The 72089-nt window shown below is 42.3% G+C and overlaps 1 protein-coding gene across 2 annotated transcripts; it reads left to right on the top strand.

Annotated features, from left to right (window-relative positions):
* Positions 1-23921: 23921 nt before the first annotated feature.
* CHST15 (carbohydrate sulfotransferase 15) lies at positions 23922-71479 on the top strand. 2 transcript variants are annotated; one of them, XM_032695358.1, is made up of 8 exons: positions 23922-24019; positions 51559-52623; positions 53364-53703; positions 57894-58040; positions 62512-62668; positions 66237-66393; positions 69586-69733; positions 70858-71477. In XM_032695358.1, exons 2-8 carry the CDS (start codon positions 52081-52083, stop codon positions 71046-71048), a joined length of 1683 nt encoding a protein of 560 aa, XP_032551249.1. In that variant the 5' UTR covers positions 23922-24019; positions 51559-52080; the 3' UTR covers positions 71049-71477. The 2 variants fall into 2 exon arrangements, with proteins under 2 accessions (XP_032551249.1, XP_032551247.1); XM_032695356.1 differs by lacking the exon at positions 23922-24019 and adding an exon at positions 26952-26975 and having other exon boundaries at positions 70858-71479.
* Positions 71480-72089: the final 610 nt, after the last annotated feature.

Below are 72089 nucleotides of genomic sequence, written 5' to 3'. Positions count from 1 at the left end.
AATACCCTGGGGCCATTTCTGCCATCCTTTTCTTCCCATTGGCTCTGAAAGAAGCCTAAACTTGAAATCTTGGGTGAATGTTCCTTGTTTCCTGCTACTGGAAAGATCACCTCCTGTGCCAGGGGCTGAGGTGTGTTAGTGCCATGGCAGTTCCTATCTCCTGAGTACCAAGAGAGGTTGGACAGCTGGCACCAGGACCACCCAGCCCAGCTTTCACTCCCCCAACTTTTGGTGCTATGGAATAGTCCCTGTGCTGCAGCAGATGGCCTGGATGTGACCACAAGGATTCACTAAGGACAAACTCCAGTTGATGGCTGTAGCATAACCCTTACTCCAAACATAGCCAGTGGCTTGGTCTGCTCATCAGAGATGGAGAAAGAGGTCTGTGAGTCAGTGGGCCAGTGGAATTTCCATAATCTCTGAGCTCCACAGGTCACATTTTTTACAGGAACAAGCCAGCTGGACAGGGGCTCCTTTTCCTTGGGCTGAAAAATAAGGTCTGGATTGTGCAACTGGTCCATGTGATGATGAGAATTCGGCCGTGACACAGGAAAGGACATGCAAGAGAGGACTCAGGAAGTGTATGCAGTCACCCAGGGATCATTTGGAATGGAATGCTGCTATCATGAGAGACAAAAACCCCCCACAAATCTAAACCAAAGCTCCTGCACTGCTGGGGACTGGGATGTGCTCATCTGTTTGGAAAGCAGCAGTAGCAGCGTTTCCTTCCTCCAGCCCTCACCACCTCACAGGCAAACGGGGGTGGAGGAGCCCCACAAACTGTGAGCAGCCTTCCTGCCCTGTGTCCTCTTTTTCTAACCTCTCTGAATAACCATATTTGGCCTTTTTCAACCACCAATACCTTGATTTCTCCTTCTCCACTCTCAATCACATTGATATCTTAAATCCCCTGTGCAGGGCCAGGAGTTGGACTCGATAATCCTTGTAGCTCCCTTACAACTCAGGATATTCTCTGATTCTATGAGCTCTGACTTTTAAGTCTCTCTGTATCTTCTTTCCCAACCCATATTTGACCTCTTCCTGCAAGACAACAGTTTGTTCATAAAATGTTTTCTTCATAAGCCAGTTCCTTATTTAGGCAGCTGCTTTTCTCTTTCTGTCTGCAGGCCACGCTAAAAAAAGCAACAGCCAAGTTGCAGATTTTGTGCATGTGAACCTTCACAGTTCTGCTTTTTACTTTCAAGTCTTAGCTGTGCTTTTCCCATCAAAGGCACTCCCACCCTTGTGGGATCAGCCAGTTTATCCAATCCCTCCAATGTTTTATTTGAGGTGAAAACTGGACTTGTGTCTTAAGACAGGATCTATCTTTGGTTCCTTCTTTCTCCAAATGATCTCCAGGTGGGTCCCAAACTTTGGGTCTTACAGTACACCTCAGACCAGGGCTATGAAGCAGTGATTTCCTCATGAGGATGCAAACACTCCAACTGGGATGGAGGGGACACTTCAGGCAAGCAGGAAAGAGAAAATGAAACCAGTTGAAAATAAATTTCCTGGAAAACAGCTCAGATTTGCAGACATTCTTAATTTGTTTTTTTAATTTCTTTTTCCAGGTTGAAAAATCCCACAAGTGAGAACTGTGTCTCAGACATCAAACAATTCTCCACAACTTTGCCTTACTGAGAGTCTTGGAGAAATCTGGACACTGTGGAAATGGGAGCTGTAGCACTGCCAGGAACTACACTCAGTCTCTTTCGGAACACCCTTTGCCACACTGCAGCCATCACAGCCCGTGTTTTGGCCAAAATGGAGTAATTCCTGCAAAACAAATACTAACTATACCTCCTAGCTAACAAAAGAGTGTTATCAGCATGTGTCAAAACACCGAAGAAGGAAGAAATGAGGCTGAACTCTACAGCATCCTCCAAGGGCAATTGGAGAGCCAGAGCCAAGTCTTGGAGCTGGATCCTTAATTTTGAAAGCAGTGCATGGAGAATTAAGCATTAATGGGAATGCGAGTTATCATGAAGCAAACTAAAAAGCTTGAAAATGTAAGTTTAAGTACAGTAGGTGCCAGCAGAGAGATAATTGGGTGCACTTCTGGCCTTATCTGCAAACTCTGCTGTACACAGAGCCATTAAAAGCAATCTCCCAGTGAAAGAGAATGCCTGCCTCATATTAAGCTGTTTAAGTGGTTGCTGTAATTATGCTTACAGATGTTTTCAGAATACATATGTAGGAAGCTGCAGGTCTTTAATTATAGGTAGGCTGTCAGAGGGTGCACTTTGCTCCACTGTAGACGAGCCTGTGGTGACCCAGGAGTGACCCCCCGAAATCTGTTTGGGGAAGACAGAGGCTGCTTTCCTTCTACATCTGAAATCAGCCGCGATGGCAGTGACCCTCTGTGAAAGCATTTCCTTGCTCCAGCACACAGCAAACCACCGGCTCCCTATTCGAGGGCTGAGCCCCTCCTGGGAATGTCACTCTGGCAGGATGGATGGAGGCACTCTCGGCTCCTGGTGCTTCTCACTGCACGGCCAAGCATTTGCCCCGGGGGTGTGAGAGCCGCTGAGCCGCTCGCACTGGACTGATACCACCGGGAGAGGTAACAAAATAGGGCTGAATTTTCCCATCTCCTTCCAAGCCCAGCCCCACAGCTCTCTGAACCTGTTGCCCGCTAATTTTCCCTTCCCTTCCCTTCCCTTCCCTTCCCTTCCCTTCCCTTCCCTTCCCTTCCCTTCCCTTCCCTTCCCTTCCCTTCCCTTCCCTTCCCTTCCCTTCCCTTCCCTTCCCTTCCCTTCCCTTCCCTTCCCTTCCCTTCCCTTCCCTTCCCTTCCCTTCCCTTCCCTTCCCTTCCCTTCCCTTCCCTTCCCTTCCCTTCCCTTCCCTTCCCTTCCCTTCCCTTCCCTTCCCCCTTCCCTTCCCCCTTCCCTTCCCCTTCCCTTCCCCTTCCCTTCCCCTTCCCTTCCCCCTTCCCTTCCCCCTTCTCTTCCCCCTTCCCTTCCCCCTTCCCTTCCCCCTTCCCTTCCCTTCCCGAAGGAATCCAGCCCACAGAGGTGATGAGTACAAAGAGGGAGCAGTGATAATTACATGCTGTGTGACATTATTATAGTTTACTTGATCCTACAAGAAAACCATACCACCCCTCCTGTCACTGGTTTGGCTTTGCACACCCTTTCCCAGTGGATAATTCTTCAGGACAATATCCCTGGCTATGCATTAGTGTGAAAAAAGCATTAAGAGCAGAATTGGAAAGGTATTAAGAAAAGCAACGACATCAACATGCTTAAAAAGGTGGTTATCTGAGAGCAGGGGCTGTGTGGGAGATGACATCTCTCTCAAAAGTGACATGACTCTTGTGCATCCAGGTATAGCTCAGCACTCAAATGTGCCACTTTTTAATGAATTTTTACTTTTGTTAGTCTGGCAGAACACACTCCACAGAGAAAATCAGAATTACCCTCTGCATTCACATGAAAGGACAAGACCAACTTTTACACTTTATTTTCTTCTGGTTTTCTAATTGCAAACCAAAGGGCTCAGCATGTAATGAGTTCATTAAGAGGATTAAGCACTTTTTTTATTAAAATTAAATATTTGGAGACAGTAAATCCCATGCAAGTGTCAAGAACGTATTGCTCATATTCAAAATTTCCTTTTTATTTTTTCATTTGGAAATCACTCTGAAAGGATAATTTTCCCCTCTCCCAGGTTAGCTGTGACCCACAGATGTGGCAGATACCTCTTTATTTTGCAGAGGAATGTTCCCATACCCAGGTACTTTATCTTTTTTTGATGCTACTATTGATTTCCCTTTTAGTTGAGCAGTCCTGCAGGGAGAGGGTCTTTTATGTTGTAAAATTGTACAACCCCCGATTGCTGTGATGCTGCAAAGCAAGAGAGAGGAAAACCTCTCCTGGAAGTGGAAATGGGCAAGTTAAGCAAGGTGTTGTCTAGATGCTGGAAACACAAAGGTGCTCAGCCAAAGTGACAGCAGGGGAGCCACAGTTTTGAGGGGGTTGTGGTTTTTAATTTTCCTGAGGCAATAAAAGCCCTGTTTGAGGGCTGGTTATCCAGGCTGCACCGGGGGAGAGGAGACACAGCTGGGATCCTGTGCACACACAGCAGGTACAGGCAATAAGCATGATGAGAAGATTTCATAGGTGTTGAGGAACCACCTCCCAGGTCTCCGTGTCGACAAGAGGAGCAGTAGTGGCAGAACAGTTTTGTGCTCCTGCCTGTAGCAAACCCATCCTTAATAGAGTGAGGATGGGGGAAATCATCACAGTGATCTCCCCTTCTTTTATTAAAAGCAAATAAGCCAATAAACAGGAAGGAGGCACATGTGGAGAGACCAGAGTAGATGGAAAGAAAAGGGGGAAAAGGTTAAAGGATGGTTAACAAATTTAATTGTGAGCATTTCCAGACTCTCTTGGAACTGGATGAAAGGCATTTATCTCCTCCAGGCTATTCTCAGTGTTTTTGGTTCAGGGCTGAGAGCTGAATTATATAAAATACTCTTTCCTGCAACAATTTCACTGTTTCACTGTTTCCTGACCCTAAAACCCAGAATAATTTAACTACTTCAATTGATTAGCCATAGTGATGTCTGCTGATAACTTGGAGCTGAGGCCTTGCCCACACTTAAAGCTTGTCAGCTCAGCTTTCTTACTAAAATAATATCTTTTTTTTTTACTAAATGTCTTCATTGGCAAAGAGCTTTGTGGAACACACTGTGGTACATGGAACCATTTGGGTGAAGAGAACTGTCATCCCAGTGTTGGGGGTTTTGCAGAGTAACATACAACCATAAAGGAAGTTTTTAAAGGGCTCTAAAATAATGTATAATCATAGAATAGAATCACAGAATGGTTTGGGTTGGAAGGGACCTTGTTCCTCCCCCTGCCATGGGCAGGGACACCTTCCACTAGCCCAGGTTGCTCCAAGCCCCATCCAACCTGGCCTTGGACACTTCCAGGGATGGGGCAGCCACAGCTTCTCTGGGCAACCTGTGCCAGGGCCTCCCCACCCTCACAGGGAAACACTTCTTCCCAATATCTTAACCTTCCCTCTGTCAGAGGGGCACATCTTTCACAGGCTGGGTTGTCTCCAAGCGCCAGAATCCACTGCTCAGTGTGAAACTTTTGTGTTTCTTGTCACCTCAGTCCATCACGAGTGGTGATCTTTACTGGTCAGTGATGGACAAGGAGTCAACAGCACATGGAGAGAGGAAAATCCAAATGAAGAAGCCACTGATGGGACAGGGAATGCTTAGATTAGACAGATGCCTCAGATATCACACTGGTTTTCGTATTTATATATATACTTCATCAATTGTACATGGATATGAACTTTTTAGTTCACAGGAAGACATTCCCTACAGTTTACTTTAACCTGAGAAAAGTTAACTTACTCAACCTGACAATTTCAGTTCTTTTATTTCCCTGAACTACACTTGACATGAGCAAATTATACTTGTGAATCATGGAAGTGATCGTGGGATGGAGACCTGTGTTTGCTCTCCTGCTTCTGCAGAAAATAGCAGCTACTATGGAAAACCATTTAAAGGACAAAAGGAACACAATCTTTAGTATTCTTGGCCTTTGGGAAGTTATTCTTTGGGATATCACAGGGCTCACCGGTGAGACCAGGTTGCATATGAAGCCAAAGAAATAGTTGTATATTTTAACTACCATATGTTGTCTCTTAAAATAAGATTTTTTCTTTTAATTTTAGCTTCTTTTGTGGATTTCCATTATAAATAGATCTCTCCCTTTCTCTTTCTCTGCCTGTTGTACTTCTGACTACTGGAATTTGTACATAACTCAAGAGTTTAACATTTAGTGTTACACTGAACCATAACTAGATTTTTTCCTGTACGTGGACAACAACAGGGACTTGGAAAAAAAAAATCACATCTGAGTGTTTTCTATGCAGGAAGATGGTGCAATGCCAGCTCTGCTCATTCAAATGTCTATTGATGGCTGTAACAGAGATACTAAAAGTGCTGGCTGCAGCAGAGCAACTAAAAATTCCTTGGCAGATAGTGCTTCCCAGCATTTACCTTCCCTGGCACTAGAAGGAATGTTCAGGAACTTGCCCTGTTCCAGATTTTCTGATCACAAAATCATCTGCTGATATCTGTAAGGGTAATGAACCACTTACATGCATTTGCAGTACTAAAAAGCACTGATGAGCTGGACAATGGTCTCAGTCACATTTGCAGTACAGACCCAGGAGTGGGATTTAGAAGGTTTTTAAGCTTTTTTTTTTTTGGAGGTTTCTCCTTACCCTATTTATCATAGAATCATGGAATGGCTTAGGGAACCTTGAAGACCATTTAGTCTACCCCCTGCCATGGGCAGGGACACCTTCCACTAGCCCAGGTTGCTCCAAGCCCTGTCCAACCTGGCCTTGGACACTTCCAGGGATGGGGCAGCCACAGCTTCTCTGAGCAACCTGTGCCAGGGTCTTCCCACCCCCACAGAGAAGAATTTCTTCCCAATATCCCATCTAACCCTGCCCTCAGGCAGTTTGCAGCCATTCCCCCTTGTCCTGGAATAAGAGGATGTGATTCTCCTACTCAGGAAAACAGTAGGTAGGTCTTCAGCAGTTCATCCTACATATGGATTTATGAATGTAAGCACTACCTTGGAGTGAAAAGTCTAGTCTGGATACCTCATGAAAAACAAGGAGATTGTCCTATGGGATTTTTAAATTCAAGTTCATCTGCAATTTTTTTCTCCACATCTGCAAGCTCATGGGTTATGAAGTGTCAGAATCGTATAACACCTGCAGGCTTTCAAGCTTCAGCCCGTGCTTTTGAAAAGCGTGTAATTCCTGTTTATTCCCACATCACTTTTCGTGAAAGTTAATTGAACCCTCCCATTTCCAGAGGCATTGGGAAAAGCCTTGTGCCTAACAGCTAGTGTTTCCTATCAAATGAGATATGGGAGCTAGAGATTCAATGGAAACTTTAGAGCTGAGGCACGTCCTACAAATACCATCTCCAACTGGATTTTTCCCTTCCCCACTTGAATGCAGGCTCCAAACACTGGAGAAGCTGAAATGAGGCATACAGCCAGATTATGCAAGAGAGCTATTTATTTTCTATTCATTCTGTATAAATTTATCCCTTTTTAGTTAAACAGATTCCCTTCTCCTTATCTCCCTCATCATCTTTGTAGTTAGCCGCAGTATTTTAGCCATGATGGTCTAGGGTTTAAGAGGAGTGATGGCTTTCATGGGGAGAAAGTTTATCTTTATTGGATTACTCTAAAAGAACAGATAAGCATCCAGGCACGCAAGTCTGGATGTTTGGAAAGGAACTGCTTATTTGAAAGCTTGGCCTTTCTCTCCAGCTTTTCCACTTTGTCTAACAAAAGCATTTTTCCTTACAAAACTTGCCGTGACTACTCTTGAAATGCCACACAAAGTCAGGGGACAGCAGTCTGGATTCCCAGTCAGGAGAGGCTCAGAGGCAAATTTTGAAGAGCTGGAATACCAGCCACAAACACGAGCTATATGTAGGTCTCATGGGCTCAGATAGGAGCAGGTCTGGGTTTTTTTGGCTGCAGACGCTCCAGGCCATTCCTTGGCAGTGTTTCAGGAGCAATATTTACACAAGGATGAAGCGCAACTTTGTCAAGGCATTTGCACAAATTTAAAACTTTGTTTTTCCTTGCTATTATTTATAATAGCAGACTGGAAAAAAAATAAAAATAAACCAACCCGAAGTTGGTTTCCCTATAAAGGAATTTTAATTGGTTTTCACGGCAGGATTGAGTGACACTGTGGGTCCTTTCTCATGGACATGGGTCCTGGGTTTCTTCCTCAGACATGATGAAAGCATCTTGGTAAAAGTTTTATCAGAGGAAAAGCAACACTGGAGAGTGGTCAATCCTGAGATGAACTGTGAGGATGAGGAGGAAAAGGAAAATATTTTTTCTTCTTATTGGGAATTCTGTATTGATAATGAGGAGCAGGGGCTTTAGCACGAGGGATTTATGCTGAGTGATCTGTCTTTGCTGAGCTGGAGAACAAGCCATTTTTTCACCCCTAACGTGAAACAAATTTCTTTTGGCTTCAGGCTGGTCTCTGAATATATGATAATGCAGATGAAGATTTCTTGAATTTAACTTCAGCTTTAAAAGGAAAAGGAAATATCTGTATTTAAAATCTGTGGTCACATATGGACCTTGGTAAGGTCTGTTGATACTGAACCCTTTGCTGGCAGTTTCTCAGTACACAGGAGATACACTCTGTGCACCAAAGAACAGAAAAGTAACAATGAACTGCTAAGTTAACTCTCCTGATTGCTCTAGAAATGAGCACAAGAGAGAAACATTCCATAGTTTTCTGAAATGAATGATCCCACGGACCTGTGATTCTGAGAAATGAATTTGTGTACCTGCGTGGGCTCGTCAGGGATGAAAATAGTACATTGTTCTTGGTAGATGATTAGAGCTATTTAGAAAATTGCAGATTCATTTTGTAGGTGAATGCTGGAATTTCTTAATTTCTTCTCATTCCAGACTGGAATAAAATGTTAACATTTGCTGATGTAATAATCATCAAGTAACAGTAATGTAGTGCTATAGTTAAAAAAAACCCAAACAAACCCAAAGAAAAAAAGGAAGATTGCATCTTATTGAAATGCAACATTGACAGATTCATTAGGAAACTAGAAAATGTAGACAAAATTGATATATCACCTCAAACACTGCTGTTGCAAAACTGGAATGGTCCAAGTGCTGCTCCAGGTCTGTCTTAGCAAGGACTGTTGGATACAGCAGGCAGGTGTTCCCTCTTCCTGCCCCAGCAGCACCCACAGGATATGATACACGGTAAACTTCATCCTGACATGTTCTGGGGGTGGAAAAACATATTTTTGGCAAACTACGATGTCTATCTTTCTATTCCCAGCTCCACTCCCTTTGTTCAAAAGGCAACTTGGTCCAGATTTGATCTCGGCACTTAAATTCTACCTTGCAATAAAGCAGTGGTGGAAATGGGAAACATCATGACACAAATCTGGTAGACACAAAGGGTGAAGTCAGTCCCAGAAACTCCATTTTGCTCCAGAGGTCTTTAAAGTGAAAAGCTTCAAACCTTTATTCTTGCTGACAGAGTTAGAAATGTATGAGGCTGTCAAAACCAAACTCAGATGCAGTGTTGTGTCTGTCACCGTGCTGGTGGAGTTTAGATAGGATTGAGAAAAAGAATTTGCTTCCTCGGTAGCAGAAAATTGCTTATTTTACAAGGTGCCATGGAGAGTGTTATCTACTTGGGATTTATGGGGTAGAGGCTTTAATAATGCATTTCAGCAGGAAAGGAGTATTTGTTTTATGACACCCTTCCCAGGGTGGTGGCTGGCTTTTAGATGCACTGTGGCTTGAAAATTAACAGTGCACCTATCAGAGAGCTGTGATACCACTTAACCCAAGGGTAAGGTTGGATTTGCAAAGGAGTGGGAGCTCAAAGTGTTCCCAAGACCTGGGCTGTGGAGGGACCTCAGCTGGCAGGCGTCCTGGTGGGGCAGTGTCAGGAGAAGAACATTGAGGCACTAAATGTAGCTCATTATTTTGGACAGCACCTCTTTGTGTGGAAATGCCATCAGCAACAGCAGTGGTGTTGAAGCTATAAGAGGCTGTTCCTGCAGGATGGCGTCGGGATATGCTCCTGTGAAATGCTGCTGGCTGACATCTGATAACAGTGGTGAGACAGCACAGGCCTCTGAACCAAATTCACTGAGGATAAAAATGATGCTGTTGCCTTTATATTAAAGTCAGAGGACCAGAAAGCAGACCATGATGTGCAGTTATTTGGCAAGCAGCAGCTCTGTCAGCTGAGTGGAACTGACACAGCGGGCTGAGCAGGAAGGAAGGCATGTCCTGACAAACAGCTAACAGGAGGGTAATATCAAGTAGGTGCAGAGAGTTATTTGTTGCTTAATAAAGAGCCTTTTGAGGTTCAAAATTTACAGTGCTTTCACAGTTCAATTTTGCTGGAGTAGGAAAAAAAACTAACCACCGAGTGGGGTGCAGTGATGTCGTGATGAACAGAGGAAGTAGCACAGACCTTGAAGACCTAAACCCCAAAATTATATTGACAAGGGAAGGCAGACTGAGAACACGAGCCAGAAAAGGTCGGCTAGGGCATAGTATGGGGGTGGTAATTAGGCCACTAATTAGATTCTTTAGGGCAGGCTGGGGAAGGAAGAATGCTTTACAGTAGAAAAAGGAAGAAAAATTCCCAGCACACTGGGAGACAGGCATCACCATTCCCTTCAGACCAATCTGCCTCATGATTGCCGTGACGAGCCAAGTTCTTGCTGGTATGAGAAGCAGTCTGAGCAGCTGGGGGTGGGATACAAGGACTTTATGCCAGGAGTAAGTAAGTTTTCTTCATTACAGAAAAACTGGAGTTCAGAGAAGAACCTACTGAAAGTCCTCCACCCTCCCTGTAGGAAAGTCCTTGGTCAAATAAGTGGGATCAAAGCTGGAGTTTGGAGCAGGAGAGGCAGGAACAGAGGTGTTCAAGACAGGAATCATCCCTTGCAAGCCAGAGTGCACTGTTGTCTCTCTGTAATGTGTGAGTAACAGGAGTAAGGTCAATTAAAACAGCTGAAAATATTCCCATGGAGTGAGGAAGGGCAGGGTTAGAGTGGGTATTTGGAAGAAATTCTTCCCTGTGAGGGTGGTGAGGCCCTGGCACAGGTTGCCCAGAGAAGTTGTGGCTGCCCATATACCTGGAAGTGTCCAAGGCCAGGTTGGATGGGGCTTGGAGCAACCTGGGCTTGTAAATGGGTTGTGGTAGGGATTGTAAATACTTGAACAGTGCTCCAATCTATCCACAAACAAAACCAGTGAACTGTGCTGGGCCAACCAGACAGGAGAAAACCAAACCTAGTTAACATTACACTCTACTGTAATGATGTTTCTTATCTCTGTACACCCTGAAAGTAAAATTTGGAGTCCAGGTACATACTATATTGAATGTACAGCCCACATATATTATGGAAAATCCTACCCCACAGTCAATTGTCCTCGACATTCAAAACTGATGGGGAACAACCTTTTTTTGTGGGTGGCCATTGGAAAGAGCACAATGCCTTCAACTCCACTGATAAGAGTTCCATAAATTAAAATTAGACCCCAAACTTAGTGGTGGAACTTCTTTGGTTGCATCTTCCTGAGAATTCTATTACTTTGGTCAGAATTTCACCCAATTCAATTAAGACCATATATGTCATAAACAGTTGTCCTCACACTTGTTTGGGCTAACACTGGGATGAAAAAAGGGAGACTTTGAATAAGGGAGAGGACTTAATAACCTGATAAATAATAGCCAAGATGTGATCCTCAGCTACAGTGCACCATGGCAGTGAGAATAAGAGGTTGTTGGCCCAGAAAGTTTATCAGAGGTTGCCTTTTCAGCTCTCCAGCAGCAGAAAGCACCAGGAGCCTTTGCTCAGCTGGTGACCAGCAGAAAAGAAAAAAACAAACAAGATTGTCATTTTTCCACACAGCAACACTTGCCAGACTCAGCTGCAGCCTGGTGGTGAGAATTCTTGTTGCCTGAGGAAGTCTCCAGCAGAGCTGCAGGGAACACAGAGTACTGGTAAAGGATGGCTCTTTGTTTTTCCTGAGCTTTGGGACCACTCCACCTTCACGGAGCCGCCGGCCCGACAGCCTGGGTCAATAGCTCAGCATAAAGCCAACTGCTCTTTCTCCTGAAAAATAAGAAGGGAAGAGGAGTAGGGATAAAACTTGATTGTGAAATTGGAAACAGAGGGACGTGCCAGGAGGGAGAGGAAGAGGAGTGCCCGGTTTGGCAGGAGGAGTGTGAGCCAGGGGAGCGGAGCAGGCAGCCCCCCAGCAGGAAGCTCTGGCCAGGACAAGAGGAAAAGCTCAGCAAACATGAAGCCTTTGGGGTTAAAGCAAATGCTTCAACTTGGGATGGAAATGCTGATGTTTCAATCAATGGGGCCACAACAATTAAGGGGTTATTTTTATTTCCTTGAAGGAAGTGGGAAATGGACAGAAATGTGGAATTTTCTCGCTTCCCACCTTCAATAGATGTGCAGGGAGCGCTGAGGGAGCTCACAAGGGCCTGGTGACTCCCAGTGCTCCCCAGGTTCACTGGGCAATACTTTTAAGTTATTTGCAGACAGTAATTGACAGCAGTAGTTTAATTAAACAAAAACAGCAAGACAGTTTCTTGCTCAAAGGGCAGACAATAATAATTTTCTAGAAATGGATCCCTCCAGCTCTCACTGAGGATAAACACTCAGAGAACTTGCAAATGCTGATAAGTGACTTCGAGCCTGCTTTGTTATCTTGCTTTTTTTCATACTGTGAAGTTGTTGGGAGGAATAAAAAGAGCTAGAAATCTTTATTATTCCTCCCAAGGGATTCATTGCATTCTACTTTGCATTGCTTCATCTTATTACCAATTTTCACTGTACATGCTTTTAATAAATACTTTTTGCTATAAAGATAATAACACTCATCACATTAATGGCTTTGCAGTAGTGTAAATTAAAATTATTATTAATAATATTAACAGTAACCTTGATACAGTAGAAAGCTCCTAACTGGGAAATTTTTGAAGTGCTTTACAGTATAAGAAACCTTTATTTCTGTTTTTTCTCTGCCAGCACTGGAAGGGAAAGTAGGAGACAGAAATTTAGATATTTGTGGAAAAGGCTCAATGATTATTTCCTGTTATAGATCACTGCAGTCTGGTTTATTAAAAATATCTTTTCATCCCCAACTTCTCCCTGAGGTATTTCTGCTGCCTACCAGCACTGCAACGAATGAATGAAGACACCATATGGGCACTTGCCTTCCAGGGAGTGTGTAAGCCTTTTGGGGTTCTGCACAGATTCCAGCATATGGGTCAGACTGACATTGCTTTTTTGAACCAGAAGTAAAAAAAGCAATGGTGCTCCAGCAGCTTTTCTAGGCATTTCTGCATCTTCTCATCCAAAAAGCTTTCCTTTTACATCATTTTTCCCTATGAAAACCATACACCAGCTGAGTTTAGAGCAGCCTTAGCTGCAGCCAGGACATGCCAGACCAGCTTCGCTGCTGATTCTATGACAGGGATGACTGTGCTAGCACAGGATTTTATTCCTGCTTGGCAAAATGAAGCCAAGCCAGAGGTTATATCCCAGGACTGCCTGATGTCCAGGGAGCTGGGAGCTTCCAGGAAGGCACAGATGTCCTGTCCACACATCAGACCTGTATGTCTCCAGCCCATCTGTGCAAGATGAGAGCAGTTGGCCTGGCATGGGTCAGGAACACTGTAATGGCTGTGAACCATCTCTGTGTTTGATCTCCATTGCTGTGGGAAACACATCAGACATTTCCAGTGGTCTCACTGCTTGGTATGAACCACTGAAAATCACTGAGTCACAGACTGGTTTGGGTTAGAAGGGAAATTAAAGGTCATCTTGTTCCAACCCCCTGCCATGGACAGGGACAGCTTCCACTAGACCAGGTTGCTCCACACCTCATCCAACCTGGCCTTTAATCCTGGAAAAGTGAAGAAAATCCTGAAATTGCAGCCCACCAGAGAAGAAAAGTTTGAGGAGCTTTGTAGAACTCGTTCAATAGATCAGTCAACCACACTGAAGTTTGCACCCTTCTACGTTGCATCACTTTGCATAAAAAATAATCACCTGCAAGTAAATCATCAAATATGGTTTCCTTTGCATCCCTGTATATTTCCCAAACATTTTTCTTTGTTCATATGTAGGCTGCATTTGAGACTGGGAGCACATGGAACTGAGCACCAAAGGTTTTTGCATGATTTTTTGCAGCCTGTAGTAGCAATAGGCCTAAAAACTCCTACAGAAGCCTTTGATATTGGTAGCTATATGTTCTACGAGAGAGAATCATCTATTCTGAACAAAGAGCTCTCAAACACAGGTATTGTTTTAATCTAACATGAGAGGCAATTCCAGTATTCTGGAAGTGCAGTCAGAGGGAAAAAGTATTACAAGATTTCCAGTACTAAGGAGAGATTTTAAACTTAAAGCCCAAGAGTTTACGTAAGGTTAAGCCTTGAGATTTTTCAGGTCTGAAAAAATCTGATAATGTCAAAATTCTTGTCTTTACAGCACTGAGAGTTGTCACATTGCTCATTTGCTTTCATAGTTTGTGGATGTTTTTGCACACTAAGGCATAAATTTAACAGAATAAACAGTAATGTAAAAAACTACAGATGGTAACTCAGAGCAGCCAAGCATTGCTTCCAAAGGTGAATTTAACTTTAGGGTTCCCTGGTTTAGGAGGTGGCAGATGTCAAACCTGACATTGCACTAATGTAACTTTCACGAATGTAATTTTTTGGTGGGGGGTCAAATTCACAGAGAATTTGCTTTAGCTGAGGCTGCTACATTACCTCAAACACCACATGTGTGTGTGCATATGTAACTCACCTCATTTCAGGTATTTGAATTTGGCTTTTCAGTTTGGGGGAGGCAGCTGGATTTTACAATGGGATGGAGAGTGTCAGCTAACACCTGGTGACAGAAGTTAGAAGACATTTGAAGTGAAGAAGAATTTATTGCATATGATCACCTAGAGTAACTTATTGCTCTGCTTCTACCAGGGAGGTGTAAAGAGAGTAGGAGATGTAAATAAGAAAATGTGACTGAATCACTGTAGGAACCTGCACTAACTCCATCAATGACTCCTGCAGAGCTTGAGGAACTGTGCAAGAGCTTGACCTTACTGTCAACACATCCTTTTGCCCCCTCAACATTACGATGACCCTAGCATTGGGTATAAATTAAATGTAGATGTATTTTACAGGAATATGTAAGTCCCAGCATGCGCATTCACCTCTCTGCTTTGGCATTGCTAATCTGTCTCTGTTCCTCACTCTGATTTACAGCAGTCCTTAAAATGCACACTAAGGTCTCTCAGTAGTGTTTATGTCACTGTCACTTTTTCATTTTGTCTTGCTCTTATATTTCCAAGCAGGTAGAAACTGGCAGCCACTGTCTTAAGCATAAAAGTGAATTCAAAAAATTAGCAATGGCCAAAGCATTTTGTGGAAACCAGAGGCGTGAAGGGAGGTGTCCAGGCTTCCTAACAGTGTGATTAAATATGGCAATACAGCCTTAGTGAGTTAATACAGCACCAACTGCCCACAACTGACACCATAATTTTACCATCCAGAAATATTCCAGGGAAATGGACATTTCTTGTCATTGCCAGGAAAGCTGAATCGGTAACGAACAGAGTGATGGTGAAATGCAGAAAGTCTTGGTTCTTGAGCAAAAGCACATTAGTTCCTGGGACATGAGGCTCATTTGTAATAGGGATCTAACTCATATAATCAACACAAAGGCTAAACACTGAAGAGATGATTTTGAGAAATAAAGATTGATTTCTGTGCCAGTCCTGCTATGCGAAACACACTCCCAAATTGCATTTTTGTGCCCAGAAGCGGGTGTTTGGATGCCTAAATATCTATTTGTGCCTACCATCGGGCAGTTTGCCTGTGCATCCAGAGGAAAAGCAATAGAGGGATGGATTTTCCAACTCTTAACTCCCTGGTGGTGCTTCTTGGCTCTCACTTTGAGGAGAACTGGCTCGGTGTTCTTCCCTGCCCTGCTTGCTGTTTCTGGGTAGAATCCACAAGCCATTGAAGTGCTCCATGGCACCACTCTGAGCTCTTTGAATAGGGATGAGACTCTCTCTCTGTCTCCTCTGCTGTACAGCCATGCCTGACATTAATATTTTTCACCAGAAAGTTCTCAAAGCTCTTTTCAAGCCTTATTAAGGTTCACATCACACTTAAGGATGATGCAAATGTCCCAATGACAGGAAAAATGAGGACAAGAGAAGCAAAGGGACTTGCTCAATATCACACAGTTGCAGCCCTGAGACTGCAACATGAGATGTGAGTCTCAGTAGCTTGCTCTAACCACTAATAAATAATAATGACTGGCCATATTGATAATTAATAGTGCTTTTACCGAGCTTAATACACATAAAGAGCTGTTGAAATACTCATCTGTTCACCCTTGCTGATCAGTGGGGTGATGCATGGTCTTCATCCTGCAACCCCCTCCACTTTACAGATGTAGAAAATCACTGAGTTAGTCAGATATGGCTCCACAGATGGAAGCTGAGCATGGAAGTGCTTGCAGAATGAGGTATGAAAGAGGATGCTCAGAGTGGCTGGATTTTGGCATGTCACTGGAGTGCCTGATGTAGGGGTGCTTGAACTGAGAACTTGGTCTACCTTACTGCCAGAAAAGAAGCAAGCTCCATTAGAAGCCCATTCAAAGCATGTGAATTAGAAGCTATTTCCCTCTGCTGAGCCTCTGGAGAGACGAACATTAGAGATCTCAAGCCAGACATGTGAATATTCTCCCTTAAGTGCTTATTATTATTCCCATTTTGCAGGTGGGTGAACTGGAAAGGACAGGACTGTGCTAAATTAAGCGAGCTGCCTGCGCTGGTTAGGCTCCCTCTTTGCTCCCCCATAAAACTCCTGGAAATGTGTCTGAGGGGGAAAAAAAAGAATGTGAAGCTGAATAAATCTCCAGGGAATATGTTCAGGTTGTAAAAATACAGAGACAGTATCGAAATACCTCAAAGTGCTCTCTGAATATATGGTGAGTCATGAGCACTGTATATTAAATGGTCAACGCTTCTTCAACAGAGGTAATTTCTCATGCGAGACCACAGGAGTCACAGGAATTGGCTTTGCACCAAACTGCCTGATTCAGCAAGATATTAGCAGTGTGCAGAAGCTCTGCTCTTATGTTTCAGCTTCCAGGCACTGGGAGAGGACAAGGGGAATTGAGGGATTCCTCACGGTTTCAAATATGACAGCGTTTTAACTGTATGACCGGAAACTTGTCAGAAAAAAAAATGCATTAAGAGTAAATAATCACAGAATCATAGAACCACAGAGTGGTTTGGGTTGGAAGGGACCTTAAAAACCATCTCATTCCAGCCCCTGCCATGGGCAGGGACACCTCCCACTAGACCAGGTTGCTCAACATAATATATGTATGAAATTCATCTTTCCCATGCTATTTCTTCTGTTTGTGTGATGGAGACTGAGTTTTATCTCTGTTTTCTGCCATCTCTGGTATTTTTTCTAATGTTAAAATTAGGCTGCAACTGTGGTAGTCATTAAAAATTATCATATGAGAAAATGTTTATCAGTTCCATCATTGCAGGTGCACTGGAAGAATGATTGCAAATTAAAATGGCTCAGTAACAAGGCCTGAGTTAGCAAAAAAAAAAGAAAAAAAAAGCAGAAGAAAGGTATATTAATTTTTCTGAAATTAGAAGATAGAATAACACTCGGAGAAAACATTTATCACTATGTCAGCAAGGAGGTATGTGACTGATCTTTGTAATAATGAGTTTCATAACTTTGAAGGTAAAGACAGTTGATCTGTCGTGGTATTTTTCATATAACATCTTGCAAGTTAAATGACTTTATTTTTGTATCCAAAATGAAGGCTAATCCAGTGAAAGCAGGCTTGGAAATTCATCTTTTTGCAGTTGTGCAAGGTCAAGGCCCATCTTCTGCTCCCAAAGGAAAGCAGGATGGCACAGGCCATCTCTACACCAGTAAACCCTCTTAGGAAAACAGGCTGACCTCATGCAGTGACCTCATTGATGATGCCATAGCTACAGGAACAGTGACTGACCTCACTGTTCCTGGAACCAGGTACCCTTTGGGCTAAAATGGAACATGGAAAAGCACAGAAGCATAGAATCATAGCACATCTTGAGTTGGAAAGGACCCACAAGGACAACCAAGTCCAAGTCCTGGCCCTGCACAGGACCACCCCAACAATCCCACCATGTCATAGTGGGAGCTCTTGTCTGGGCTCCAGACTCTGCCCCTCCCTTCTCTGACACTGGCCAGGTGGCAACTTCTCATCAGGTGTGAGGAATGCCCAGAGTCCCCCTTGGATCCCTTCTCACACAGTGACAGGGTTTGCTCTTTATGCAAGAGCCTCTATTGCAACAAATAGCGATTTCATACAGTGAGTGCTCATCCCACAAATTCAGCATTAATAAATCAGCCTTGGTACTTGAAACATTTATAAATTGTGGCTAAAAGAAGCAGTCTTCTTTTTTTTTTTTTTTTATCCAGCAATATGAGATGTTTATCCAGAATATAAACAATTTTTAAGGGAAGATTCGTATGTGCATGGACATATCTTGTATTTCTATGTGTTTCATGCCACAAGCTGTTTTTATAACTTTGAAGCCCCTGCTGAAGGCTGGGGTTTGGAAGGAATTTTGGGTTTAGGCATGGATAAAGAGCAACAGATTGGAAAGAGGAAGGACTAGAGGATGCAGAGCAAAAAGCTTATAAAATGCAGCTAATCTGATTTTTCTTGAGGTAGATAGAATTGTAAAAATCACTTAAGGAAAAAGGGAAAATGTACATATATAATCCAACATTTATTAGAACATATCCCTGATCAAATTTTAAATGCTTCATGTTGAACCCAGGAGCTGGAGAAAGAGTAATAAACGACATGAAAGTGAAAACTCAGGGCACTGGAGTATAAATGAAAGGGCCCAGTGACCCACAATTCCCTACCAGTGGCTCAGAAATCATATGTAGTAACACACAAAATAGATCTGGAGAGTGACAGTTTGTATCTGTGACACAGAGGGGAAAAGATTGCTCTGTGACAGAAACTAAACTCCTCCAAGAATAACACCCTTCCCTCCTTATCCACAAAAGCAATATGAAACCACAGGGTTGTTCATGTGGGAAAGGAGGAACCTGGAGCAGAGCTCCTGCTGCCTTCAGTGGCAGTGAGGTGTGCCTTGAATCACACATGGTGGGGACAGAGAAGCCACCTCATCCTTTCAGCAGAGATCTGAGAGGTCTTGGAGCATCTTTTCCCATTACCTGATCATTCCAGTAGAGATCTGGGAGGTCTTAGAACATCTTTCCTCGTTTAATCTGTGCTTAGCTATCTCGAGCTTTTTATTAATCCAAGCTCATAATGCATTAGAGATTTCCAAAAACTTTCTTTTTTTAAAATTTTTTTATCAAAGGAAAACAACTTAAATAGGGCCTGAACCAACCTAATGTCAAGCTCTTGGCTGCTGCCTCATGTAGTTTTGCCATTGCTGTGCTGAGCCCTTGGGTGCTGTCACGTAAGAGAGTTTTAGGAGGAGCAGTGTCAAACCCTTGGCCCATCAGCACACACGAGCTGTTTCTGGTGCCAATTTGAACCCGTCTCCATTTGCCCTCTAAATCATAACTCCCAGTTCCTACTCCTTTAGAGGCTCACAGAGTTGTGCACATGCAGCAGGTTTAAAAGCTTCTCCTGCCCTGGAAGTCACGCACACGTATTTCCAAAAGCAGCAGGTTTCCATTGGCTTCAAGCCTTCTCATGTGCAGTGCCACGAAAGCTTTATGGTAATTCTGAGCACTGAACCATTTAAAATCTATTTTAATTGATTCCTGGCTATTTCACAATTCCAGCATATTGCTAAATCAGTGGTAGACAAAAGTAGCAGGAGGTAACATCTTTTGCGTTGCTGCAGGGAGATCACATCTAAAATAAGGCAGTAAATTCTGGGTACCTCACTGCCAGAGAGATGCAGACAAATTGGAAGGAATTCAGAAGAAGAGCAATAAAAATGATTAAAGGTCTGAAGAGACTGAATTATGAGTGCAGATTAAAGGAACTTAATATGCATCACTTGGCTAAATGATGACTAAGAGGGGAATGATACCCTTCAACAAGTACATGGAGGGCATAAAGATCACAGCTAAAAAGGAACTCTTTAGGGTGCTGAAGGACACACAGCTCAGGATGAAAGGATGGCATTAGGCAGAAAGAAACTGGCCCTCAACTTTCATCATTAAGATCTAACAGACCATTTGTGGGAAAACAAATTCTGACACATTTATCTAATCAAGTTTCAATATTAATTTTTGCCCGTTCCAGGGACAAAGGCATTGTCTTCAATTAAAGACTGAGCATGAATTCCCAGATGCGCTCCAGGGATGTGCCTGCCAAGAAGAATAATTCCCGATCCAAGTTGGTAAAAGAGCAAAAAAGCATTTTGAGTATTTGAAGGTTGATATACCCTTTACCAAGAGCTGAAGGATGTACAAGGTACGAAATTAGCGATCTGTATTTTAGGAATGTGTCTGTTGCCAGGATACCGGGGGCAAAATGAAAGTAATAACACATTTCTTCAAAATACACACATTCCATTAATTCCAGTGAGAATTATACCAATATTTTAATGGGAGAACAGACAACTAAGAATAGCAAATCTTCCTGCGATTTTCTCACAGCACCGACTCGCAGCTCAGAGCAAAGTCTCAGGGTTGGAAGAGAGTTGAAATAGTCTCTGTGGGTGTCAGGGGGCAGCGGTTGCACATCCTAAACCCAGCCTAAGGCAGCAACAGTGCGACTGAGCACCCGTGTGGGGTTGGGTTGTGCTGTGTGGGGCTGTGCCGTGGCTCCACTCAGCAGAGCAGCTCAGCGGCACAGCACTGGAAGTCCTAAAGCTGTTAAGTACAACATATGTATCACCTGGTGGTTTTCCAGGCTCACTGCATGGAAACTCCCCGCACAGATTTAGAGGTCCCCACCCAGGAAATTATTTGTTTCCAGCTCCAGCTACCGCTTTGCTTAGCTGGGCAAAGGGGGAATCCTGAAGGTGCTCACTCAGGCAGCAACCTTGGGCAACCTGGTCCCTTTGCTCCTCAAAGCTCAGGGCAGAACGGGGACAGAGGCGTTTGGGGGAAGTTTTTGTCTTTTCCTCTCACAACCCACATCCGTTTCTGGTGGAATCACATTTGGTGTAAGGATATTATTTTATGCTGGTACCCTGCAGCAACATCCTCTGAGAAAAGCTTTGGAAAGCACTGCCTGGTGATGGATGGGAGGTCATGGGAAAAGGGCTCCCCAAAAGCAGCCGGAGTGGGAAGCGAAAGCCTCCTGAGTGCTTGCGGGCAATGAACTTCTTCCTCTGGTTTTTGACTTTGGGAGAGAGGAAGCACAAAGCAGAAATATCTGCGTTTCTAACCCCTCCCTGTGAGAATAACCTGGAGATGCTGATGCTGTAATAGGCACGTGGAGGAAAAGCAGCCCGTTTCCCGGGATTAGCATCCCATTACAGCGGTGCTCTGAGGACACAATCTGATTTATTTATCCCAGAGTTAAATCTGGCTACAAATGCACAGCTCTGCTGCTGTCAAACCCAGCCAGTGGACCTCTCCACCAGAGTTTTGCCCCAAACCACAGCCAGCAGCAATGAGGAAGGACTCCCCAGCTTAAAAATCACCTTTTAAGTTCACACACTTGCACTGCTAGTTGTGTGTCCAATTTTCAACACTACTAAAGGGCTCTCTCATCTTTTTTTCAGCAGATAAGCCTGCTCAGAGCTAAGAAATATGTATAAACTTGTTTTAGAAGTGAGATGATCCATCATGTTGCAGAGTAAGCATGGCAACCAGCTGAAATTGTATTTACAGAGGTGGAGGTCAGGAGCTTTCTTTTTATGAAAACCAATCTAGTCAGAGATAGTTCTACTATAATGTCTATATTGAAACCTCTTCTTTTCCTCCCTCTTTGGATTCCTTGAATCGTGAGAATTAAAGTTCAGTCTCAGCTTTTAGATTTTAGGCTATTTATTCCAATTTTTCTTCCTCTGGTTATTATTACAAGAGCATGTACTGACAGGACAAGAGGGAATGGCTTCAAACTGACAGAGAGCAGGGTTAGATTGGATGTGAAAAATCCTTTATTGAGAGGGTGGTGAGGCACCTCATCCCTGGAAGTACTTAAGGACAGATTGGATGGGGCTGGTCTAGTGGAAGGTGTCTCTGCCCATGGCAGGGGGTTGGAACAAAATGATCTTTAAAGTCCCTTCCAACCCAAACCATTCTATGATTCTATGATTGTTCATGGTAACGCAGTTAATTCCTTGACAGTGATTCACTATTCCATAAAAATTTGTACTTTCCTCCCCATCTCACCAGGCAACATTGAAGATCGTTTGTGAGTGTCTGTGATATGAGTAGACACAACCTTTATGGAGTGCCTGGAATTTTGAAGTACCACATGTGGATACCACCATCAAGATACCTATTCCAGCTACTGGCTGGGGAGGAATAATGTAAACAGAGACTTCCTCAGGGAATGAAGATCTTGTTTTCATGACAGCTTCTCTGATTTTCTTTATTTAAAAAAAAAAAAAAAACAAACCAAAAACAACAGAAAAAGGAAGGGAGTATAATTACACAGAAATCTGGCTAAGGATAATTGCTATTCAGAGCATCCCAGGAGGCTGAAAAAGGCCTTGGAGGGCAGTATATTTAACCCAGAATAACTGAATATCCGTGAGTATTTTATAAATCACGGGTTTCACCTACTCAGGGGCTTTATTCTGTGTGAGTTTTTACCTAAAACCTAGGGGACAGTAAGATGTGATCTGAACAGAGATATATTCACTGTGCTGTAGAAAATGTGTGCATGTGTGACTTTTAAAGTCTGTCTTTTAGTTATTTATATATGGTCTTACAGGTGTGCAATCACCTGCTTGAAATCTTTAATCTCCCAGTTTGGCTCCCAGTCGTAGCTGTGTAATCTGTAAGCTTCTGTTTTGCATTTTAGTATTAAGTTACATATGGTTTCACTTCCAAACAGATTTTCCCACAAATCTGTGTAAGTTTTAGATGCTTCTGAAAGTTAGAACCAAAGATGGGTTTGATCATAAAAGGAAGTACTAAAATAGAAAATTCACTGTTCTTTCATGTTTAGCTCATGCTTCATCACCTCCAACTTAGAAATAATATTGCTGAGTCTTAAACACGTGGATTTAAGCCTAACAGTTAGTGTTAGGAGGGAAATATGAAGAATTTTCCTTCTTCTGATACCATTGGCTTTGCAAGAAGTGCATTAAACCTTTTTGTGAAATGGTATGTGCTCTATCAAAGAAGGGATGTGCACATATCACATGGATGACTTAATAAGCAGATTACACATTTAAATATACATTTATCATCATAGGATCATGCAACAGTTTGGGCTGGAAAGGACCATAAAAGACCATCTTGTTCTAGCTCTTTGCCATGGGACTGGGACACCTTCTACTAGCCCAGGTTGCTCCAAACCCCATCCAACCTGGCCTGGGACACTTCCAGGGATGGGGCAGCCACAGCTTCTCTGAGCAACCTGTGCCAGGGCCTCCCCACCCTCACAGCCAAGAATTTCTTTCCAATATTTAATCTCCACCTGCCTTCTGTCGCTTTAACAGTTTATACATATACTCAATTTATAGGTATATATTTATTAATATGTGGTATGATCCCCTTGTTTGAGAATGAGCCTCACATTCACCAAGTAAAAGATTTTGGCTTCTTAGCCCATGTCTGTGCTGTTGCCTTTTCAAGGCTGGCCCAGGCAGTAGATGGTCTGGAAGGTGTGCAGCAGGAAGGTCTGACTCGCTCCAGCCACGGAGTCCTGGCAGCGTCTGAGCCCAGTCTCCTCGGGCTGACCTCTGCCTGCACACCCGGATTTGGGATGCCGGTGCCACCTACACGCCATTCGCTCGGGACAACCCGAATTCCTTTCGGATGGATCACGGGAGGTCCGTCTCCTTCCCAAGGCTCTCAAGCCATCGCACCCGGCGCTGCCGTGGCGGTGCTGGAGGACCGGGATGCCGCGGGGGCGATGCCCGGGGGAACCCCCGCATCCCGCCCCGCCCGCACCGGGGGGGGCTCCTCGCCGCTTCCTCCGCGGCAGGACGGCTCTGCCCGTGCCCCCCTCTCCCCGCCATCCCCGGGGGCACCGCCGGGGACCCCCCGCCCCGCGGAGCCGCGGGGCAGAGCCGAGCGGCAGCACTCCGCCTCCCGGGCTGCGCAGCGCGGCCGGGGAGCGGCGGGGCTGCTCCCTCCCTCCCCCTTCGTCCTCCCTCCCTCCTCCTCCTCCTTCTCCTCGTCCTCCGCCCCCCTCCCGCAGGGCAGAGCCGGCGGAGGCGGCGGGCGCGGGGCAGAGCGGAGCCGAGCCGAGCCGGCGGAGGTGGGTGCGCCGGGAATCGCGGGGATGGGCGCTGCGGGAAGAGAAAGGAAGGGAAATGGAAGGGGTGCTCCCCAGGCCGCGGCTCCCCAAGTTTGGAGGCGGCGGGACTTTGCGGGAAGTTGGGCAGGCAGCCCCGGCAGCGGAGCCCCGCGGGCGCGGGGGTCCCGCCGCTGCCTCCGGCTCCGCGGGCGGGGAGGTGCCCCTGGGATGAAGCCTGGGGGACACACGAGTGTCCCCCGTTCTCAGCGGGCTGGGGCGCCTCGGGGCGCTCCCCGGGAGCAGCATCCCCCGGTGCTGCGGGACGGGGGGGGTTGCACGGCGTGGGAACGCGCCCCGGAGCAGGGTCCGGGGGGACGGAGCGGTGACAAAGGTGCCGCAGATGGTGTCACCCCGCCGGGCTGCCCGCGCTGGGCAGGTCCCTGCGGCCGCTGATGGCGCGGGGTTTGGGGGGTTTGGGAGAGAAGACACTTGTAAAGGGGCTTTTCTGAAAGACCCATTCAATTCCGGCAGCGCATCCTACCTAGAGTCGGGCCGTGGATGGATGTTGCCTTTCACTGATGCATATTTTTAGGTGAAGAGGGGTATTTCTTAAATGCGAGCTGGTGGCTGTTAAAAATAGCTTCATAGCTGCTGAGAATGCAGGCAAGGTTCAGTGACGGGTTATTATGGTCAGAGTCTGTTAAGCGACAATTCACCAGCTGAACTTTGGCGGTGTAATACATGATCTTTTTTTTCTTCTTTTTTCCCCCTGTGCTGCTTCATTGTAATACTACAGCTGTACTCTGCAGTCATTTGGCTTTCTTAGACACAGCCAGATTTGTAGGTTAATAGGATGAATGATAGTATGGCTTGGATGGTGCATCTAAACACCTACCAAACTTTCAGATATGGATTCTTGTTAAGTTTTGTTTATTATATCATTCTATGACCTGAAGTTCCCAACACATTGACTTCCTTGCATATGACATCAGAATGCTTTCACTTCTTGAATTGTTAGCCAGCCCAAAAAACCATCATCATCATCTCCTGTAGAACAAACACGTGCCTTTTATATTTTGTGACTAAAAGAAGCAGAGCAGCCAGCTGAACACATCACAGATTAAATCTCGCAGATTAAATCTCAAAGTTTGCTGGAACTGTTCACCAAGAGTAAATATTTTTAAGATTTAACTGAAAATCGTATGCACTCATTTGGATAAACAAACACCTGATTGAACAGCACTGCACTTGATACTAACTGGGGAGTACTTGATCTCTGGCAAAAAGGGAAATTTCCATCAATAAAAGGTCTCAATATTTATATGAACTCTTCATATATACTTATATCTATGCTGTTTGCATGCATTGATATATGTGTTTTATATACAGGCACATATATATATATATACTCGCTTATAAATAGTAAATATCTCTTATAAACAGTAAACACTAGTGTAATAGTTGTCTTGAAGCCTTTTTTTGTCAGTGATTAAAATGTTGTCACATGTCTCTTGCCCTGAGAGCTTCTCTGCTGCTGCTGGTGCCATTTCACTCTTGGGCATTGAGTCAAGGGATTCATCTGGTTCTTCACATACCAAAAGAAAGAAAATCAATTTGAATGCAGAAAAGAGGAAACTACTTGTATGAAGATTTAGTAGTGAAACTACCTTCTTTCTTTCCTTTTTTTTTTTTTTTTTAACAGCACTTAGATCCTGTGTCTGAGTGCAGTCACTGTGCAGTTCTGTGATCAATAACAAAACAGTTTCATGGTTCAGATTTTGTAATAGGAGGGCTAATCTCAAATTCAGAGTGTTTTATTTGGTGGTTTGTAACAGGAACATTATGATACAGTGGAGATTTACATGGCAAAACACTTAATTCCACTAATGCAGTGGAAGAGAGTAATGGATTTTATCTTTGTTGCTAAACTAAAAGTAGGTACCTGGAAATAATAGAAATGAGAAGGTTGAAGCAGACCCTCATATTTGAATTATTTCATGTGGTTTAAGTGGAAGGATGAGGGTATGTAATCCACTAGCAGCATTAGCAAGGACAGGATTATGTAGGCATAATCACAGAGATGCAAATAAGATAATGCTTATATTATATTTTAACATTATTTTAAGCAGCCCGTGTCAGGAGCTCTGTGAGAATGGGGAGTTTCAGTGGGCAAAGCTCATGTTGGTAGCCCAGGAGATTTCTGTGTTACTGAAAATGTTTTTAAAGATGGACTGTGGTCTAATACTAAAGCATCTCTCAAAGTATCTGTGTATGTTAAAATCAAGTTGTTTGGGGGGTGACAGCAAACTCTGCCATGATCATGAGCCATTGTTAGGTGTGATAGTGCAATCCCTTCACCAAGAAGGATTTGTTACCAGATTCCTCTGCTGACTAGGAAGGGAATCTTTCTTATTATTAACTACTTTTCCTACTCTGAGTGCTTCCTCAAAGGTCCATGGAGCAAAATCTTTGGGAGCTGTAACTCAGCATTACGTGCTGATGTACTTTCTCCAGAGATGAGCCAGCAGTGGTCTGATCTCACCTAAATAACAGATTGTTTTAGGAAGTTAGAGCACCCATCCACGTTTCTCTTTCAGCACAGATACATCACTAGGGTGAAGAAAGCCATGACACAAGCAGGTGCCAACATACTCCCTCTCCCTCCTAATTACTCTTATAGTTACTGTATATTCCACAATCAGGAACTCCAAGGAAATGTGCTGTTTAAACATTCACTGCTACTCTGGATACTTGCCGTGGAACACTCTGTTCCAAGCATCTTAGAGAGCTGCAGAAGCTGCACCCTGGTTTAAACTGGCCTCTTTAATCGCTGTCTTCAGGCTTCCATTCCTCCCCTAACCCTCCTGTTTCCCTCCATACCTCACACAGTGAGGGGTAATTCTAAATTCCCACCATACTCCTTGACTGGAGTTATGCTGCTCAGCTGGAAGAATCCAAAGTGCTGTGGAAAAACAAGGTAGATTTCCAATAAGATAGCATTTTTTTTCACTGCTTTCCCCCTTAAATTAGTATGTCTTATTTATTCATCATTTTTAGTGAAGTGCCCTGTTATTCTTACTGACCAAGTGTGGTGCCAGATCTGGAGTCTAAATACAGCTATTCAGGAGAGGGGAAGGGATCTGTAAGCTTCTCCAAGTCCTTATCCCAAAGCAGCTTGAACAACACCCATCTCTCCACTTACACTGCAATTTTACTACAATGAACTGATTATCTCTAGCACTGTCCACCTATCTCTTAAAAACATGTGTGGCTGCCCATGTATCTCACAGAAAACATGTCGTAGAGTCACACTGGCTGTTTCATTTGTGTTTCCTGGGCTCGAAGACATGATTACAATTCTGTCCTGGTTCCTGGATTTGGGTTTTACATGCGAGGGAGACAGGAAAGCTCCCGAGGAGGTGGAGTGCTGCAGGCACGGAGCAATGGGAGCTCTGTAATCCTTTGATTACACAGCTGTGCCTGACATGCCACTAAACAGCACTTGAGGGGCAAGCAGTTAATGTAGCTTTTCCGTGGAATATTTATTAATTTTTGTTACACCTGGTTTCAAGCAGCAGCTGAACGTGGCTTGTAAGCATTAGTTTTAAGGAGCGTGGCGTCCGCTGAGAAGAGATAACCAGGTGATGTCCATGATACCCTGTGAGGAGAAACAGAGGGAAAAATATTGTCCTGTTGGGTGCTGGTGGTTGATGGCAATGACAAGGCAGCTGTGGTGGGGATGGGAGACCTGATGTGTTGGTGAATGTGAGTAGGAATGAGTGGTCCACAGCACACTCTGTCCCGATGCTCTACCTCTGTCCTCTGGTGGCAGCACACCAGAGGTTGTGAGATAATCACAGAATGTTTTGGGTGGGAGGGGATCTTAAACAACTACTAGTTCCATCCCCTAGTCATGGCCAGGGACATCTTCAACTAGTCCAGGCTGCTTCAAGCCCCATCCAGCCAGGACTTAAACACTTCCAGGGATGGGGCAGCCACAGCTTTTCTGGATAACCTGTGCCAATGCCTCACCACTCTCACAGGGAAGAATTTCTTCCCAATATCCCATCTAACCCTGCCCTCTGTCAGTGTGAAGCCATTCCCCCTTGGGCTGTCACTCCAGGCTCTTGTCCAAAGTCCCTCTCCAGCTCTCTTGGTGCCCTTTTAGGCACTGGAAGGGGCTCTAAGGTCCCCCCAGAGCTTTCCCTTCTCCAGGCTGAGCAACCCCAACTCTCTCAGCCTTTCCTCATGGGATTGATGCTCCGTGTCTCTGATCATCTTTGGACTGGAGCAACTCTCCTGCCTGGACTCTCCACCCCCAACACATTGCCTTGCCTCTTCTCATTCCTTGATCCAGCTTCTTAGAATTCCCACAATAGTTTGAACTGGCTGAAACCCTTGTTTTCCACATCTCAGAAGTGACTGCTGACTTCCTTATGAACTTGTCAGAAGTGAGGCAGTACACATAAGCTCCAGAAACATTTTTGGTGCTCCTGGTGCAGTGAACCTTCTCCCCCTTGGTTTGCAGAAAGCCCCTGAAGTGTCAGGGATGGCGGGAGGCACGTGGCTCCCAAGGTGACTGCCTTTTGAGTTACAGGTTTCCTTGGAAATGAGCACAGCTCTGTGGAGAAATGGGGTGATGGAGTGGTATATATACCAAGCAGTACTAAATACACACTTTTTATTTTAAAACTTAATGTGCCATCATTTGGACTCAAATATGCACACCATTTTATAAATAATGTGTTTTTCCAATGCCAGCTCTGTATCTAAGGTAGGTCGTGCACTGTACACCGTAGAAGGTGCAGATCTGTCCCTAAATAGCAAAATACTAGAACTGACATTTTTTATTTGCTTCACGCCTTCCAGTAGGAAAAAATAAGTTTCACAAGGAGATATATTTTCCTGTAAAAACCCTTGATGTTCAGTGTGGGTGAATGTACCCTGCTATCTTACCATAAAATTAGAAAAACTGATGAGATTGAAAAAGACTTTTGTATTATTAATTTTTTGGCATGTATTGGTGCTTGGCTTAAATCTGACCAGTTTAAGTTAGGTTGGTAACTTCTCAGGATTGCATGGAATATAGGGAAGGACATTTCTTTCAAACAGTGGCAGTCATTGAGTTACAGGTGAGTTTTAAGTGGTAAGAACTGAGATCAAACAAGAGCAAAGATAAAATGTGAGGTTCAAAGTCATGCAGAAAAAACAAGGTAAGACTGCTTTGAAAAATGAAAACCTCTGTAAGAAAGATAGAAAAATTAAAAAAGATTTATCTACAATGTGTACTTTGGAGGTGGAAGAAGCCTGGTGATTGTAGTGTTGAAAGAGCGCTCTGAAGGTGGGCAGGATGTTGGAGGTGAGTTTGTAATATTGGATGATTTCAGGTGATTGAAGATGAGAATGTCCTCATGTGCTCCACATACCCAGTTGAAATTCAGGTCTTGGAACAGTGTGGAGAAGAAAGCACTTAATGAAAGTGTTTTAGAACTGGTACCAAATTTGTAGTGACATACCAAGAAACAGGAAAGACTTCTGGAAAAAAGGAATGGAAATCAGGATTCTGGAAGGTTTTGCCCATAATTGGAAGAAAATGTAAAAGCCCATGTTTACCTTGGTGTGCCTGAGCAAGGATATAATGGTCCATAAGAGCCAGAATTTATTAATCCAAAGAAGAAGAAGGACTCTTTGTCTGGTGCAGCCAGGAGGTTTGTCTGTGTAAATCTAGAAATAGCAGGAAAAGGAGAAGGATGGTTTAATAGTTTATTGGGAGAATATCGTGTAATGAGATGGGTTTGCCTGCAGGGCCAGCTCCTCACAGGGGAGCTCCATCTCCTGAAAATTCTTTAGGATCTTAAAACCAACACTTCATTGCAAGTCTGTCAAATGCCTTATCTAATATTCCTTCCAGACCTCTTTGATTTTGGCTACTTTTTAGTTGCAATTTGTCTTATGACTGAGCTATGAAGGTATTAGATAATGTTAAATAGATAATGTTAATTAAGTGAAGGGGATAATGAATCTCAGATTTCCAAGATTCTCCAGGAACTCTCTGGAAGTTCAGCTTTTCATGGGTTGTTTCACTGTGTTAGGCTGGTGATTGTGCTCCTCTTCTTGTCTCCCATCACCACTTAGTTCATTTGTAGACAGCTCGTCCTTCTGGCTTGATTGCTGAAGCCTGAGGAAACTTCCTGGGGCCATTTCTGCAGTGGATTTTGGATGCTGCTGCTGAAGTGGAAGAGGAGCAGGTTGAATGTGTCAATCAGCAAGGTGATGGACACAACACCTGGTTGTAGCAAGGTGGGAACCGGTCTCCTCTCCCACAGAACAAGAGGAAACGGCCCCAAGCTCTGCCAGAGGAGGTTCAGGTTGGACATCAGGAGGAATTTCTTCATGGGAAGGGTGATCAGGCATTGGAAGGGGCTGCCCAGGGAGGTGGTGGAGTCATGGTCATGGTGGTGTTCAAGGAATGACTGGGCGTGCCACTCGGTGCTCTGGGTTGGTGACAAGGTGGAGGTCGGTCACAGATTGGATCTGATGATTTCAGAGGTTTTTTCCAGCCTCGGTGGCTCTGTGATTCCGTGATCAGGTTTTGATCCCATGCAGAGCTGGCCCCAGTTCAGCTGCCTGAAGGAATATTGCTTCCCACTGTGAGGCTGTGCCCCAGGATCAGGGACTCTCTGCTTTGTCTGTGTTTCCCTGGAGCTCTGGGCTGGGAGAACACGGTGACATCTGGGTTGTAACTGCATCTATTGCAAGCGATAAAAAATCAGATAAAACCACTGCTGTGCACTAAAGACTGAACATAGAAATTACAGCATGAGATGTAACGATGGGACCTTAATTTAAAGAGAAAACCCCATGTTCTTGAGCCCTTCAGCGTTGAGTGCTACAGCTTTACACCCTGAGCAACTCATCAGAGCCATTCATAAAGTAAATAATTCAGATGAAAAGTTTCATAAATTATGAAGCTCTGAAAACAGTTTCTCAGGTTGAGAATTAACTTGCCTGAGGATCAGATAAGGATAAATCAGAACGAAACCACTATTGCACTTGACATTTCGTATTAGAATTACTTTGCAAAGCTATTTATACCATCTTTAAAACAGTTTCAACAAGAAATGAGATGTGAGAGGTGAACAGAAGGGAAGAGAGGAACCTAAGCTCATCCTCTCACTGAGGAAAGAGGAAATAATATGTTTAACATCAGTTGATTTTAAATACTGAAGTTTTTAACCTTTCAGAGTGGATTTTTGAACATTGCTAAGGAGATCAGCAAAATTAAAAATACACAGCATAGTAAGATGGAATAGATATTGGTATCCATGGAAATCCCACGTGGATTCATCTTGCATTAGGGTAGATCAAGAATAATTCAGCTATTGGTTTTCACTGGTGTGAGGGAGCCAGAACCTGCCTGCTCCAAATTAGGAGCACTCAAAATGTTTTCCAGTTGTTTGGGAGAAATCCAGAGCCCTCTGCTCTCCAAAGTGTGTGGCTGCAGTGGTGGGGCTGGAAAACCTGAGCAGTGCTTGGCTGTGACACTCCAGAGCTTGACAGGGAGTAGCTTTTAGGTTAAGTCACTAACTCTGAGGTGGCTTCTAATCACCTGCTGCTCATTTCTGCATCCAGCTTTGAAAACTGAGCATTCCTGAGGTTTGGTATCGGAGTTGGAATGTTGCAATAACTCATTTTGGTGTAATACAGGGGAATGCATAAAAAGCCTCTACTGTGTTTTGATAGCGTTTTCTTTTAATGGTACCCATTAAGTGGGTGTAGTTATCTATCCAGCGTTCCAGGTTTTTGTCTTGCTGTGCCAGTACATTGTATAATAAATGAAAAAGAAACCCCAACACTAAAATGTGCTGTGAAAATGCAGATAAACATGTAAATATCAACAGCGATTTTTGCTTCACTATTACAATTCCTAAATTTTAAGGCTTTTCAGAATGACAAAATGAACACAAATTTTTATGACAATGAATATTTATGTGTCAAAAATACTTGCCTGTCCCAGAAACAAGAATATCCCATCCATAATCACTAAACATTTTCCACTGCAGTACCTTAATAACCTTCTTTCTGTATTTTCAAAGATGGCAAATAATTCCGAAATAGCAAATATCATTAAGTTGCATTTAACAAAAGAATTGGAAGGTTTCAAATGAGATAATATAAATGCTGTTTTCATTCCAAATGGCAGTTCTCAGGATGAACCTCTGGCTTCATTAAAGTCAATGAAATGTCTTCCTGCTGACTTCAGCATGCCAGGATTTCAAAAAATAAATTGAAATGGAATCTTAAGAAGTTTTCCTCGTGATGAGTGGCTGGAGCTGAAGTCAGTCAGCTGTGCTTTTCTGTGCATGTGTTATTTAGCTCAGCCAGGAGGTCGTAAGGTGAGGGTAATGTCTGGTGGGGATGAGGGAATGTGAAGAGGAAATAATATTTCTCTTTGAAATCATCTATCAGTAGCTGTGTTATCCCTGAGGTCCCCTTTTATGGAGATACTGCAGATGTGCAGCCCCATTTCAGTGCTAAGGGAAGCCAACCGTGCAGGTGGACATTCCTGGTAAGGATATTTAGGCCTTAAAAGTGATGGAAAGCCCCGAAGTCCAACTCTTTATTTAAAGTATTTCATTGCTGCAGGGCGTGGACGGGGGTTTGGGCAACCTTCTGCATCGAGTGCAGCATCCAGCCATGGGTTTAGGGACATTTTTAGCTTTGTCCTTTTGGCATCAAGGATTTTTATGCAGCAGTTGAATAGGAGGAAGGAATTAATTTGATTTAGCGATGTCAAGCTGAAAATGAAGTTCCTCCCTGCACATCCTTCGAGGAACCCTCAATGGGCTGGATTTAGCCTGCCATCCGCTTCGTTTTGGCTGGGATATTTTTGAACTTCCTCTGCTGATAAATATTTAGAGTCTGTTTATATTTCATCTCATTTCTGTTAAATAGTGCTTACAGATTTTTTTCCCCCCCCACAAGTACTTATTACTGCAGAAATTGGTGTTACAAGCCTTGAAATTGCAGTGCCAGCAATTTTGTAATTTTAACTGTAGCTGACTGACAGTGTGTTCATTAATTATCCAAGAGAGGCTTATAGCTTTCTAAAAGAAAAGTGTATTTCTGGCTGTAGGAGTTCGAAGGGGAGCTGTAATTGCTTTATGTCTGGAGTGCAGGTTTAGGTGCAGGAGGGTTGGCTGGATTAGGTGTGGCCATCGCTGAGGATCAATAAGGTGTAAAAAGTGAAAAGGCCGTTTCAAATTTGTAAAAGTTTTAGTCACCAGCTTGCTGCTAAACTCAGAATGAAAACTGCAGCTGTTTCTTTGGTGTTTAATTAAAATCTAATGAGAAACAATCCAGAGAGACCTGAGTTGATATTAATTGCTTTGAGCGTGTGAATTCTTGGAGTATGTGAAGGTTTTCTTTTGCAAAAATTCTGTACAGCCTTTTCTTACAAACTGGCTCTATTTGATTCTCACTGGTGATGCCCAGCTAAATCTTTGTGCTCTTCTCCTATCCCTTCCTAATTCCTTTTTGGAGTCTTGTTTTTGAATATGAAGATCCCGCTTGAATTAGATAACAGCAGTTGTCACCATGCAGAGGGCCTGTGATGCCCAGGGGTGTCAGAAGTATCTTTGTGAAAATAAGTAAATAAAACATCTAAAAAGCTTTGCTAAGAAGCAGTAAACTTAAAAATTAAATTAGTTAACAGCATTGAAATGAGGTGCCTTATTCTATTACAGCATAAAGCCACCAGATGTCACTTATTTTGTGCACCACTATGCTGGGGAGAAACATGCTCTTGGCATGGAAAAGATTAAAAAACCAAAAAAGGCAACTTGCTGTAAGTGGCTTTGTTATTACTGTTTGTGTTCCTAATTGGCAACTGTCTTCCTTGATAAATATTTTCATCTTAAAATATATCGTATAAACTCATTTCTCACAGATCAGACAGATTTGTATTTTTTATGAGCCTTAAATGTCAGCAGTGCCATTTTGAGGTTCAGTCTTTAAGAAAATAATTAATAGGCTTACTCCATTTTCCAAAGAAGGACAGTACATTTTATGGAAAGGACAGTTTTATTATTATGAACTGTTCTGTCATTATAGGCACTTTAATGGCTTATACAGATAATTCATCTTGAACCAAGGTAAAAGCAGTGAGAGGAGTTTTAAAGTCATGCAGAACTGAAAGCAAAGTGGAAACACATGTAGAGAGGGGAAGGAATACTAAAATCAGAGAGCAGCATCCACTTACAGAATGATACAGCTCATCCTCAGGGTTTAAAGGCTTCAAAGAAAAGTGGAAGTAAAGATGGACAGATGGGGATATATCTCCAAAGTGGAAAAGCATCACTTGGCACCCAATGCAAAGCTGTTTATTCCAACCTCAATAAGCATGACCAGTGTCAGGCAGCAGGATGAGGTGACCAATTGCTCACCAGTGAGAGTGAGAAAAGGGCTCCTCATCTGGGTCCTGGTGTTCCATGGTGCATTTTTCCTCCCATTACCCGAGGTGCCAAACTGACAGGTGCAGACCCTCATCCTGCTCCGTGGTCACAGAAGCCTTGTGCTTATTTGTTTTTTTGGCCTGTACTCAAAGGCAGCACCATTAGAAAGGGGAAATTTAATTTTCTGGACTTGAAGCAGAAAGGCTGAAGATTGAGTGATTTCCTGAAGGGTAATGATCAGTGGTTTGGTAGTTTTTTGGTTTGGTTTGTTTTTGTTTGTTTGTTTGTTTGTTTGTTGTTCATTTCTTTGGGTTTTTTTGTTTGTTTTGGTTTGGTTTTTTTCTTCCCCCTCCCCCCTCCCTCAGTGGCAATACTGCAGTTTGTTTTTACATTTGAATGTGTCCTCTCCCTCAGGTTTCAGTTTGGGATGGAGTCATACTCGCTCTGTGGATCTCCTGCAGGTTGGAGGACATAAATCCATTGTTCTGAGTGAATTATGTGAGGGTTGCTCTCCAAATTATTTTCCATTTGAGTCCTCAGGAGCAGCTGTGCTGAAAGGCTACCTGCCTTCATTTTTCATCTGAGGTGAAAAATGTACTTTAACATGGCACTCACTAGCTGGAGGCAGAGTATATGACACACTCTCCCCCTCTGTTTTCTTCTGTGCTTGAGCAAAAATAAAGGTCAGCAAAACACTCCTTAACTAATAAAAAAGGTGTTGGCTTCTAAATGCGGCGAATTAGTGTTTTAGCACCTCATATGAAACCAGTTATATTAATGAGGGCTCCAGTTCTTAACTGAGAGTTGTTTATGAGACTGAGGGTTTCATTTCCTCACTGCAGGTCCTGCACCATTGCTCCTGAAGGTGCCATCTGCCAGCTTTGGCCCCAAAAAGTGCTCACAGTCACTGTGGTGCAGTCAGGTTCTGGCACAGCTCTGGGATGGGGAGCATGACTGCAGCTTGGGAAGCTTGGAAAATTGACTTTCTCTGTGTGTTGAGCTTATGAAAAAGCTGAAATTCACTCAGTTTAATATGGTTACTTGGGGACAGTCAGATTCAGTGCTGTCTGCCTTGGTTTATTTAGAAATTGCATTGCCTGTGACTTTCTATCTTGTATAATACACTGAATTTCATTCAAAATCCCTCAGTTCCCATGTAATGGGATTCTGAATGGTGAGTTACAAGATCTAAATTTTCTTGGCATATGGTAGTGTAGGTAACAGTACTGTGTCATTTTGTCACCCACGAATTGAGAGGCACCTCTGAAAAGCACTCTGACATCTGCCTTTGGGAGTTACACACCCTCCATGCCCCAAAAGTCTGATGTACATGGACCATAACCAAACTCCAAGGTGTATCTGAGTGAATTCTGGCATTCCCCAAGTCTCCTGTGCATGACGTGAATGGGTACAATGAAACTACTGCATTTACTCATTTAATTAGTTTTCAGGTTGGACAGAAGGTGTAGGAAGATTAGTGAAGTAATACATATGTTGTTTTTCTATGTTCATATTTGGAGGATACATTTTGTCTGTTCCAGCTCTGTTTTGCTGGTGTAGCTTAGCTTGTACAAGTAACCTTTAGGAGGAAAAGTAAGAATAACTTCAAATGCAAGTTTTCATATGTAAAGGAAGGAAACCCATACAATTTTAAGGTTTCATTCTGATTCACTATTATTATCAAAGTGTAATTTATAACACTGAGCCAGGCAACAAAGAAACCGAGGTATGTTATCAGCATATAATTTATTTTTTCACTTAATGAGAAGAACTGTGAGCTTTTCTGAGTTTATAGATTATTCTGATCTTCTGAAGTCACTTTGATTATAAATGATTTGGATGCTGAAGGCATTTTTCAGGATTTAAACATGCAGGAAAATTGTAAATTAAATCAAATAGTCAGTGGTGAGACATCATTTCTCTTATGCAACGAGGATGGATGGGTTCTAGAATGCCTAATTTCTCCACATACTGGTGGAGTAACTGCTATAAAAGGAGCAGGACTGGCTCAGTTATTCATATAGTAGAGTGATGGAATCACAGAATACTTTGGGTTGGAAGGGACTTTAAAGATCATCTCATTCCCCTCCCTGCCATGGGCAAGGACACCTTCCACTATCCCAGGTTGCTCCAAGCCCCGTCCAACCTGGCCTTTCATTGTTTTTTCCCTCAGGGCCAGAGAACTGATCCCTGGGTGCCTTCCCTTGTTGGCTCTGGTTTGGAGCTCTGCTCCAGCTCTGCAAATCAGGACCTGCTCTCCTGAAGCACTTTGGAGACACAGAAGGGGCTCATCACACTCGAGATGCCAACTCTTCCTTGAAAGCATAAGCAAGGAGATGAGCTCAAGGAACAATTATTTTGCCCTTATTTTTCGTGGGGAGAGCACCAGAGAGAGCACTTCATGAATAAAAAACTGAACCAAAAAACAGCCTGGCAGCCCCATTGCCCAGATTCAGGAGGGCTCTCACATACGGATGACAGTGCTGAGGTGGTGATGGTGGTTTAGTGGTGAAGGTGGCAGTGGTTGATGGTTGGACCTGAAGATCTTGGAGATCTTTTCTAACTGTAACAAGATTCCCTGATAAGGCTGCTGACTCAGTGTTGGAGCTGCTCCTTCTGGAGCCAGGGCAAGCAGAGCTGATGGGGTGTGGGCAGTGTTGCTCTTGTGGGAGCTCTGCTGTAAAGGACATGAGGCAGGGTGGAGGGGTTGCAGTGTCCAAAACTGCTGGTGAGTCACATTCCTGAAGCTTTGATGGAAAATGTGGCATTTTTTGGCACTTTGTTGCATATTGCTGTCCTTAGCTTTGGGTGTGGAGTGATCTTTGTAGAAGACAATGATTGATGTGGCTTTTGGTGGCACCTGCTGTGTTTTCTTAAGTGTTATTGAGGGTGGAAAGTGGTAAAGGAGACTGAGCATGGGCCAGCATCTACAATGCCTTATTCCCAAAATCATACAGCTCCTTTTGGTGACCACTACAAAAACACCAGGAACTCAATACTGTTATTGGTAGAACAGCTCAGTACAGACCCATTTTTCACATTTCCCTGGATCTGAGGCACTAGCAGGAGCCTTGACTCTGGAGCTGCAGCTTGATGCATCATCTGGACTGAGCTCTTCTGCTGACAAATACAGCTGATTTCTCTACAGTTATCTGCTCATAATATACATATTTTATTTATCATTGTTTTATAGTGGCTATGTGTCACTCTTGAGAAATGTGCATTGCTTTCCTAGAATGCTTGTGTAGTCACTTATTTGATAGGGCTTTAGGAGCTTTCCTTAGTGATATTATTTATATTATATAGAAGTGTTTTGAAAGAATAAATGAGCTTGGAAGCCATCTCTTGCAGCCTAAGACACCCTAGGAAGATTTTATTTCAGCGTAGTCCCTGCATCAGACATGTATTAGGGAAATTCTAGTTTATATCACATTAAAACCACCCTCCAAATGCATCTGTATGCTCTTGATGCCATCTTAGTCTCCTGTGTGTCTGAGATCTTGGAATGCATTAACAGCCTAAACCAGATTATTACATTAATCTCATGAAATCAAAGATTCGTGTCTTTGACTCAAGGTAAACACTATTGGCAACAGAGAAATTTAACAGATGGAAATGCATTTCAAAACTTGGGAGGTATTTTGCTGGAGATGTTTTTTTGGTTAGACATGTTAATTCTGCTAAAGTTGGAGTGATAAGTCCTCACAAAGTATTTTGTGGGTTGTATTTTGGAGATGCTTCCAGTTCTCTGCAGAGTTTTATAATGTTAACACTTACTTCCACTTTTCTGCATTAGAAACTAAGTTTTTTGGGTTACCATTAACAGCCATACATCTGTTCTTGAAAATCTGCCTGCCAACTGCAGTTGATGGAATTGGTGTCACTTCAGATTTCTTCTGTGAATTGCTTCAGTAAATGGTTTATTTCAAGAAGTGGAACCTGAGCTCAGAACTGGGTCTGATTTCAGCTGCAATGTCCTGTAGTGACTCTGTGCCCTCCTCTCTTTGTCTGGAACCAAATATATCAACAAGCACTGCTGTTTAAAAATAAGACCTCATTTTGCCTCCCACTGTTCAGTTTTGAGTTGTGCCCTGCTACACAAGGATTTTTGATTGGAGTGAGAGGTTTCTGTTCCCCCTTTCTCCTTAGAATTGTGTTCTCTGGGCCATCTCAGGAGGTGCCTGGCCTCAGGCATCCCTGTGTAGCACCCAAGAAATGTTCAGGTAGGGATCAGTAGGGATCACCTACTGATTTTACCATCATGATTCACCATGTTGTGGAAATAGCATCAAGAGCTGTGATATTTTTGAGAGACTGGGGAAAGACTGTAACATGTCCTCTTTCCTCTAATAGTGGAAACCAGTAAATTAAGATATTTGAATTTCTTTGGAGTTTGCGATAGAAGGAATTAGGCACTTGTGCCACCTGGGACCTCCATCAAGACTGGGAATTTATATTTTTTTTTTTTTTGCAATTTCTCACAGCAAGACCCTAAAAAGTGAATTTTGACCCTGCTGCAGGTTAAGGAGAGGGAGAGTGGAAGGTTAGTTTGGGATAATCTCCCTACAACAGAAGTTAAATAATTAACATATCCATTGGAAAAAAAAAGTCTCTTGGAGCGCTTGCCTCGAATTGCCTCTGCCCACAAATAAAGACCATCTAGTTTGCTGGGCTAAATGTTGTCTTTATATTACAGAAAATGTTGCAGAAGAAGCAGGGTGTGAGGGAGTGCGTGCCAAATTTCTCTTGGTACATTCATCATTATGCAGAGTTGGGGTTTTGATTTTTTTATTTTGTTCCCCGCTGGTTTCTTTTCATGGAAATTCAGCAAAGAACGTTCTCAGATTTTTATCCTGCTTGTTTACAGTCTGCAGGCCAGCTTAAGTGCAACGTAAAGCATGAAAAGGTATTTGTGGTTGTGTTCTTTCCAAGTGGAAAACAAGTAAACTGAAGCCAAACACGGGTGAAACCTGCAGGAATACGGAGCCAAGTCAGGGCAGGGAACCACTCAGTGGCTGAGGAACAGATTTATCTTACTGCTGTTCTGGATGTTACAGTGTTTACTTACTGGGCTCCACACATAGCATAGATTTTTCCCCTTTTGTTGTTACTGTTTTAAACTGGGATCTTTGTGCAGCTGCAAGATTCCTGGGCTAGATTTTACCGTGTTATGGAAATAGTATCAAGAGCTGTGATATTTTTGAGAGGCTGGTGAAAGAGTGCAACACGTCTTCTTTCCTCTAAGAGTGGAAATCAGCAAATTAAGATACTTGAATTTCTTTGAAGTTTGTGATAGAAGTGTTGTTCTTTAGATGTGATGATCTAAAGATAGGAGAGGACAGTAATGAGTGTTTTAATCCAATATCAAATGGCACCAGGTTCCATATCAAGTGTGTGCTCTGCTAACAACATGTATCTTTATAGGCAACAAAATCCAGAGTATAAACTTGCAGAAATGTCTTCACAATGGTGGTATTTTATAAGCTGGTTAGTAAAAATGTCTTGCACTTTTGTGTGGTTAAAGAGCACACGCTACAGATGAGTGATGGAGCCAAGCCTTGGATGAAACACTTAGGAATAGTGGTAGGAGACTTTGGAAGTTAATGTTCTCAACTTCTGCAGAATAAACACTTTTCTCAGAAGCTGAAAGCAATATAATGATACTATGTCAGAAAGGTTTTGCTTAATTAGGTGTAGCCAGAAGTTACCTGCAAGAATTTTATCTGGTGATACTGTGTGACTCTTACAGAGATGACTAATTAGAGATTTCTTGACACTACTTAGCTCTTTTTTTGGGTTCTGCACTTCAGACTTTGAGTCTAATTCACTTTGCACAAATGTGTGGTTTCTTGGTTAATGGGCTGAGTTTTATCTGATGTGTCACTGCTTAAAGAATTAAAGTTGTTGAACATTTATAAAAGTTACTACTAAGCTTGGAACACAGTTGTTTTTTTAAAAGTACTGAAACAAAGCCCCAGTTTTGATTTGGCATCAATGAATAGTTTTAGTTGACTAATTTTTGTTTGAATTTACAAGAAACTTTAACGACAGACTCTAATGCTGAGTTTGTCTTTTCAGGATGCAGCTGTGTATGTTTCCTTTCACCCACTCAGCACTAGATGAAAGATGAAATGCTCTATTCATGAAAAAGCACTTCCATGGTACTTATGTACGGATGAGACACGTTTTTCCATCCATTTTAATGTATGTCTCATGGAGAAGGTACCATATATGAGTCATAAGGAAAAAAATTTCAGATGACTGTGTTAAGATAGTAAAGTTTGTGGAGAAAATTCGACTTGGAGGTGGAGGAAAATCCCTTCCCAGCCAGTAAAAATCAAAGGAGCAGCTGTTACGTTGCTCTAGAATTGTCACAACAATATTGTGTTTAAAGCAAAGTGAAGTATCACGTAGACTGATCCCCTTTCAGAAAAACTGCTTATTTATGAAGTGTGAAGGTGTATCAAATGAATTCTAGCAGATACCACTTGGTTGCATTTTTGCATGTAAACCATTTTACCACACCATGAGATAAACAGGCAGTGAAGGCATTACGTGATGCATATTCTATTTATTCCATACAATGTTATTCATCCCTCAAAAGCAGCCTCAAATTAGCAGCTGATCTCTCACAACCCACAAGATTTAGCAATTTATACTGCATCCCCCTTGCAAAGTGGCAGAAAGTATTAGAGATCAGATGGTGGAAAGAATTTGTTTCTCACTTTAAATCAACCTGAGGCAGCAGCTGCTAAAATCAAGTAAAATCAAATGTGTAAAAAGAACAAGATGGTAATCAGAGTAACATAACTGTGAATGCCCACTATTTTTGCAGCATGTCGAGGCTGAAAATGCTTGGCAGGACATTGGAAATACTCTGAGAACGTTTTTCTCCCACATGCTTGTTCTGGATCAGTAATCAATGCAAGAGACAAAGACCTGGGCTTAAAATAACTCTTCAGCACTGAAAAGATTCTTTCCTGCAAATCCAACTGTGCTACACCAGCCCTCCATCTCTTCCTTGAATAAGAGTCAGCTGGCACACTGAATGGGAAGGTTTATTTGTCTTTAGCACAAGGAGGCTTTGGTGTTCACCTCCCCAATCCTTGGAGGTGTGGATGGCACGTGCTTCAATCTGCAGCAGTAGCTTGAACCTCATGTTGTGGCTGACACAGAGAAGCTGGCTCTTCAGAGCAATCTCATAGAATCACAGAATAGTTTGGGCTGTAAGAGACCTTAGAGACCATCAAGTTTTACCCCCCTGCCACAGGCAGGGACACTTTCCACTATCCCAGGTTGCTCCAAGCACCATCCAACCTGGCCTTGAGCACTTCCAGGAATGGGGCAGCCACAACTTTTTCTCATGTTCAGGTAAGATGATGACAGTGAGCGTGTTACCCTCACCTAACTGAGCTTTGCATGAAGGCAAACCCACGTTTCTATTGAGCAAGTTGCTCCAGAAGAGCTGTTTGAGTAAATTGCAGCAATATCTTTCCAGAGACTCAAACAATGAGCAGGCCTGGGAGCCTGAAAATAAAGCAGGATGGACAGCTGAGAGAAAGAAACAGGCAACAAAAAAACCAGCTGGGTTTGGTACGTGAGCTCTGTCAATACCAGACCCATTCTTTGCCTCGGGAGTTTTCTGAAGATAAGTACTTTTTTATTTCTGATTAAAGCCTGACTGCAGGGTGGATGGGAGCTGTATTTAGAGATGATATTTTTTCCCACCTTCCTACCCCCAAACCTCCTCAATTTGTTTGATAAAAATAACTGGAGTGAAAGAGCTTCATAACAGATTCAGCCTTCATTCTTCCTGCTTCCCTATTGCATTCGTACATATAACAGGAATTTGCCTGACTTGTGGGATGATAGTGGATGTATTCCTTGAAAGAGCAGGTAGGTAAAAATTTCTATTATTGTAAACTATTGTGATACCCTGTGTTGGGAATGAAATTTCAACAGATGTTTGATCTTATTAAAAATGTAATAAAAACATCTGTGGCAAGACCAGCTTTATAAAACACCTACTTTCTGCACCTGAAGCTGTAGTTCAGGTGATCCCTGTACCTTCACAGGGAGCTCTTGGCTTATTTTCCTTTTTTCTATATAACAAAAGAAAGTATATAGGGCAAATTTATAATGAAGAACTCTCACTGAAATTAAATCACTGAATAAATTATTTAACCTTCTACATCTGTCTTTATCTTATTTTGGCATTAGTGTTTTTCTGGACACGTAAGAAAAAACAGTTAGGAAGGGGTAAAAATTAAAATAACTCCCATTAACTTCAGTATTTTATATCTATTCTGGCTCTCAGCGATTTGATCATTTTAATGAGTGGTTTTTGTTAACTAGATATGATTTCTGACTGTATTTTGAATATCAGAACTCTTTAATCTGGTTCCAAATTTCCTGGAGAGGAATCTGGAGAGCCCCACATGATGGATGCATTGGTTTACCACTGTTTCCATGGAATGACCTCAAGGACCATGTGGGATATACTGGGAGGTTGCTCACAGTCACCGTGAGGATTAAAAATAAAGATACTGAACTTTGACCATGCCTAATCATTTCTGAAACTGGGTTAAAGTGGCTTTTTATGAGAAGAAATGCACTGGAGTAATTTATGTAAAGACACAGGTTTGGGGTTTTTTTTACAGTGTGCAATTTTTTCATAGTCAAGATAAATCTGTCAGTGATTCTGTAGCAAGACACTCTGTGAGATGAATAGGAACTAAGTGAAGGGAAAAGATGAATTGCTGGAGATGTTGCACATCGTAGGCAGCAAGTTTTGATCAAGAGTAGAGAAGCCAGTGTGTACCACAGGCAAAATTCTGCTCTAAGCATCCTTACAAATGCATCAAAAGAGGACTTTGCTCCCTGTTTGTACAAGAAGAAAGATTTAAAACGTTGCTGGGAGCTCTGCCCTGACATAGGGGAGGGATTCGTGGAGCTTTGTGGTGGCACAGGTTGGGTGGCTGCTTAGTGGTGCTTTTTTTCTTCCAGGGTTTTTGGACCTTTGTTTCTAGAGAAGTGCTGGAGCACTGCTGATGCCCCAAATTCTGACACCTCCATATAAATTTTGAGTGGGAATAGCTTTTGGAAAATGACCTTGTGTGGATCTGAGGCGGGTGTTGCTGTGGTGGAGCTGTTGGGGAGATCTCATCCCTGCCTTACATGTGGAAGAACCAGTCTGTTATCTTCTAAACCTCTGTGCTAGTTTAGATCTAAATGGGAGGGTTTAGCTCAGAGTTTATCAGTAGGCCAGAGGTTGGCTGACTTTTATCCTATTTTATTTTCCTGCCTGCATTGTTTATTCTGCAAGCAACCCGAAAATAAATGATGAATCTGAATCTAGACTTATTTCAATCAGATAAAATAGAAAGCAAGAGTACGGAAATAATTATATACAATTAGTGGTATTTTTTTTCTGCTGAAAAATAATTTAAAAATGGGTAATACCAAGCTTTATTGTTTTCACATTTTCAAGGCAGATCAAACAACAATATCAAAACGTGTGGATGTGGCACGTCAGGAGTACAAGAAGCTGGACCTTGGTAATTTCCAGGAACCTGCACAAGACTTCAGGTGTAATAACAGGTTTCTGGGAGAGGCCATGACCCTGCTGTAGCTGATCCAGGACAAGGAGCTCCCCTTCCCACTCCCCCCTCTTTTTTCCTTGCTTCCAAGAATCTGTTTATTCAGGCAGTGTTTATGCCTTAATTGAGCGGTGATTCAATCTCAGTAACTATTTCCTGAGCATTGCAGCACAAATAATAAGAGTCATTCTTATGTGATTGAAACAACCACCCTGATGCTGATTTTAGGGGAGTTTGCTGAATTATTTTTTTTTTCTTCTGCACATGGAGCGTTTCGTTTGTTCCACTCTCGCATTTTCTTTGGGAGTATATTGATGAGGAAGGAGCAGATTGTGTTTGGATCAGATTTTGAGAAAGAAACCAGCTGGGTTATGGAAGAAGCCACAGTTGTTATTTAGGCGAGATTGCTGATTCAGTGGGGATTCAGGAGGTTTTCTTTGGCTTTAAGAAGCCCCAGAACTGGGTTCTTTAAAGATTATTTTATGTTTGGACAAAAGTGCAGCAGTTGTTCAACAGGTTGAATGTATAATTATGGGTTGTGACCACATATTCCCCCTTTGAGAATGTAGCTGTTTTCCAATTGATTGCCGCGAAAATGGTTGTATTGGGTTTATGTAATTTCTTGGGAGTTGCATTTATTGATGATTTTTTTAAAAATTAGGGGGGTTAAGTAAATAAAGGAACTTTACATAACTTCAGTCTGCAGGAGGTTGCTGAGCTTTGTAATGAGTCCTTGGCTTTTCTAAATCACTGCAATTGCATTTTGGGGTTTTTTTTTATTGTTTTGTTTGGGTTTTTTTTTCTCATATTTTTTTTGCCAGAAGTTTGCAGAGGTCAGTGATTCATGATCTTCATTTTATTGACATATCTTCTTTCTGGCAGCTTGCTGATTTCTCTGAGGTAAATAGATGTGAGTTCAAGCAAAGTTTATTTCAAAAAATGTTAACTTGAGGAGCCAAATGTGTCCAACAAGCAGGACAGAGAAAATCTACAATTATTTATCTCCTTTCCTTACATAATTTCCTTTTTTTTTTTTTTTTAATTTAGCTCAGGTTTTTTTACTTCTACTGTTTTTTTATTGTATTTAAATGGTACAACCTGCCCACTGGCAGGATGAACTTCCTCCCTCTGTACAAATACTTCATTACACTTGTACAAATACTTCGGGTTGTTCTGAACAGATGGTGTCTAAGAGCAAAAATCCTTGTGCTGCCTGCAGTCTGGTTCAATTCAAATAATTTCCAGTAAGCTTGATAGCTAAAAAGTGTCCATAATTGTAAAGTTTTGTGGGTTTTCTGTGTCCAGAGTCATAAACTTATAGCTAAAAAATTGCTGTTGTACAGGGACAAAGCTGGTCCCTGTTGCCGTGGGCAAGGTTGCAATGGGTGATGGAGGAATGGAAAATCAATTACATGGTTGTGCTGCACTGCTACTAAATATTTTGGGTTGGTTTTGTTGGTTTTTTTTTCCCTATGAAAATGTTATGAGGATTTTACTCTACCAGCCTCACTTTGCCCTTTCATGTTTCCATTCCTCTCGATGTGAGTCACGGAAAGTTTATCATTGTACGACTGTGGGCAGCATTTCACTTACAGACCTACAGCTTTTTGTGACTAATGACAGCCTTGTCTTCACAGGAGCTTTGGAGAGTGAAATATTTCCAAAGGGAAGTTTATTTCTGGAGTGTTCGTGGAGGGCGTGGGATCAGCTTTGCGCTGAGATTTCAGAAACCAGCAGCAGTGCAAACTGAGAACTTGAATGAAACAAACCTTCCTGATTTGGCAGGGAGGGCACTTTGGCAATAAGAATACTTCTCCAGATTAGTGGAAACAATTAGGAGACTATGGGTAAAACAACAAAGCTATTACTTGAAGAATGTCATTAGATATATTAAATTAGAAGCCGTGTGCTCCTTCAGAAATTACTGACCAGATGAGATCCAGCAGTATTCTCTTTTGCCTAATCTTTTGCTTGTTTGTTTTTTTGCTAAAGGTGTTTAGCCTTATTTGTATAGCATCTGTAGCTTTCAAATGAAAAAAAGAAGGAAGGCAAGGGTTACCTGCTGCAGAGGACAGGTTCCACGTGTCTGTATTGGGTGATGCTTCAGCTGAAGTGTCTTCTTGTGACGCAACTACTTCTGATATCGTGGATAAATAACAAACATCACAACTTAGATTTACAGGATCATTTGTGTTGGAAAAGCCCTCTCAGACCATGGAGTCCAACCATCTCCCCAGCACTGCCAAGGCCACCACTAACTCATGTCCCAAGTCCCATGACTTTTAAATCCTTCCAGGGATGGTAACTCCACTGCTTCCATGTTCCAGTGAAGAATTTTTCTCTAATATCCAATCTAAACCTTCCCTGTCACAACCTGAGGCCATTTTCTGTTGTCCTTTCACTTGTTACTGGGAGAAGAGACTGACCCCCACCTGCCTCCAACCTTTCAGGCAGCTGCAACAGAGCACGAACAGGAAGCACTCTTGTGTTTCCATATATTAATAGTTCTGGGGTTTTTTTACTTTTAGTGGGAAGTAATAAGATTCCTTGGGAAAAAGAGCCCATTTTCTCTCAGCTCTAATAAACACATTAACATGCAAATTCTTGAAGTGATGCCTGACTGGAGGGACAATAGGAAAAAGGACAGAAAGAAAATAGAAGGTGTGGTTTGTGAGATGTGGAGCCTGTTTGGGGGAACTGTAGCTGTGGGACATTGGCTGGGCTTCATCCCATCTCACCTGAGAGCTGAGGGATTATTTTCTGATTTGCCTTAGACATCCACATTTTAGGCTGTGACCTACCCAACACAACTGTCTCACCTGAGATCTTCAACTGGCACAGACACCTGTGCCCCTCCCTTCTGCCTCTGGCCAGAAATAAATAGGGAGTAAAAGAGTGTAAGAACAGGTATTCATAGATTTCTCTGATCCCCATCCCTTTCTAGCTTCTGGGAATTGAGGATAGCAACCATTGATACAGTTACACTCCATTAATTGTCTAATGTTTTTCAAATACATTCACAATTTTGGCCTCAGTGAGTTCCAGGTTTTAATTATACTGTGTGAAGAGGGGAAACAAAGTGCTGTAGCTCCATTGACATAAACCAGAGAAGCAGTCAAACCCCTAGCTGGGAAATGTGTTACTGGGGTACTTGAAGTGCGTTTATAATAGGTTAACAGCATGCCACCCTTTCATGTGGTAGTAGGAGAAGCTGAATATGATTAAAAGTAACAAGGCTAGTACAAAATTTAGCCTGAAGACTACTAGAAAAAAGTTCATTTTATCTTTGTTTTAAAGAATTATGACAGACAGGAAAACATATGAAATATTAAGGCTGGTGACCTGAAAAACAGATCATACACTTAGATATCCAGAAGATGTATATGCATGTAAAATCTGTTCCATCTGTTTTGTCTTATTCATAGTTGAGAGGAGAGTTGTAGTTGTATGACTGAGCATACGAAAGCAATTTCTTCTTATAGACTGTTGATTTCTTCCCCCGAGGGTTCGGACAGGAGGAAATGGCCTCAAGTTGCAACAGGGGAGTTTAGGTTGGATATTAAGGAAAACTTCTTCTCCAAAAGAGTTGTCCAGCCCTGGAGCAGCTGCCCAGGGCAGTGGTGGAGTCCCCACCCCTGGAGGGATTTAAACCCAAGTAGATGTGGCACTTGGGGCCATGGGTTAGTGGTGGCCTTGGCAATGCTGAGTTAACACTTGGACTCGATGGTCTGAAAGGACTTTTCCAGCCTCAGTGATTCCATGTTTCTGTGATTCCATAGCCAGTTTGATTGCAGTCTTCCCTTACAATCCTTTAAGAGAAAAGGGAGGAATTTTATTAAATGTTTATTTAATAGAATTTAAATAGAATTTGAAATATTTTTATATAGTCAACAAAACCATGTGAATGATGAAAAGTCTTGCATGTTTTATTTTAGGGGTATTTTCTCTTTTTACCTTATTTAGCTTCCCATCTGGGGATGAGTAGGGCATGCTGGATACTGCATTTTCAGAGGTTTGGTGTAAAGCTCCAGCAGGGAGCTCAGCCTTTTGCTCTTTGCTTTTGTGGTAGCTGCAAGTGTTACCTCCCAGCCTTTTCTCCTGCATCCTGAGCATCCAAGGGCTCCTCCTCTTACAGAATGAAGGAATTGCACAGGGAAACTAGCAAAGTAAAGGGCTCACATGTTTGTTATTAAGTTCTCTGCTGCATAGAAATATATTTGTTAGCTTGAGCCTCCTTCAGTTTGAAACAGTGATTCAGGTGCCCTGGGCTTCAGTGGGAATATATAGAAACCTAAGACAGCTATTCCTTTTTTCCCCTTTCCACTGTGTGTCATCTTGTATACCCACGTTTCCTACTTAGGATATTTCCCAAATATCCTTATTTTTCTGAGGAGGATTGCTTAGGGCCAAGGAGCTTGCAAAGGCTGATGCTGATTTCTGCTTCGTGGTTAGAGCTGACACACGTTAATGTACAGCAGACAAATGCCGTATAGACAAGGTCATAAATAATTCACTGTTCACCTCAACAAGAGGAAATTACATGCTACATTATTCAATATACAAAGACACTGCTGGTTGTGTAAAGAGAGTAATATTCTGCCAGCGAACAGACAGCAGTTTTGCAACTAAAATATAAAAAGGCACACATGGTTTATTGCCAGCTCAAGTCTCACAGCCTTCCTTCTGCTGCAATCCTTCTGCTCTCAGCAGTGAGATGTAAAAAAGGTGATGTGTGTTGGTGGCTGTGGTTATGACTGCTGGGAATGTTGAATGGAAGGAACAAACAAAAAAAAAAGATTCTATAAATGTCTTGATTTCATGGGGTGGATGAGGAGAATGAGGGCTGATCCTGCCCTTCTGGCAAGCTTCCTGGCAAAGAGGAAGGAGTGGCAGTAGGGAATTTTATCCTGACTTTTATGTGTTTATTTCATTTTTATTTTTTTTTTTATTACATGAACATGACAGTGGAAGATCATGTAAAATGGTACATTGGCAACTAGCAGTTATTAAAAAAAATGAGCTCAATGTCTCTATTCTATTAGCTGAGTAATCTGTCATATTGCCCTGTAATGGGTCATCAAACTGATCATCTAATTAGGCAGGCTGTTGTAGTGTGTATACATGAGTTATGGTTGTGATTAAGATCTCAGTTTTACTGTAGCCTAAACATATTTCTCTTTTCTTCCTTTGTATCAGCTTCCTGATAAACCATTTAGTTCAGCTGTCAAATATGTGGTTAACATGGTTTTTCCTTGAGTCTGTAACATTTGTAGCAGATTTTCATGAGAAGTGTCTGCATCTGGGAAGGGTTCAATGAATTCCAGTCCATTTTATTAACACAAATGGACACAAGAAAGGACAGAGATTGTTATGTGGTTTTTATAAGATCCTGTGCTCTGTATTTATTAATGCATCTCTGATTGCTCTTTTAAAAAATTTGAGAGTTAATACCAAATACACAAACCTAGATAATAGAAAAAAAAATAGATTCTATAAGACTCAGATAAATCCATTCAATCAGTACCACTGAGCAGGTTTCAGATCCCTGTTAGAAGAGGAATGGAAAATAAACTGTATTTTTTTCTTTATTCTACGTAGACAGTGCATAGTAACTGTGGTCCCTCTGAAAACAAAACTGTAGTAACAGAGTAACATAATCTCTCTGAAAATAAACACCTAAGGAGCCAGAGAGCAGAGATCTGGGAGAGTATTGAGATACTCACTGGGGGTCAGAGTGAAGGAGTTCAGGGTAAAAGGATTAGGAAAAGAAGCATAAAAACAAATGTGTAGCACATGATTAATTTAATTGAAAAGATGCTATAGGGTACCTTGTGGTTACCAGATCTTTTACGGGTACTGCTGTAACCTGTAGTCACTTCTTCGTGGATCTTTTTTAAGAGGGGTTTGTTTTCTACCTCCCTTTTCCTACCTTTTGTGATGAAGGGTCTCATCTCCATCCTCTCCTTTTTTGCAGGTTTTCTTTTTTAGAAGTATTTCTGGTTTTGTTTCCTCTGTTGCCTCTGTGGGTGATGCCTGAATCTACCCTGACACTACTTCTGCCGCCTTTGAAAATTTTTACTCGGGTGTCTCATTGCTGCCTGAAATATTTACTTGTAAAGAGGAAACCTTTCACTTCTTGTCAGGACATCCCTTTCTTGTCCTCCTCCTCTCCAGTCATCAGGACCATTGATTGTGTTTGGACAACCATCAAGGTCTTTCTTTTGAACATTCATTGGGGGGATATTTTATGTATAAGAAAGCACAAACTTTCCAGGTTTGATATTACAATGAATCTGATTTAGTCTCTCTAGTCATTCAGATTTCTATCAAAATCTTCACAGTTCTGTTCCTTTGGAGAAGTGTTTAAGATTAGTTTCTTGGAGAAGTCTTTCACTGATTTCTTTCCCTTTGTAAATGTAGTCAGGAATGATTATGCCACGACTTCTGTCTGTCTCATCTGACTTAGAGAATTAACTCATTAAGGACATGAACTTTTTTTTTTTTTTTTTTTGTTAGGAAACTATTTTGCAAATACTTTTGTTCAATATTTATCTAATTATTCTTGAGTCCCTGAGACACAGCCTACTTGCTCTGATTGCAGAAAGCCTCTAACATGTGTCAGTGTTACGTGGGAGAAACATCAAGAATACAAATAATTTTTACAAAAACACTTTGTCTCATAACAAAAACACAGCTAGAGGAAGATGATTAATCTGAAGTGACTACCTGATTTGATCAGGATAATTTTGTAGGAATGAAACAGGAATTATTATCTAGAGTTGTAGCAATGTTTCTTAAGCATTAAAAATAGGTGTTGATAGAGCTAAAGGAAAAATAGTCAAGTTGTGGGACTCATAAAAGTAATGAAAATACTTCTCTGATTGAGCATGTTGTAGCGGTAATAAGAGGACCCATCATTTGCTCCAGAAACCTGAGATCCCGTCATTAGCCTTTCCTTGTGTCTGGTTTTTACTCACTTCAATTTTCTGAATGTTTTACTCATGGCTATTGCGTTTTTTGCTTGGCTTTTTATCTCATATATTTGATAGGAGACTGTTATCTTATCCCTGCCTTGTTCTCTTAAATAGGATCCTGCCTGACTTCAGGACAGTTAATTTAAGGTCCCCACGTAGAGACAGAGTGTAATTATTTAAACCTGTGTTGCTGGACACTGTCCAAAAATGCTCCCATATTTCAGGAGCAGATTAAGATCTGTTAGATAGGTTAGTGAGCAGATGTGGGAAGTCGTGTAGTTTTACCTGTGGCAGCAACCAGTCCTTGATGTGAGCAGATGGGTGATTGAAAAGCAGGGGCAGCTCACTGTGAACCTGGAGCCAAATGTTTCCTGGGATTAATATCATGAATGCTGTAATTAATACACTTGTCAAACAGAAGACATCTTTCCAATAGAATTGTGAAGTTACTTGTGCTTTGCTATGGCTTTGGATGAAGGGGAATGTAGATATTATGTCTGTGTATATCTATATATCTCTTTTTGTTTCCTTAGGTTGTACAGTGCAAACCTTTGAAACCATCTCTGGGAAGATGAAGCTTCCAGTAGCAGTAGTCTGGTTTGGAACCTTCTTATTTTAAGAAAACCTGGAAATTTCTACCCATATTTGCCTATTCCAACAGAAATCAGAGGACAATGAGTTATTTTTGTTTTTTGCATATTTTCACACTGTGTAACAATTTTTCTTCCTTCTCATTTTGTTCCATGGGAAAAACTTGAGCCAGTTTTGCAGCTGATTCTTACTTCGCCACATTCCTCTTACTGAGCCAAATTTTTGGAAACTACATCCAGAGTACATCTATTTTTATGTCTTGGTTGTTGTTTTTTTTTTTTCTCTTTATGTGACACATGTCACTTTTTATTCTGGTTTGAACCTGTCCTTTTGCGTTGCTGAGTAGCTGCAGAATCAGTCAAGGAATTAAACAATTTCAGACTTACAGAAGATGACTCACACGCTTCAGAAACATTCTTATGGCTGTGCTTGGCTCATTAATATAGGAGTTTAATGGTAGTAATATGAGGTATTGTATTAATTGTTGCATACATTTATTACCAAATGACTTGCACAGGCAGTGTTTCAGATGCCGTGGGCCTGATCACAATAACCAGAAGTGTCCTGTTTGCAAAGGGGAAAACAAGATCCCTTTGTACACCGACAGCAGGCAGATGAAGTGGCTCGCAGTTTTGGAAGTAAGGACTGACCACTGTGAGAGCTGGAATGGATTTTTCTGCTTGAGGAAGGGGAAGCTATGCAGCCTGATGTTTGGGTTGATTGTAATGACTCTGGTGATGGTATCCTACATACTGACTGGAGCCAAGCATGGCCTGCTGTTAATACCTTCTCCCTTCCATTATGGAGCTTTTGCAAGCAATCCAAGCTTAATGGACAATGAAAGCCTTAGTGACATGAAAGACCATTACCAGCCTTCAAAAATGAATATTTCATATGTAAAGGATTACTCAAGCATTAAATTAATTATTGACACCATTACTTCAAAGATAGAGTTTATCACGAGGCAGCGCCCCGATTTAGGAGAACTGAGGAAACAAGAGCCACATGTAAGTATGAAGCCTTTCTTAAACTGCTTTATATTTCCTTATTTCGGGACTTTTGGATCAATCTTTTACCTACATATCAAAAAGTGCAACTGCTTACATGTTCATATAGTGATTAACACCATCTAGAGTCTCCTGATTTACACCATCTGTAAAGCTGACACTGTAGATCATGTCCTTCTGAGTCACGGGCAGAATGGATGTGTCATGTAAGTGGTCTTGATACTTGAAGCAAAAAATCAGGCAGTATTCCCATAGCTGTACATCCTCATTGAATTTTTACCTTGTCTTATGCAAAACCATTGTGACTTAGATTTACCTGTCACCTTAAATGATAAATGAGAAAAGAGGCTTTCTAATAACTGCTTACCAGTGTTCCTTCCTGCAAATCTGGTCATTGCACACCTTGTATTGCAGAGCTAAAACTGGAAGGTAATTTGATCTGAGTATTACATGTTTGAGTTTAAAATTCACTTCCTGGGGCTGGAGAGGAGTTGGAGGATTATTGAGGCCCTTTCTGGCCTTAAAATAAAAGGATTTCTAAATACTTCTCTCTCAGTCCAACAGTTTGTACAGGATTTGGTTCTGGTGTCATCAGAAGCAATAGGTGGGGTCAGCTTCGTATTTAAAAAAATAAGAGTTAAAAATATCCACATAGTGTTTCTATTCTTACTATGCTAAGCAAGAAAATAACTGTTGACTGTTTGCTGCCTTGACTGAAATTGTTGTTCTTTATGTTGCAGATGTTTTCAGTAATTCCTAACAAATTCCTTCCAAATAGCAAGAACCCTTGTTGGTATGAAGAGTACAGAGGGAACACAACCACAGACCCTTATGCAACAAACTCTTATGCACTGTATTCAAAGCGCTTTCGAATCGTCTTCGATTACCTCAGGAAGGTATTTTGGAACCACTTGTACCATTACAAGGGCAAACACTACCGCCTGCGCTGCCTGCCCCATTTCTACATCATTGGCCAGCCCAAGTGTGGCACCACGGACCTGTACGACCGGCTCAGGCTGCACCCCGAGGTCCGGTTCTCAGCAAGCAAAGAGCCCCACTGGTGGACAAGAAAACGCTTTGGTGAGTGAACATGTCCTCTGGTATCCAGGCAAGTTGCGTCTCCTAAACTTTCGTACACGTTCGGGATGAAGTGTATAGGTTTGCTCCTTCTTGGCTTGCCCAGAAACCACTGGAGTTGATAGTTTTGAGAAATCCGGGTGGCGGATGCTCGGGACATTTCAGCTTAAATTTTGGGTTAAACCTTTCAAGACCAGGCGCTTTTCATTTGGTTTGTTTGCAGCGGTTTTGGAGATCCAGGGAAAAAAAATCCACAAGATATTCGTGAACCCTGTGAATTTGTAAAGGCAAGAAGAGGAGCTACGAGGTTGTGATGGGGGAGTTGGAGAATAGCAGCCATCGTTTCGTATTGCAAAATTCTGTAAAGGTTTTCTCACATGAATAAATGATGGGCCAGTATTTAAAATGTGGGTGGGTTCAGTCCTTATGGTTCAATAAACACAGCTGTGATAGGAGCTTCATTAGTGTCGCAGCTCCAGTCGACACTGAGCAGTCGAGATGCTCTGCATGAGAAATCTCTCTCACACCAAGGAACCTGCACATATTTTTGATGTTCTTTTCCTGGGTGACATCAATATTTCATGAGGTCACCCTCTGTCTCTGAAGGAAGATTTGAGTAGTTGAGGTTATGGCCAGCTGAGCAAAATGCATCCACCCCTCATGATTGCACCTTCAAGGCTGTCTCGGGGCAGTGGGGTTGAGCACGTTGTTTCATCTGTCTGAAGTGTTTATCTCCTTCTACTTCTCTCTTCTCAGGATGCCAAGGAAGGTCAATGTTGTGGTTAGAGACTAGATGAGCCACAGAAGAGCCATTTTCAATTCCTTCCTGCTGTGTGCTTAGTGGCTCCCTCTAAATGTGGATGAGTATTCCACCCAGGCACTGGATTTTCCCACTGAGTCTAATTGCTCAGTGCTGGCATGCCCTCACTTTGTATGACTTTGGTATCAAAGATCACAGGCTTTTCAGTGATTTTACTGTTTCTAAGAGGAAGATAATGGTTATTTTAGGGACATCTTTGTTTCTGTTTTTCATTTGCTGTTGCTTCATGGCAGACACCGCCTTGGGAACAAGGACAAACTTAATGCTGTGGGGGAGATCACTTGATGAGGACTTCAATCACTACTTTCCTTTAGAGCTTTTTTAAGTTTCCTTGCAATGGCAAAATATCTCTTCTAATGAACTGCTGTGTCTAAAGGCAAGGAAGGTCGCTTTCTGAGGCATTGGGACACCTGCAGTGCTGCTTCTCTTCTTTGTTTTGGGGTCATACCTTAAATTCTTTATTTCTCCTGCATGTGGTCTTGTCATTGCCATCTTTCTTTCCCATGTCCTGGATCCCAGAAGAACCTTTGAGCTCCTGCAGACAGGGGTTTTTTCCTTGCTGCTTGGTGAGGAGAATTTCCCAGCCACAGAGAGGGGATTTCATGATTTTGTTGTGTTCGTAGATTTTCTATTTTTTCCCTTTGCCAATGCCATAAGAGAGTTGCTAAAATAAGTATTTTAAACATTTTCTCTAAATACTTTCTGTAAACTAAGATTTAAAGCAATGTGATGAAAATACAGTTTTGCTTTTGAGATAATTTGGACCAGTTTAAGAGACACTGGAGGTACACATGTGAACTGAGGAGTGAAACCAAGTCAAACAAGAGAAGCATCATGGGGCTCCTTGAAGAGCCACGAAAGGGACTCGTTCATCACAGTCAGCAGCTGACTGAAGACAAAACATGGAATCATAAAATGGTTTGGGCTGGAAGGGACCTTAAAAACCATTTCATTCCACTCCCTGCCATGGGCAGGGACACCTTCCACTAGCCCAGGTTGCTCCAAGCCCCGTCCAACCTGACCTGGGACACTTCCAGGGATGGGGCAGCCACAGCTTCTCTGGGCAACCTGTGCCAGGGCCTCAGCACCCTCACAGGGAAGGATTTCTTCCCAATATCCCATCTAACCCTGCACTCTGTCAGTGTGAAGCCATTCCCCCTTGCCCTTGCCTAGAGTCCCTCTCCAGCTGTCTTGGAGCCCCTTTAGGCACTGGAAGAGGCTCTAAGATCTCCCTGAAAACTTCTGTTCTCCAGGCTCAGCTGTCCCCACCTGGATCCAGAGCAGAGGGGCTCCAGCCCTCAGAGCATCTCTGTGGCCTCCTCTGGACTCCCTCCAACAGGTCCAGATCCTCCTTACATTGAGGCCCCAGAGCCGAACACAAATGATAAGAATTAGATCCTGCTCTGAAGGTGGAAAGTCAGAGCAGTGAAGAAAGGCCATTTTAGGCTTGGACACTTTCTAGTTGAGGATGCTGTGCTGTTGAGTCTGGGCTTGTGGATGCAGACACTGTTAGCAAAACCAGCTGAGGGAGATTTTGTGTTCCATGAGAGTGCTGGCAGGAAAAGCTGAACCAAACTGATATGTTAAGCTAAAATGTTTTATCCTAAGTAGTTCTCTCCACTTACATTAACATCAACATAAATGCTTGGAATGAATGTTGGAGGAGGTAGCACATCCAACCTCACTAAAGCAAGACTGGGTTCACTGAAGCTCAGAACTTGACCTACCAAACAGGCAGAAGAATGCAACAAACCAGGCTGGAGTGCACATAATTTGAGAACAAGGGTGAATTCCTATCTCTGTGCTGGCATTCACAAACCCTCCACTTGCACAGCCTTGTGGTCAGCCACTGGGAACAAAGTGCTGATCCTTGAAGAGAACATTCTTTGCATAATTAAATTTTTTGAAGTTGTTTTGTAAAGCTTGAGAATGAGGAAAGATTGCAGAGCTTGTGATCTCATGGGAGAGGGATCTGTAGAGATGACCTTCTGATCATCTCAAGCTCTCTGCCACTGAAAATGAAAGTTTAAGTTTGCTCCTGGTGGCTCAGTCCTTTCATTCTGCCTCAAAAGTACATTACCTAATGGTTGTTATTTAAAAATAAAGGAAAAAAACTCAACCAAAACAGAGAATATGACAAATACACTAACAAGTGAAACTGAGACAGCTGCCTTTGTGAACCAGTGAGTGGATATGACTCCTATGCTCCTGGCTATTAATTTAGTTTGGTTTCTAACACTTACTCTGGACAAGAAAGTCTCTTTGTTCAATGGCATCCTCTGATTCAGTGGAGTTTTATGAGACTGACTAATTTCAGCTGAAGTTTTACAGGCCTCCAGGGAGGCCCCGTTTCGCAAATCACCACTTTCCCCTTCTGTTGGGGTGGTTGATGCTCCACAGGACTTTGTCCCAGCTTGACTGTTCCTCTTTCTTGGCTCCTTGCCATTGTTTCTATTCCCAGGAGTGGGGTGGCAACAAACCAAGGCTGTCTGTAGCACCACGCTTGCACTTTTTTTTTTACCCTCGAAACAAGTCAAAATACACTGTTGAACTTTCTCCTACCCTCATTAAATCACGCTTTCCTAAAGGGGAAATCAGAGGGAATGGACAAAAGAACTCCCTTGCTGAGTTTTCCTCTCACATAATTGATAATTATTGGCCTTGTGGAAACAAGAAAGGGAGAGCTGAGAAGTCCTGTGTGGGGAGCACGTACAGCAAGTGGAGAAGTGAGACTAGATTTGGAAACAGGAGTGGAAAGAAGAGTATAAAAATCACAGATGTGGCTGAAGATGTTGAGAAATGTGGAGAGAATGTGATACTGAACACACCCTGAAGTGTAGAGAAGGAGAGGATAAAAATAAGACACTACCATGGAGTTTTATTTTCATACCTGTGAAAGAAAAAAACATGAATGATTTCCCAGTGTGTGTTTATTTGCATATTTGGCATCAGCGCCTGTTCTCATTCTCAAAACAGTAAATCTAGTGGGAGTTCCAATATTACTTCAATTTATATTGGTGCAAAGGAAAGTAGGATCTTATCTTTCATATTCATTCCAAAAGCTAAATTTAGAAGAAAATAAATGCAAGCTATTCATGCAGGAACTATAAAGCAGAACACTTAAAATACTTCCTATCACTGTGAATTTATGGTGTAATCACAGAGTATCTCGAATCTCAGCTACTTCATTATTGGCACTTTTGTCTGAGGGTTGCACTTCATCGCTGTAATTTTGTGCTGATGTTGGCTGGCTCAGGGCCAGCCACATCCATGAATCCATCTTGGCTTGCACCAGTGGTTAATCTTGCCCTGCTGTTGTTATTATTGTTGTTTTTAATTCTCTTTTTTTTTTTTTTTTTTTGCTTTTTTTCAGGAATCATCCGTCTGAGGGATGGATTTCACGACCGCTACCCGGTGGAAGATTACCTTGATCTGTTTGACCTGGCAGCGCATCAGATTCAGAGCGTGCTGCAGAGCGAGGCAGTGAGGGAACGTGGCAAGATGAACAACATCATCATTGGTAGGGCAAACACAGCCTCTGAAATGCAGCTCTGTGCCTCCACTTTGGCAGAGTTCAGAGCTGAGGCGTGAGAGGGCTGTTCTCCCACATGTCAGTGGTTCTCAGCACAGAGCCCCTGACTTTGGCTTTCTCTTGTCTTCTCCTGGAGGGTGGTTACTTGCTTAGTTAAGGTTGTGATTATTTTTAGAAAACGCCAGAGTAATTACCCGATATCTGATGAACATCAGCATTTAATTAATGTGGTCTTTTTTTTCTTAAGAGTGAGAATGACCTTGGTCACTCCTTCAAACACAGTTTTCATTTTGTTTTCATAGAATCATTTTGGTTGGAAAAGCCCTCTGAGGTTATCGAGTCCACCCATTAACCCAGCACTGCCAAGGCCACCACTGAACCATGTCCCCAAGTGCCTTAAATACAGCTATAAGGCATTTGCCTATAGTGATGGGCTTCCTGTCCAATTGCTGTAGTAATGTGCCTCGATAACACACTAACTGTGGTATTATGACACACAGTGGGTGCTGCTGAAATCCTGTATCTGATCCGATAGCTCCAAGTGGCTCTTTTTAAGCTCCAACATAAGATATTGATATAATATTAATGGATACTAAAATTAAATTACTTAATTACCATTACAAATGGTCTAGAAGTGCTGTTGTATTGTACCTTGTGGAAGCCCGTGGTTAGCACCAGGCTCTAGGGAAGGATCCCTGGACTGCCTTCCATGACACACAGTGGTCAATCCACTGGGCTCATCCACCATTGTCTCTGGGATATTAGTTTACAGTGCCCATGAGGAACTTCAGAAATTTCTAAACTCTGCTTTTGTTGCTTGCTAAACCCAGAAAACTTGATGGGATGAGAGTTTTACCAGTCTTACTCTGTCACTTCAACATTCCGAGGGAGACCAGACACGTTCCATGAAAATATTAGTTGGGCAAGTGGCAGCTCCCTGTTGATAAAAGACTTTTCAATAGGCTTGAAGTCAGTATTCTACAGAAGATAAGAGACAAGATTTTTGCTGCCTGCCCTCAGAACTATTGGGGTTTTCGTCTAGTTATAACCAATTAAGTTTAACCTATTGCTTCCTTGATGAGGTGGTGATGGTGGCTTGTTTAAACCAGAGACTTGGCTGCAGTCCCATTTGCTCAGTACTTCCCCAGCCTCCTTTTAAGTTGATCATTCCCTTTATTACATAGTCAACATTGAGCAACGTTTGCAAAATGGGGTCTTAAGAAATGTTGCCATCAAGGACATCTGCTCATTTTCCTCCTACTTACAATATCTCCAGTCCTTTCATGGGTGAAGTGCTTATACTAATTAAATTCACTAATCTAATTGGCAACGTACATCTTTGATTACTTACCTCCTGTTGCAGCTTTTTCTAGAGTTCACTTTGTGTTTCTCTTTGCCGTGGTCTCATTTCTGGTTTCATTAAGGTTCTGTTCGCTTTTCTTATTAAGTTTACAGGAAAAGTCCTGAATGATTATACTCATTAAGGCAGCCTTTTATGACCTTGGTAAAAAAAACAAACAAACAAAGCCAGCTGGCCTAAAATGGATCTGTATGAATATCAGTTTTGCTTAGAATCTTCCTTTTCTTATTTCAGATGGCTACAAAGAAATCGAATTAAGACTGTAAGCATTTCAGTAGTTCATCATGTTACATTATTTTGAAAAGTTAAGCTTCTTTGGATATTACACATAGTGGGTAATAATTGCATTTTCCAAAATAAAACCCCAACATCTGCTTAGAGATGAAGCAGAGAGGACAGGGCCGATCCAGCCTGAGGCATTCAGAGCAAGACTTGTTTATTTGGGATCATTAATATGATAAATTCAGAGGAATGACTTGTGAAAACACAGTATGACGTTAATCCATTAATGACTGAATAAGGAGGTTATACGTACTTTCTTTAGGCAATTTAATGAGCAATTATTTAGGCAATTCTTTAAGTCCATAAAAAAAATAAAAAATGTTGGTTGCACTGGAGTAATTCAACATAGTTAATTGTTGGTGATTACTTTATCTCATGTTTAGTATGGCCTGTTCTGTTTACAGATATTAAGTCTGTATTATAAACCAGAAAGGAACACTGTCAGATTGTCAGGAATGTTTTTTTTTTGGCTGTTTCAGAAAATTAAAATTATAAGAGTCAGCAGAGACCAGAATGATTTAGGTTTTTTTAATATATATATTTTTCCCCCCTTCATTTAATTCTTGACAGTCATCTTGTGGGAAGATTTGCTCTCTTGAGCCCGGGCTGTCCTGGGCTGATGCATTAGAGGAACACCTTGAGTCCCTGTTAATGCTTGAGCATGATGTGGTTGTGTGCCTGTGACCTTGGGTTGGACTTGATAATCTTGGAGGTCTTTTCCAACCTTAATGATTCCATGGTCTGGAGATGTGCTGCCTGCAGATTTGTGGTGGTGGCAGCTGATCCAGCTGACACCATTTCTGTGCAGTGTGGGCTGTGATGTTAAGAGAATCTGCCCCTTTATGTGTAAATGCATTGGGGTTTTTTTAGTTCACACCCCGCATGTGTAAGCAGGTGTTCTTAGGTTTGGAAACTCTGCATGAGCTAATTGGGATAAATCCAGTAGAACATCAAACGTGATCAGAGAACACGGCAGAGAAATATGAAGGAAGATCTGAAAATCTATTTGGAGAGAAATAGGTGGCTTGCTGAGATCAGAGCCTTTAATTACTTTGGAATGATTTAGGCAAACACCTGTGATAGAGCAGTCTAAGTCCAGCCAATTCTGTCACAGAGATGCAGCAGGGACTTTCCAAGGTCGCTCTGATCCCTGGAGTGCACTATCCTGTAAATCCCTGCCTGCAAGTGCTCGTGCCCGTTTGTATTTTGCCATCTCCTGACAGCTCAGAAGGAGCTGCCTGATGTTTTTGTGGCACAGCTGTCTCAGCCCTGGCCTATATTTAATCTTTTGTGTTTCTGTCTCACCCAGCGTGGGAGCTGGGCTAATTGAGTTTTAATTGACAAGGCAAAGCCCACTGATGATTAGGCAGTGCTTTGGCTAATTAATTTAGAATGGAAAAGCAGAGCTGTTGTGGACACCCAGGTTTAGCCAATGGACCTGATCACCTCCTTCTGAAAAGAGGCAAAATGAACATGACAGAAGATTAATGTGTTTTCTAACAACTCCCAGACTTTATTAATGAATCACATTATGTTAAGCTGAAGTTTGGAGCCAGTACCTTTCTCATGTTGTGTTTTGGCCATCTTTTAAAGTCTCTATTGGACTTTCCCAGCAGAGGAAAGAAGAAAAAGGAAAATCATGTGCAAGTCTATAAGCCTACAACATTGTTATTTTTTCACCTCATTCCTTTTGATTTGAAAAAGCTCATTAATGAGAATTAGCTCTCCTTAGACTGTCAGGGAATGGAAGTTTCCAAAAAGATTCTGTATATTTTTTATTAAAGAGTAATGTGCCACATAAATGCCAGTATTACTTAAAAAGACAGGAAAGATTATAAAATTCAAAACACCCTATCAGATCATTTATTTAGCAGCTGAAGCATCATATATCTCATTCTGGCAGAAATGTTACTGACTGGGTTTCTCCCTGCAGCATTGCATCCAGAATGAGATTCTTCAGACACCAAGGATATCACAATCCAGCATTTAACCAAATGTGCTACTTATTCTATACACCTTTCATCTAATAGTAAATAGTTGACTTATTTTACATTAATAATTGTAATCATATAAATTAATAAGTATTATATACAAATAATATTATTAAAAATATTTAAAAGCTCAAATACACAATTCAGCTGCTTTTTTAGTATTTCCTATGAAATTTTGAATTCCACTGATTTTTCCTGATTATGTTTTCAACACTGTTGATCAGCAGGAGTGGTGGTTTCCACATTTTTCTGTGAAATTGTACAATTTGTTAGCAAGTTACTTCTCTTGAAATCAGGTGCATTAAGGCCAACCCTTGAGGTGCTCCAGAGACAGTGGCTGGGCTTTGGCAGGAACCAGCTCCTGCTTTCTCTAGGCCAGGCTGGACAGGGCTTGGAGCAACCTGATCCAGTGGAAGGTGTCCCTGAACGTGGCAGGGGGTGGAACAAGATGATCTTTAAGGTCCCTTCCAACCCCAATGATCCTGTGATTCTGTGACTCCTCACTGGAGAATGTGCTAAAACCCTGACCAGCCCAGTGCTGCCCAGATTAAATATATTTGCATGTGTTAACCACTAGTGGGGAGCAGTGTGGTTATGGACAGTAATATTTCAGGTGAAATTCCATAAAACCTGCCTTAACCATCCCTACATTCCCAAAAGTACAAGGCAGTGGGATTGCCCTGGCTCTGGGGAGCATTGGTCAGATCAATTTGCAAGGACTAAGATACGCTGAAATTCATAGAGTCAATTTTGATCCAATTCCAAATTCAGCCAATTTCTACTCCAATACAAATGAGTCACCAGCAGAAATGCTTTTAATTTCCAGGGGAGGCCAGTGCCTCGACAATGTGGGACAACAACGCTTGGATTTTCTTTTATGACAACAGCACTGATGGAGAACCTCCCTTCTTAATCCAGGATTTTATCCATGCCTTCCAACCGAATGCCAAACTTATCATCATGCTGAGAGACCCTGTTGAAAGGTGAGCAAGGGTCACGTTGCTGAAGTGTGCAAGAAAATTGTCTTATTATAATAATTTTATTCCCTCTCGCTCTCCTGGATGCGAGGAAACATTCACGTGGTGGTTGACAGAGCTGCTTGGCTTGTGATAAGAGCTGCCAAGGGGTTTTATTCTGTGTATTTTGGCACATGTAGTTGTGATAATGTATTAAGGAGAAGCATGTGAATGTGAGTGCCATGAGTGCCATGCATGGATACCTGAGCTGCTCTGCTGCTCTGAAAAAAAGAATTTCTAGGCTGCCAAATGCCTGAGCTAAGATTCCCTGGCTCTCAGCAGGGCTCACTGGGCTGAGGAGGGCACTGCATCTACAGGTCTCAGCATAAGTGGTCCTTTGAAATGTTTAAATTCATTTCAGTAATGAAGTTTATGTTTTCATGGGGCTTGCTGTTCAAAATGATTAAATAATGGTGATTAATAATGATGAAATATCTCCAGAGTCAGCAAATGATACAAAATTTTATGAAGTCTTAAAAATGCTTGGTGCAACACTCATGTAAAGATTCACTGGGCAGTTTTAGCCTGTACATCCAAGAGCTACTCAGGAGTTCACCCTTGGTCTTCCTGACTTTGTTTGCAGGAAGAGGGCCCTGCTTTTGCCAAGGAGTGGTTGTTTTGAGGGACATGATGGAGTCATGTTAGCCAGGAATGCCCAGCTTTCTCTTGGACTTCTGTTTTTCTCTCCAGTCTTCCTCCAGATTTCTGGGGTATTTCTTGCCACTGTGTCCTCTGAGGAAGGACAATAATGATGAGGGTAATGGGAAGGGTGGAGGGGATGGAGGCAGAGTCCAGAAGGATCAGACCCAAGGGGCTGTGAATTCCTTCTCTCTGTAGCTTCATAGGGATACTGGGGATACTTGGGGCTTCAGTGCCCAAGGGCAAAGCCCCAGGGCAAAGCCCCAGAAAAGGGGTTTTCTAGAAAACTCAGAAAAGGAAGGGGGTGCAGATGATGGTGAAGACCAGGCCCTGGTGGCAGTGGGAGAAGAGCAGACACAGGGTGTTTGTGCAGTAGCCGCCTAGAGTGACTTGGAGTGGGAAGGGATGGTGCTTCCTGACAAGCTTTCCCTTTTCTGCTGGTGACAGGCAGAGGTGTGGGAATGCTTCCCAGCTCCTATACCAGCAAATACAGCTCTCAACTTTAATGGCATCTCCTGACCTCAGGATTTAACAGATGGTAATTTTATGCAAGAGAACTGGCTGAAGTGCCCTCCTCACGTAAATTCCCCACAAACTCCCTGATTGCTTTAACCATCCTCTGTAATGTGGGTGTAGCTCTTTGCCAGCTTTAATAGGGGTGAGAGGAAAAGTCAGCTCCATCTCCCTTACTGTATTTATGGTAAATTGGTTCCTTTTTGTTTACAATTTCCTAAGTTGCTGGCAGCTCCTCTGGACTACAGGAGCAAAAGCAGCCGTGGCAGAAGGGGCAGTGGGCATCCATCAGTGATGCTGGGCAGTGGGGCAGGTTCTCTGCAGTAGCCAGCAGGACATGGGGCTGGGACAGGCTCTGATCTAACCTGCACAGGGTCAGGCCTTTCCCCCAGCAGGGGATATTGGGTGGACATCAAGGTTTGTGATGGTGGATGTCGATGGCATCCTTATTTCATTGTAATGGGTAGTCGTGGAGGGTAAGGACTTTAAGTAGGTGGAACAGCTGAAATCTTAATCTGAGGAGGTTTTATTTCCAGGCAGATGTCCCAGAATTAAAAACAGATGGAAAGAAAAGAAAAAGGAAAATGGGAGGAAAGTCTCAACTGCCCTGCAGAGGGAGAGCTTGTCTTCAAGAACGTAGTTTTTCATAAGATGTCAGCAAGTCTTTAATGGGTGATTAGAAATACTAAGCATTCCTATTAAAGCTTTTAAAGAAAATTGCAGCCAGGGCCATGCTGTACACGATGCCTGCTGGCTGATTTCCCCCAGCAAGAAACCTTTCACCTGCTCTGCTGGGAGCAGTCAGTCCCCCCATCCCTGGGACAAGCTGGGCAAGCCTGAGTCTTGATGCACACACTTTTCTACAAGCAGGAGATGCTGTTGTGTGCCTAATTTAGTTTAAGTCAGCTGGCTTGGTCCCTCAGTTTCTCCCCTTCTCCCTTTTTAAATGAACAGAGGGTCTTCATTTGTTTCATATGGGCATTAAAATCCCATTTTTGCTGACATAAATAATGAGTGCAGAGGGGCTATTCCTGTGCTTAAGTGCTTTGCTGGATTAGGGCCTAAACTTTCTAAATTAAATGATATATTTTTAAGTACCTGTGGAAATCTAGGGAAGTTAAAGAATAAATAAAGTGCAATACAAAGGGTTACTGCAGCAATAAATGCCTGGTTTTTTTTCAAAAAGGCTGAAAGATATCTAGGATTTCCGGAATTTTGTCGAGAGGTGGGTACTATGGAGGCATCATATCTGTGCTGCAAACACACCTGGGGAAGTGAGTCTGTCTCAAGTGTTACAAAATTGTCTTCAAAATCCTGTGGTAGTGTTGGGGTTCTGGTCATAATTTCTAAATCTAAATACAAAAGTCAAAATACCATGTTCAGCAGATCTAATATTTAAGCCATGTTGGAGAATTTCCTTTTTCTCTTTGAACCATGTTTATCTTGCAAAAGCTTACTCAAGGTTTCAGGGGTTAGTGCTAAAGTTGATATTTTCCTTGCCTGTAGGTTTTGGGTTATTTCACCACCACCACCCTCCCCCTCCCCCCCCAAGGAATTTGAAATTAGATAATCTTCTTTAAGCAATTGTAAACCTTGTGCTATAAATGTGCAGTGAGGGGATACTCTTCTGCTGTAACTTAGAGAAATTCCTGTTGCTGGTGGCTTTTGCTCACAGCTGAACATGCATGGCCCCATGTCCTGCTGTCCTCAAAGCTGGAAGTGTTTGGGGAATGCAGCACTATGGACTGCAGCACAGATGGGAACCATTCACCTAAGTGCAGTATTTCAGCTTAAAAAAACATAGGAATCAGGAGGTGGAATGTTGTAAATTGGAAATTTTTGATGGAAAGGCAATGTAGGATTGAAGGTGGAGCTTCCTGTAAAAAATATGAAATCTGGACTCTTGCTGCTGATGGTAGTTAGCTTGGTAATCATATAAAAAGTTACTCTTTCTAACCTATCCCATTCTTCTGTTGGTTTTGAAATCAACTTTAAGTTTTTGAGACAAGGACTGTTCCTGTCCATGGCAGTGGGGAGCAACAAGTACAGAGGGGCACCAACATCAGCAGAGACCAGTTCTTACTGTTCATGGAGAACATGAATTTAAAGTCTATACATTTAAAAAAAGTGCCTTCAGGAGGAAATATTGGCTCCCACAATCACTAGGGTCAGGTCTTCAGGGATGCTAACTTTGAAAGTGAGGATGCTGCTAAAAATTCCCTGGAGTGGATGTTACTCTGAGCCAAAACCCAATAAAATGAACAGAAAAGGTGTCCCTGGATGAACAGGGTGTGTAACACGGGTTGTGTAACTCATTGCTATTGTCATGTAAATAAACCCTTCCTGTCCTCAGTCACTCACTGACAGGTTTTCCTCTCTGCAGGTTGTACTCCGATTATCTGTACTTTGCCAGTGCCAATAAATCCGCGGAAGATTTCCATGAAAAAGTGGCAGAATCCCTGCAGCTGTTTGAAGGTTGTGTGCTGGACTACTCACTGCGAGCCTGTGTCTACAACAACACCCTGAACAACGCCATGCCTGTATGTATCTCCAAGAGCATTTGATTCTTTGCTTGTTTGTTGGTACCTGGGGTCAAGGTTAAGGTACCAAAATTAATAAGGTACCAAAACACTGTGCAAAGAAGCAGCAAGAAATCAAATTTCTTCCCTTTTTCATTTGTAAGGCAGATAGTCAAAATATATATATAAGCATGTAAAAGCTGGTGTAGAGGCTCAGCTGTCTCCTCAGCCTGTTCCCTGCTGAATGCCAGCAGTAATAATGCAGTCTTTCTATTGTGCGAGCGTATGGAGAGCACATTTAGTGAAGATTGCAGTTTAATGTGTAAGCTTTCTGCAGATGTTTCCAAAAAGTAGCTCTGGCAAGGATCTTTGCGGTACCAAATTGCCTCAAAATCGAAATAAATTATGTGGAGCACAATTCTCAAAAAAAGGCTACCAATAACTAGCTAAAACTTTGGGGTTTTTTCTAAAGTTGTGCACATCGGAAAATGATAAAAGGAAACACAGAAACTGCTGGCAGGGAAATGGATAAGTATTACAGGCTCAGGATTCCAAAATTCACAGTTTCAGTGTAGAGCTGACATCAGATTTGCTTGAGGGTGAAGAATAATACGGAAGAGATTGACTTGAAATATCACATCTGTCCAGTCTGCCGTTCAATCCTCTTTTATTTGTTCAGGCCGTAAAGGATTCAGGGGGAATAGTTCCCTCCTTTGCCTCTGGGCTGAAGTTATTGCCTCCTCCACATGATAAAATAGCAGTAAAAGAGTGTCTTGCACAGGCTGGAGCCCTGCAGCAGTTGGGCAAACAGGGCATTCCTCTTGCTTACCTTGGCAGGTGGAGTGGAGCCTCTCCTCTCTGATTGCAGCCTCCAAGACTGACACCAGTTGCTGCTGGCCAATCTCACAGTATTTTCCAGCCATCTGCTTGCACAAATGCATTCAGAGAAAGGCAGAGAGAACCAGGAGGCAAGGATTTTCCTCTTATCTTCCTCCTCAGAGTGCAGAGCCAATCTTCATTTGTTGTCTTAGGCAGTCCTCTGAAGAAGGTGCTTTTGGAAGTGAGCAGAAGAGGCTTCTTTCCACACAGCCACAAGCAGGTGTTCATAATAAAACCCAAATGCTCACTGTGCTCCTCAATGGCCTCTTTTAGTTTCTTCTTCAGCCAAGTTTCTAAATCTGTCACGTTTGTGGCTTGCTGTGTGTTGAAAAAGTAAGGATTGTTTTCCCTGGTGATCTCATTAGTTTGTTAATTCCATGACTATGCCAGACAAGAATTGTTTTGCTATTTGTTAATATATTTCAGAAACAAGAGAGGTGTCATAGACATCATGGCTGCTGCTAGATGTTAACTGTGAAAAAGGGGTGGTTTGCCAGCTTATCCTCACTTCAATCAGTGGAAAGCATATTACCCAGAGAAAGGCATTCTGAGCCAGGGTGATCCTGATTGTGACCTTACAGCACAAGGAGGGAGCTACAAGGAAAGTGGAGAAGGACTGTTAAGAAGGGCCTGGAATGACAGGAGAGGGGAAATGGCTTTAACCTGAAAGAGAGCAGATTTAGATTAGATATTAGGAAAAGAGTCTTTACTGTGAGGGCCCTGGCACACGTTGCTCAGAGAAGCTGTGGCTGCCCCATCCCTGGAAGTGTCCAAGGCCAGGCTGGACAGGGCTTGGAGCAACCTGGGCTAGTGGAAGGTGTCCCTGCCCATGGCAGGGGGTTGGAATGAGATGATCTTTAAGGTCCCTTCCAACCCAACCATTATGTGATCATATAATGTTATGAAGGTGCAGAGGGGAAAATGGCTTGGGAAATCCTAGTAATGCCTTTGATGTATAGTGGGAAGCACTGGAGCTTTAAAGAAGGAAATAATCTGGTTCAGAAGAACAGCAATGAAAAAGAAGTCAGTAGAACACACTGTATACAGAAGAAAATCCAAGTTCTTTCTCATCCTAAAAGAACTGAGAATTAGAGGGACATATTAGTTAAAATTCTTCTTTCTGGTGAAAGGCTTTAAAAGGATTCTAAACCCAAGTGGGAAAGCACTGTACTTTCAAACTATACCATGTAGATGACTCTTGTCTGTCACTCACCTCGATCTCCCAGGTAAAAGAAAAGCAAAACCCATTAAGAAAAAACCATTGAGTCACACGTTTACCCCAGTGTTCAGTGGAACGAGGCATTGACTGTGGGCTGGAGTGCTGCCCTGTCAGTGTTACCCCATGTTAGCCTGATGTTTCAATCAAATAAGATGTTTCAAATCCTTGTGTAGCACATATATAAAGAAGTCTGCTAAATATGGAGGCTTATTGTTATAAGCAGTCAAAAACGCACATCAGAATCACACATTATGATAATAATAACTTAGGAATGATCCAAAACATGGCTTATTCTACTGGAATTTAGGTATCAGTGTAGGTCACAGGTCAGTATAAGAAGTGAAAGACGTTGTTGTTGTTGTCTGCCTTCAACAGTTCTGTGGTAATGTGACTTGAAGACACTAAGTCTCTTTTATGAAAGATGTTTAAGACTTGGTATTCATATTTCTCTCTTCTGAGCCCGGCAGGATTTAGAAAAAATATTTATAAATGCAATTGGAAACTGGATTATTAAGAACACCAGGCTACTCTTTTTGTGTTTCAACTTGTTATGTAAAATTGAGGAGGGAAGAAAAACAGAGATTAGGGCAGGACGGGCTGAAAAACTGCCTTTTCCCAACCCTGGTCTGACATAGTCTGGGGTTTTCATTGTGCACTCAGACAAGGCACCATTAATGCTGCTGAGCAGCCACTGCTCCTGCAGCTTAGACCCCAATCTAATTATTGCAATCAGAGGATGCAGCAAAATGCACACAAATCTAATTCCTGGCAGAGAATCAGCATGTTTGTACTACTCATGGCAGCGTGATCTGGAATCATAGAATCATTTAGGATTGTTGAGTCCAACTTGTAACCCAGCACTGCCAAGCCCACCAGTAAACCATGTCCCCAGGCACCACAAGGTGAAATCAGGTGAAATCAAGGTGGAATAAGCAGAGTTAGGGCCTGGAGAAGGTAACAGGACTAAGCATCTTCCCTTCTACTGGTGTTCACCCAGGGGCTGATATCAGTGTCTCCATTTCTGGGATTTTTGCTCAGAAGACAGAGGCGAGTGTTGGTTTCTTACTGCTGAAAGTGTTGTAAGGTGAATTAATTTGGGGATTTTTTGCTTACAGGTAAGGTTACAGGTTGGACTCTATGTTGTGTATCTTTTGGACTGGCTGACAGTTTTTGACAAAGATCAAATCCTCGTTCTTCGCTTGGAGGACCATGCATCCAACATGAGATACACCATGCACAAGGTGTTCCACTTCCTGGATCTGGGTAGGTGTCTTCTGGCTGTTTTAAGTGTGAAAAAACATTATTATCCTTCTTTTAGGTCATTTGTGTTTCATCAAGAGACAAAAGAGAAGCCTGGGAATCTGGCTTGAAGGATGAATTAATTTTGTTGCCTGGAGTCGAGCAAAATTAAAACTCTCAAACTCTTATAGAAAGGCTGGTGGTAGAAGATCTTAATAAGACTTTATAAAAGAAAAAAAATCCAGATCATTCAGAATGTATGGATTTATTTTGCCATATGGAAGCCAGTTCTGCTTCTGAAGGCGGTCAGGGCTTGTTTGTCACGGGCCTTACATGGATGCAAAGTTATCCCACTCAATTTAAACAAACTGAAGTGCTACCAACCCAGAAACTAAATCTGAGTATGATGAAAGGTTGTGTTCCCAGCCGAGGAGAAGGGGGAAATTGTGTTTTTGCTGTGTTGATTGAGACATCTGTTGCTAATCCTCGGAGAAACGCTGGCAGACAAAATGTTGCCCAACGTTGATTTGACAGTCGCAAGAGAACGAAAATGCAGCTGAAAAATAGTCTGTCTGGTCCAAAGATTGGTCCAGATGATGAGAAAGTTTGAGTGTAGCAGACTGAACAGATGAAGAGCTTGGCATCTTCTTCTCAAATATGGTTTATGCTGGAAAAGTCTGCAGGATTTTATCTTGCTGATGCACATTTATTCCTGGAATAGGGGCATCACTACACCTGTGTGCCACTTAGAGCCCACTGACAGCCTCCAAGACAAACAGAATATGGCCTTAATTCACATCATAAAATGAAATAGCAGTTGAAAAGAATGGCAGCTCCAAAACGGATGGCAAGTTGTGTTGAATGTTGTTGTTGTTTTCTGAAAACAAATACTTTCCTCCAGAAATGATTTATGCTGCTTTTCATAGAGATGATTAATTAACGGGAGAGGAAAATGTATTATTTCCGTATTTACTAACAGTGATTTATTTTACTAATCAAAGCCTGTATTCAATATTCCAAAACATTGTTGCTGCTAACAAAAATTACATTTGTCTTCCCCTGGCAAACCTTCCGATTTAGTCATTAGTCTCCTTTAGCATGGGCATTTTTGGTGAAATATTTTAAGATAATATTCTGTTTTTCCACAGGACCTCTAAGTGAGAAACAAGAAGCTCTGATTACCAAGAGTCCTGCATCAAACACCAGACGACCTGAAGACAGAAGCCTGGGGCCGATGCTACCAACCACGAAGGCAATTTTAAGGGATTTCTACAGGCCTTTTAATACAAAACTGGCACAAGTTCTTTTTGATGATGCTTTTTTATGGAAGAGGACATAAAATATGTAAATTTCGTGCCACAAATACAGTGCTTAAAGGAGTTTTTATTTTTTTAAATTCTATTTTTGTGCGTGGATATTTACATTGTTCCCATTCCAAAGAGAAGCCGATTGATGGGCTGAGACTCTCACCTTCAGTCAGCACATTTCACAACAGTTATACCACATTTTCCTTGTGAGAATGGAAAGCATCTTGCTTATCAGTCTGTTGTAACTTCTTTTACCCCAGAAAACGAGTGGAAAAGCATAAGGACAGAGATGATGTCTGACACTCTTCCACAGGGGTGTTGAAGTTTAACCTTCTCTAAGATGCTGCAACATCCTACAATTACGCCTATAATCACATTTTCAGTATATGTTACTCATTCATTTTTTCAATCAATCAATCAATCAATGTCATTTAGTCATTAAAATTTTCAATTGAATTCAACCAAAAATTCTGTCTCTTTTTGTCAATATATTCACCCCCAGATAAGCTCAGGTGGTTAGAGCATGGTGCTAATGATGCCAAAGTTGTGGGTTCAGTCCCCACGTGGGCCATTCGTAAGGGTTGGACTGGAAGATCCTTGTGGGTCCCTTCCAACTCAGAATATTCTGTGGTTCTAAAATGGTCTTCACTCACACTAAGTTTTCTGTTTCCTTAATTCTGGAACAGAGATAAAGGATAATGGCATTCACATAAATGTCCAAGCTTAATTTATATCTTCAAGTTAAACAGAATTTCCTAGCCACTGTTCTTGTAAAAGGAAATTTTACAACTCAGGTAAGAATGGGTGACTGAAATCTAAACGACAGGCCAGTTCACTGCCTTACATATTTTGTTCATGTATATATGAATATGTATCTTTTATTCATATCAGTCACATATTTTCCCAAGAAAGCACTAATGGGCTTGATGTAAAGTCCATTCCTGGTCACGGAGAGCTTTTATGGATATTTCTGCTAGGTTCTACATGATTAGTTTTCTCCACTGAGAAGAGATATGCACTTTAAAATCCATATGAAATTTTGTTATCAAAAGCATAGATTTTCAGGATGCCCA

Source organism: Chiroxiphia lanceolata, chromosome 8, assembly GCF_009829145.1.
Source record: "Chiroxiphia lanceolata isolate bChiLan1 chromosome 8, bChiLan1.pri, whole genome shotgun sequence".
NCBI lineage: Eukaryota > Metazoa > Chordata > Aves > Passeriformes > Pipridae > Chiroxiphia > Chiroxiphia lanceolata.
The sequence above is the reverse complement of the archived record's forward strand: the minus strand, read 5'-3'. Positions and strand labels throughout refer to the sequence as shown.

Excerpts from the sequence above, each read along its gene's own strand:
- CHST15 (XM_032695356.1), top strand. The coding sequence starts at position 52,081 with ATGAGGTATTGTATTAATTGTTGCATACATTTATTACCAAATGACTTG. Across the intron at positions 53,704-57,893 it reads GTGGACAAGAAAACGCTTTG|GAATCATCCGTCTGAGGGAT; the intron begins GTGAGTGAACAT and ends GCTTTTTTTCAG. Across the intron at positions 69,734-70,857 it reads GTTCCACTTCCTGGATCTGG|GACCTCTAAGTGAGAAACAA; the intron begins GTAGGTGTCTTC and ends GTTTTTCCACAG.